Source organism: Musa acuminata, chromosome BXJ1-5 (genome assembly GCF_036884655.1).
Source record: "Musa acuminata AAA Group cultivar baxijiao chromosome BXJ1-5, Cavendish_Baxijiao_AAA, whole genome shotgun sequence".
Lineage (NCBI taxonomy): Eukaryota > Viridiplantae > Streptophyta > Magnoliopsida > Zingiberales > Musaceae > Musa > Musa acuminata.
This window is the reverse complement of record NC_088331.1, coordinates 20,635,090-20,707,178: the sequence shown is the minus strand read 5'-3', so window position 1 is coordinate 20,707,178 and position 72,089 is coordinate 20,635,090. Positions and strand designations below refer to the sequence as shown.

At 36.5% G+C, this 72,089-nt stretch overlaps 3 protein-coding genes across 4 annotated transcripts; 1 reads left to right on the top strand and 2 right to left on the bottom strand.

Moving 5' to 3' along the window:
- Positions 1 to 1,023: 1,023 nt before the first annotated feature.
- On the bottom strand, positions 1,024 to 1,833 carry LOC135673915 (ammonium transporter 2 member 2-like). The gene is made up of 2 exons (XM_065183315.1): positions 1,192 to 1,833; positions 1,024 to 1,071 (listed from the first exon to the last, which is right to left on the bottom strand). The coding sequence occupies exons 1-2, from the start codon at positions 1,831 to 1,833 to the stop codon at positions 1,024 to 1,026; spliced, it is 690 nt and encodes a 229-aa protein (XP_065039387.1).
- A 13,738-nt stretch (positions 1,834 to 15,571) lies between these two features.
- On the top strand, positions 15,572 to 16,702 carry LOC135675018 (uncharacterized). The gene is made up of 2 exons (XM_065185281.1): positions 15,572 to 16,043; positions 16,157 to 16,702. Exons 1-2 carry the CDS (start codon positions 15,647 to 15,649, stop codon positions 16,414 to 16,416), a joined length of 657 nt encoding a protein of 218 aa, XP_065041353.1. The 5' UTR covers positions 15,572 to 15,646; the 3' UTR covers positions 16,417 to 16,702.
- A 538-nt stretch (positions 16,703 to 17,240) lies between these two features.
- On the bottom strand, positions 17,241 to 45,034 carry LOC135674053 (receptor-like serine/threonine-protein kinase ALE2). Of its 2 annotated transcripts, none has more exons than XM_065183482.1 (8): positions 44,561 to 45,034; positions 42,460 to 42,567; positions 42,303 to 42,389; positions 41,765 to 42,139; positions 41,417 to 41,689; positions 37,274 to 37,663; positions 36,068 to 36,308; positions 17,241 to 18,168 (listed from the first exon to the last, which is right to left on the bottom strand). In XM_065183482.1, exons 1-8 carry the CDS (start codon positions 44,616 to 44,618, stop codon positions 17,478 to 17,480), a joined length of 2,223 nt encoding a protein of 740 aa, XP_065039554.1. In that variant the 5' UTR covers positions 44,619 to 45,034; the 3' UTR covers positions 17,241 to 17,477. The 2 variants fall into 2 exon arrangements, with proteins under 2 accessions (XP_065039554.1, XP_065039555.1); XM_065183483.1 differs by having other exon boundaries at positions 41,765 to 42,136.
- Between the last annotated feature and the right edge of the window lie 27,055 nt (positions 45,035 to 72,089).

Sequence of the window (72,089 nt, the reverse complement as noted above, 5' to 3'; positions counted from 1 at the left end):
TGGGTGATAAAAAGACCCTCTTGAAAGCCAAAATAAGCTATCTCGTTTGGGTGTTAATCCAATCAAGAAAAACTTGGCTCTAATACTAACCGTTAGGACCAAGTCGGCACTGAGAGGGGAGGGTGAATTAGTGCTTTCGTAAAATCACATCGATTGAAAACTTCATTCAATGAAATCGTATCAGAAAGATGTTTAAACTTAAAACATTTGCAAGAGTAGTATTGAGCAGATAAAGCAGTTAGAAAATAAGTAAACAAGTAGAGAAAGAGAGATACACAAATTTTATAGTGGTTCGGTTGTCATGACCTACATCCACTCCTGATTTCTCTTCACTCGAGGCCACTGGCTTCCATTATCGATCTTCTTTCAACAGACAAAGATCAACTACCCTTACAACTCTTTTTCCTTTTCACAGGTTCATGAGAGAACCTTTACACTTTTTTCTTTTACACTTAGACCTCACTTCTCTCTTTAGAATAACTTCTAAATACTATGAAGAGGTGACTCTATACTAAGAGAGATTTACAACTTTTTTTCACAAAGATTCTTTCCCCCTTTTTTAACTCAATTTCATGTTGGGCCAAGCAGAAATATTTAGGGTATTTATAGACCCCAAATGGCTTAAAAAATGAAGTCAAAAAAGGTTTCATCCTAGGTTTCCTGGGTCCTAGCAGTACCATCGCTTGTGCTGGGCGGTACTATCATCTACAGCACTAACACTGAATGGGCCAAACAATAAACCCAATTTAGTCCTGATCCAGGCCCAATGGCTCCCCAATTGAGTTGGCCTAATTCCAACCCAATTACAACTTAAAACTACTTTGATCTAGACAATTATTATAAAGTATTAGTCATATGTTATCCGGCATGTTATTGGTTCATCGGCGTTTCGTCCAATCATTCGGTGCATCATCCTCTTTTGTGACCTCTTGCCCAATCGACATATTGACCTTTGCAACTCCAATCTTCTTGGCACAATGTCCGCTCTTCTAAGCCCAATGCCCGAACTCATGGCACAAAGCCTTATGCTGACACATCAACCAATCCTCTGGCTTGGCACAAAGCAACTATCTACAGCTCTATAGGAAAACTCGTTGTTGTTCAAACTGTAGGTGCTTCATTTTTTGTAATTTTTTAATTATATATAAATATAGCTGTTATTGAATGAGTTATACGTAAATAATGTATTACCCGGTAGGCAGCCGTGAATCCGGCGACCCCAGAAGAAAGATGGATGACGTAGCCGCCGGAGTAGTCGATGACTCCCCAGTGGTAGAGGAATCCTCCTCCCCAGAGCGTGAAAGCACCGACGGTGTGGGAGAAGAGCAGCCACAGGGGCACGAAGGCCATCCAAGCCTTGATGTTCATGCGACCGAGAACCGAGCCGGCGAGGAAGATGAGCGTGATCGCCGCGAACATGAACTCGAAGTAGACGAGGGAGGCCATGCTGTAGAACGGCTCGATCATCTCGTTCTCCATCGTGCCATTGCGGAAGAAGTGGGTAGTCGCCGCCAGTTTGGCGCGGTGGAGGAGGTAGTCCTGGCCGAAGGCGGGGCCGGCCTTGCCCCAGAAAGGGAGGAGTCGCTCGCCGAAGGCCATGCGGAAGCCGACGAGCTCCCAGATGATGAGGGTGGCGGCGAAGGCGTCTAGGGCCATGAAGGCTGAATTTACAGCCCACTTTTTCTTGACAATGCTCCCGTAGAGCACCACCAGCCCCGGCATGCTCTGCAGCCCCACCAGCGTCGCCGCCGCGAGCTGCCACCCGTTATCGCCGTTGTTGAGCCATTCTGGCGCCGCCGGGAGATTTGTCTGGTAGGCTAGTGGAATGGCCATGCTGGTGGTGACAAAGGTTGAAGGCAGGATTATACATAAACTAGTGGGACTTGGACGACGAGAAGCTGAAAAGAGATTTATATAATACATAGCCAGGACATAGTTATCAATCAGGTCAACAAAACCGTGGGTTTTGGTAGGCTAATTGTGTGGCATGATGTGAGACTTGCTACAATATTAATGTGCGCAGGTTTGATGGGGTACGCGGTTACTCGACGGTGGCGATGTTGAGCCATTAGATTACGGCGAATGCAAAAGCCGTCTTGTTGATTGGGAGTATAACAAATATGGCTATTCACGTGGGTGGGCGTGGCGATGTTGAGCCATTAGATTACGGCGCATCTTGGGGTGTGCATGCAATTTGGCGGACCCACGTGCCCTGGCGAAATAGACTCGCTCACGTCGAATCTTGTGAAAGATTGGCAGCACTGCGTGCCGGGGATCAAGGCACACGCCAAGAGCATCCCAGTACTTGATAGGATCGTATCGAAACTCGCGTTAGGTTTCATGACACCGAGGTGCGTAAGGGGATTACTTGTTTTAGATAAAAGGGTTAGGCCGATTTTAACACAGTCATTTTAGTCAACTTACAATAAATTATTTTATATCATAAGTGTTAAAATTATTTTAGAAACACTTAGTTAACTTATAATAAATTATTAAATAATAATAATATAATTTAAATTTAAAAAAAAATTAAGATTCATTTTTGTTCCTATGGTTTTAATCATGCACCACTAAAGTCTTTATGGTTTACTCATGCCTAAAATAATTCTTATATTTTAAAAAACGTAGCATATAAACCATTTCCGTCAAGTTTGAGTTAACATATGTCTAAGATTGTTTACGTGGGATGTTGACTCATAATAAATCATTAATATAATGACGCGTATAATTTAAGTTAAAAAAAATTAAAATCTCCATCAATGACGAGAGGAGACGTCGTTGTGGAAGCGACCACCAACAACAACTGTTATCTAGCAGGGCGTTATAAACTCATAACCTCTCCCATGCTAACGATGAGCTTAGGAGCTTCTGATCCTATCTCAGGTGGATGTGTGTTGATCAGTCTGACTTTAGGCATGCTATACTCTTTTGGTCTCTCTTTCTTCTCATAGGCATCTTCATCCCCATTGTCTCCCATTTCGTCCTCCCCTGCACCCCCACTCGCCACATCTACGACGTAGTGGTCTAGCTTTCTCTCGTCCTCATCCTCGACAAGCTGGTCGGAGAGAGAAAACGGGTGCAAAAGGGCTATATAGACTATCTTAATTGCTCCTGTCACCCATTCTCCATCTTCGTGATGTCATGTTTCGTGAGAGAGGTGACCTACAAGGTATAGTGGTACTCGTTGGGATCGAAACGGGTGTCATTCACAATGGCAGGCAACATCATAGTGGGCGACATGGTGACATACGTTATGAGCTAGATCTATCATATGTCACTTGTCATTGTAAGTTATCATTTAATATCTTTCGATCATCATTCATTCTTCTATGACGATACTATAATATATATATATATATATATATATATATATATATATATATATATGGGCTCATAAATATGAATGAACACTTTCACGCTATTTGGGAAACACATGGAATGATGTGAAAGGGCACGATGGGTGGCTAGTGGTGACCGAGAGAACGCACATGGAGGCACGCGGAGGATGTTGGCAACGCCCCTTCCTTCGAAACCCAAATGAGTACTTGTTCAAATAATTATGGCAATTTGCATCGGAGCTCGATAAGTTCGATATATAAATTAGCCTCAGAGTGTTGAGTTGAATGTGTTAGGAATGGGGTCGACACTAAGAGGGGGGGGGGGGGGGTTGGGGAGGTGAATTAGTGTAGTGGTAAAATCACGTCTTCAAAAACTTTCGTATGATAAAATCTGTTTACGTTGAAAATGATTTCATAAACTTAAATTTGAAAGCATACGTTTATGAAGTGAATGCAGTATGCAAGTAAAGATTCAGTTTGCAGTATGTAAATGACAGGAAGTAAATGCAAACAAGAGAACACACCAATTTTATAGTGGTTCGGTTGTTGTGACCTACATCCACTCGGCCGATTTCTCCTCCGTCGAGGCCACCGACATCTACTATTGATCTTCCTTTAATAGGCGAAGATTGACCTCCTTCTTACACCCCTCTTCTCCTTTTACCGGGTTTAGGAGATAACCCTTACAAGCACTCACACTCCTCTCTTATAGAATTCTAATCTTAGAGTGGAGGAGGGAATTTCCAAAGAGATTACAACAGCGTTTCTTCACTTTTAAACTCTCTATGCTTGTGTCTTTTAACCAGGGATGAGAGGGGCATTTATAGGCTTCAAGTTGATTCAAACTTGGAGCCTAAAAGCATTTCATCCTAGGTTTCCCGGACACGAGCAGTACCACCGCCTGCGCTGGGCGATACCACCGCCAGTGTCAGTCTGACACTAACACTGCACTGGATGGTACAATAACCCAGTCTAGCGGTACCACTACCTGACACAGTCTCGAAGACTATGCCACGACGGTGCCACTTCTTGGGGCACTATTTGGGCCTCTCATTGGGCTCAACACAGTCCTTATATGGGCCCAACTAGCCCCTAATTGGGTTGGCCCAAATCCAAACCCAATTACTATTGAATCTCGGATTTTGATGATAAAATCAATTGATAGGTTAATTGATCTAATCCATATTATTGAGTTAAGTGTATAGGATTAACTACGATAATCATAAAACATAAAGCAAGAATACCGGAGTCAAGTTCGATGGACGTTTAAGAGACCGAAGAATCGTCGGAGATGCTGCCGAAACCAACCGAGAAGAAATCGGGAACCTGTCGGAATTTTTGGAAGTTCGCCGAAGAGATCGTCAGAGGTTCGCGGAGATCACCGAGAAGGCTCGGCTACTCGTTAAAGTCATCACAAGATCGGGAGCTTGTTGGGAATCCGTTGGAAGAAATTCGTCGGAAAGCTCACTGGAACAAGACTCGACGTTCGCGGTTGAAAACTTGCTTAGGATGTTTTTAGTTATGTAGTTCACATGTAATTAGGATTAGGATTAAGAGATAATCCTTTATCCTGGTTAGGGGCCAACTGGGCCCAAAATTAGACTTGGTTTGGGCTAAATTTAAAACCTGACCAATGAACCGAAGGGTCTGGCGGTGGCACCGCCAAACTGCGCGGTTGCACCGCCCAGCACCCGAGAGCCAAGCGGTGACACCGCTTGGCTGGGCGGTGGCACCGCCAGTCCACTGTCAGTGTCAAACATTGACAGGCGGTGGCACCGCCAGCATCGGGAACCAAAGAGAATTTAAATTTTGGAGCCCAAATTTGAATCCTCTTGAGGCCTATAAATACCCCTCAAATCTCAGCTGAGATAACAACTTTTTGAGAAGCAATTGATTGAGAGAAATGTCTTAGAAAAGTCGTAGCAAGTCTTGTTTTCAATTTGCTAGAGTGTTCACCTCCTTCTTTCTTACTGAAAATTTGTAAGAGTGTGAACCGCTTGTAAAGAGTTGTAAGAGGGGTATTTGCCCTTTCCCTTCAAGAGATTTGCTAGTGGAAGGTGGGAGCCTCATCGAAGAGGGCCTCGCAAGTGGATGTAGGTCATTTGACCGAACCATTTTAAAATCGACATGATCTCTAGTTTGCATTTCATTATTGCTATTTACATTACTGCAAACCTTCTTACATGCTTTATTTCCTCATTACCTTTGCTGCACAACTTTACGAATATGCTTTCAAGTTAAGCACTTCCGAGTTTGATTTTTTATCGTACGAAAGATTTGTTAAAACCGATGTTTTAATTCGCTGCACTAATTCACCCCCCCCCCTCTTAGTGCTGCTCCGATCCTAACAATTATGTGCTAACTACGATTCCTAAGACATATTCTAAGCTAAACAAGTACGTAAGTCTAGTTTCTTCCGACAAGCTTCCAACGATCTTTTGGCGAACTTCCGTCGATCTCTCGGCAATGTTCCAGCAGACTTCTAGTAAGCTCCTGGACTTCACAATGATCTTCTTAGTGAGTTCCGATGAGCTTCTCTAGCAAGCTCCGAGACTTCTCAGCTGGTTCCGACAGAACTTCCGACGAACGTCCAGACTTCCGATGAACTCTCGAACTCCCAACGAAATCGCGTCCTTGACTTTGGGACTTCATTTTGCTTCATGCCTTGTTATCACAATTAATCCTGCACATGTAAAACACACTTTGATTTAGACAATTAATACTAAGCATTAATCATGTTGTCCAGCATATCATTGGTCCCTCGACGCATCGTCCGATTCTTCAGCGCATCATCCTCTCTTGCGGCCTATTGCCCAATCGGCCAGTTGAGTTTGCAACTCCGATATCCTTGGCGCAATATCCGCTCTTCTTGGCCTGAAACCTTCTGTCGATACGTCGACCGATCCTCCGGCCCGACGTCCAATCTTCTGACATGTTTTCCTCTGGCCCAACATGATTCTTCTTGCTTTAATTGTCTCATCCTGATCGAAGCATCTTGCGTCACTCAAAATACATATTAAAACATAAACACTTATCAATTGGTTTTATTATCAAAATACGAGATTCAATAACCTTTTCCTTTTTTATGATGACAACCAATTGATGACAGAGTTAACCTTAACTCCCGGAGTTTAAACAAACTCCCCCTATCAATATTCCATATTGATAGCCTTGAATTCAACCTGAATTCAAGTCATTGCAAATTTCATCATAAATATTTGTAACATTTTATTATGCATAACATGATCATACTTCTCCCCCTTTGTCATTAGAAGTGTAACTTTCAAATGTTTGGAAACATAAGTTCAACTCATTGCATGATAATCATAATCTCAATTTTTATCATCATGCAAGCTAGCAAAAATTTACCAAGTGCTATATCATATTAGAACATGCAAGCTATTAAGTTTTAGATATGCAAGTTTTACAATATACAAGCTAGGAAATATAAAGATGTGCAAGTTGGCATATTTGCTTTTCTTCACGATGTGCAAGATAGCATATTTTTGCATCTTCTTGATATTTCAAGCTAGCAATTCTTGGTGATATTCAAGATGGCAATTTCTTCTCTTTTGAGAAGTGCAATTATTTTTTCTTCCTTTGCAAAAACGCAAGTTCACAAAATGTTACATTATTTTACAACATGGAAGCTGACAATTTGATATGTTTAAGAAGCAAGTTCTTTCTTCTCTTTTGAGAAGTGTAATTTTTTGCTTTCTTCTTGAATTGTGTGAGCTAGCATATTTTATCTCCCCCTTTGTCATTGTCAAAAAGAAGGGAAGACCCTTTATATCAATTTTAATATTATGACAAAGGTAAATTATCAACCTTGTTTCAATATGTTTATGCATCATTATGATTTCAACTTGAAATATACACAATTTCAAAACCTTACATTTGTATCCTTACTTCATGCATGATACAAATAAATCAATCATTATTATGGGCATATCATGATATTCAAGCATTCATGATACATCATTTTGGCAACATGATCATAGCTTTTCAAATGATGGTATCTAAATGTCAAAATTCATTACATCCTATCATGCATGATCATTAAATTCTCATTTGTATTTCATGCATAATTTCATTTTATCACATTCAAAATATCAAAAGAATTTTGGTGATGAGATAAACATTTCATGAATACAAGGAATTTTACATAATAAAATTCAAGTCAAATTATCAAGATGTCAAGTAGCATATCATAGTTAATTTGAATACAACATTTTTAGTGAATACCAAGAAGAATAATAGCATTTGCCAAGAGCTTTTAAACCATTGAAAACATCCGTAAAACGGGTGTACATGTCAACAATGGTTTCGCTATGCTTCATTCGAAAAAGTTCAAAATCATCCATTAAAAAATTAACTTTAGAATCCTTAACTTTGCTAGTGCCTTCGTATGTGATTTCAAGAGTGTGCCAAAAATCAAGATTCAATGAAAGCAAGAAAACTCTTATTCGAGTTTTTCAATAAGTATAGTCCGTCCCATTGAAAAAGGGAGGACGAATAAGCGAGTGACCCTCTTGAAAGCCGAAAAGAGTCATTTCTCTTTGGGTGTTAAACCAAATGAGAAAACGAGGCTCTGATACCAATTGTTAGGAACATAGTCGGCACTAAGAGGGGGGGTGAATTAGTGCAGTGGTAAAATCACATCTTCAAAAACTTTCGTACTATAAAATCTATTTACGTTGAAAATGATTTCGGAAACTTAACTTTAAAATCATACGTTTATGAAGTGAATGTAGTAGGCAAGTAAAGATTTAGTTTGCAGTATATAAATAGCAGGAAGTAAATACAAACTAGAGAACACACTAATTTTATAGTGGTTCGATCGTCGTGACCTATATCCACTCCGCCGATTCCTCCTCCGTCGAGGCCACCAGCATCCACTATTGATCTTCCTTTAATAGGTGAAGATTAACCTCCTTCTTACACCCCACTTCTCCTTTTACCGGGTTTAGGAGACAACTCTTACAAGCACTTACACTCCTCTCTTATAGAATTCTAAACTTATAAGTGGAGGAGGGAATTTCTAAAGAGATTACAACAGTGTTTCTTCACTTTTAAACTCTCTGTGCTTGTATCTTTTAACTAGGGATGAGAGGGGATTTTATAGGCTTCAAGTTGATTCAAACTTGGAACCTAAAAATATCTCATCCCGGGTTTCCTAGGCACGGGCGGTACTACCGCCTGCACTAAGCGGTACCACCGCTAGTGTCAGTCTGACACTGACATCGCACTGGGCAGTACCACCGCTCAGTCTTGCGGTATCACCGCTTAGGAGGCTTTGCTGGGCGGTGCCACCACCCAGACTGGCGGTACCACCGCCTGGCACCCTGCCAAGGGCGGTACCACCACCTAACACAGTCTCGAAGACTATGTCACGTCAATGCCACTTCTTGGGGCACTGTTTGGGTCTCTCATTGGGCCCAACATAGTCCTTACATGGGCCCAACTGGCCCCTAATTGGGTTGGCCCAAATCTAAACCCAATTACGTGCTAACTACAATTCGTAAGACATATTCTAAGCTAAACAAGTCGGTAAGTCTAGTTTCTTCTGGCGAGCTTCCGGCGATCCTCCGGCGAACTTCCGACGATCTCTCGGTAATGTTCCAGTGGACTCCCGACAAGCTCCTAGACTTTACGATGATCTTCTTGGTGAGTTCCGACGAGCTTCTCTAGCAAGCTCCGAGACTTCTCAACTGGTTCCGATAGAACTTCTAACAAACGTCTGAACTTCCGACGAACTCTCGAACTCCCAACGAAAACGCATACCGAACTCTAGGACTTCATTTTGTTTCATGTCTTGCTATCGTAGTTAATCCTACACATGTAAAACACACTTCGATCTAGACAATTAATACTAAGCATTAATCATGTTGTCCGACATGTCATTGGTCCCTCGACGCTTCGTTCGATTTTTCGACGCATCGTCCTCTCTTGCGGCCTATTGCCCAATCGGCCAGTTGACTCCGCAACTTCGATATCCTTATCACAATATCTGCTCTTCTTGGCCCGATGCCCGAATCCATAGCTCGAAGCCTTCTATCGATACGTCGATCGATCCTCCAACTCGACGTCCAATCTTCTGACATGTTTTCCTCCGGCCCAACATGATTCTTCCTGCTTTAATTATCTCATCCCGATCAAAGCATCCTGCATCACTCAAATTGCATATTAAAACATAAACACTTATCAATTAATTTCATCATCAAAATACAAGATTCAACAATCTCTCCTTTTTTGATGATGACAACCAATTGATGACAGAGTTATCCTTAACTCCCGGAGTTTAAACAAACTCCCCCTATCAATATGTCATATTGATAGAACCTTGAATTCAAGTCATTGCAAATTTTATCATGAATATTTGTAACATTTCATCATGCATAACATGGTCATACTTCTCCCCCTTTGTCATTAGAAGTGTAACTTTCAAATGTTTGGAAACATAAGTTCAACTCATTGCATGATAAACATAATCTCCATTATTATCATCATGCAAGCTAGCAAAAATTTACCAAGTGCTATATCATATTAAAACATGCAAGCTATCAAGTTTTAGATATGCAAGTTTTACAACATAAAAACTAACAAATTTAAAGATGTGCAAGTTGGCATATTTGCTTTTCTTTGCGATGTGCAAGATAGCAAATATGCATCTTCTTGAGATTTCAAGCTAGTAATTCTTGGTGATGTTCAAGATGGCAATTTCTTCTCTTTCGAGAAGTGCAATTATTTTTGCTTCCTTTGCAAATATTCAAGTTCACAAAATGTTGCATTATTTTACAACAAGCTAACAATTTGAGATGTTCAAGAAGCAAGTTCTTTCTTCTCTTTTGAGAAGTGTAATTTTTGCTTTCTTCTTGAATTGTGCGAGCTAGCATCTTTTATCTCCCCCTTTGTCATTATCAAAAAGAAGAGAAGACCCTTTATATCAATTTTCAAATTATGATAAAGGTAAAGTATCAACCTTGTTTCAATATGTTTGTGCATCATTATGATTTCAACTTGAAATATGCATAATTTCAAAACCATACATTTGTATCCTTACTTCATGCATGATACAAATAAATCAATCATCACTATGGGTATATCATACATGATATTCAAGCATTCATGCTACATCATTTTGGCAACATGATCATAGCTTTTCAAATGATGGTATCTAAATGTTAAAATTCATTACATCCTATCATGCATGATCATTAACTTCTCATTTATATTTCATGCATAATTTCATTTCATCACATTCAAAATATCAAGAGAATTTTGGTGATGAGATAAACATTTCATGAATACAAGGAATTTTACATAATAAAATTCAAATCATAAATTATCAAGATGTCAAGTTATATATCATGGTTAATTTTAATACATCATTTTTAGTGAATACGAAGAAGAATCATAGCATGAAAAAATCTTGATTCATAGAAAAATTTCATGTATCGAATATCGAGAAATCAATATGATGATTCATAAAAAATATCACAAGTTATAATCAAGAGAAAAATTATTATTCAATTTGTCAAATCAACATTTCTTGGGTATCCATGATATCAAAATATGGTTTCAATTCTCCAATATATAACATGCATAATTTCAAAAATTGAAAGGAGATGGGAAGAATTCAAAAGTACAAAGATTTCAACTATCTTATAAACAAATGAAAGATCAAGTCATGAATTCAAAATTCCATGAATCAAAATAATCAAAATGATCATCAAAGATAATCTCATATTATTCCAAGAAATCAAGATCATGATTTCGATAAAACCCATTAATGGCTAATCATTTTCATAATCCATGAGATTCATAAAAGTATAATATACATGTTTTCATTAATCTCCTTTTTGGAAAAATCAATAAAATCAAAAAAATAAATTTTTCAAGGAGAAACCTTTTCTCTTTTCAGTTGTTTCAATTCATTTGATTTATTTCATTCCAGCATATCTTTTTTCATTTATGTCAAATGAAAATATATATCATCGTTTAAAACAAAAGTGTAAGATTTATTATGAAAAAAATCAATAAGCGACTTTCATTATGGTAAAAATCGATAATCCATAAATCGTAAGATTCATCATGCATAATTTCAAATTATAAAACCATTAAACATAATTTTAAATCAATATGCTTATGTTTTTGTATGAAAACCATCCATCTTATTTAAAACCGAAAAAGCAACATTTCATCGTGAATAACTTCAAAGTCTCATGCATAGAATAAAATCGATTTCATTAAACATAAATCATCTTCAATCAAAATCATTTTTTTTATTTTTCATGATTATTTTTAAAATTACTAGCATGATCCCAATTTTCTAGTATTTTCATTATATTAAACATGTAATTTTAAAAAAAATAATTATTCTAAACTAAATTAAAAATAACTCATGGAAAGTATCATGTAATTTCGAAATAAATTAAAGGCATTTTGATTACCTCATTGTCGAATGTCGTTAAGGCATAATTTAAGGCATAATTTGCCACCTCGCCTTTGTTGATTTTCTCCTCGTATTCGGAGGAGCTCGATTCATCCTAATTTGTGTTCTTCTTCTTGCGTTCAAAACAAGTAGTTACGTTCTTTAATTTTTGTTTCATTAACTTTTTAAATTTATTAGTTAGGAGTTCAAGTTCACCATCACTTGATCTTATGTTTAAGTGATCTTCGATTGTTCTTAGTCCGAAATCCTTCCTGTCCTTTGGAAGGTTATTCTTGAGTTCTTTACGTGCATTACACGTCATTTCATAATTCATAGGTCATCAACTATTAGTTCTTCAATCAGAAGGGTAATCAATTTTTTTGATTCTTGAATTGTCGTTACTTTTGAATCTAACTCTTATCAAGAGAATGCAAAATCTTGTTTACAAGTTCAAAATCCGAAAAACATTTGCCAAGAGCTTTTAAACCATTGACGACATTCGTAAAATGGGTGTACATGTCAACAATGGTTTCGTTAGGCTTCATTCCAAAAAGTTCAAAATCATGCATTAAAAAATTAACTTTAAAATCCTTAACTTTGCTAGTGCCTTTGTGTGTGATTTTAAGAGTGTGCCAAAAATCAATATTCAATGAAATCAAGAAAACTCTCATTCGAGTTTTCCAATAAGTGGTTCGTTCCATTGAAAAAGGGAGGACGAATAAGAGAGTGACCCTCTTGAAAGCTGAAAAGAGTCATTCCTCTTTATGTGTTAAACCAAATGAGAAAATGAGGCTTTGATACCAATTGTTAGGAACGGAGTCGGCACTAAGAGGGGGGGGGGGGGTGAATTAGTGCAGCGGTAAAATCACGTCTTCAAAAACTTTCGTACGATAAAATATGTTTACGTTGAAAACGATTTCGGAAACTTAACTTTGAAAGCATACATTTATGAAGTGAATGCAGTAGGCAAGTAAATATTCAATTTGCAGTATGTAAATGGCAGGAAGTAAATGCAAACCAGAGAACACACCAATTTTATAGTGGTTCGGTCGTCGTGACCTATATCCACTCCGTCGAGGCCACCGGCATCCACTACTGATCTTCCTTTAATAGGCGAAGATTAACCTCCTTCTTATACTCCTCTTCTTCTTTTACCAGGTTTAGGAGACAACCCTTACAAGCACTCACACTCCTCTCTTACATAATTCTAAACTTAAGAGTGGATGATGGAATTTTTAAAGAGATTACAGCAGCGTTTCTTCACTTTTAAACTCTATGTGCTTGTGTCTTTTAACTAGGGATGAGAGGGGTTTTTATATGCTTTAAGTTGATTCAAACTTGGAGCCTAAAAACATCTCATCCCGGGTTTCCTAGGCACGGGCGGTACTACCGCCTGCGCTGGGCGGTACCATCGCTAGTGTTAGTCCAACACTGACACTGCACTGGGTAGTACCGCCGCTTAGTAATTAAAAATTTCACCTCCGATAAGATTAGGAAACTAATTGCAATTATATTTAGTGATTAAAAATTAACTAAATGCTCTCAAATATAAAAGTTTGATTAAGCTTCCAACATCCTCCCCGAAATTAAGTTTGAAAGAAAGAATATGAAAGTATATTAGTAATCATACATGTCTTTGATAAGTCATCAACTTATGATCCATCATGGATCACTCTCGACACAAATCTTTTGAATCGATCTGATCAAAAAATCTTATTGGCAAACTAATGCAGCAGCATATTAAGTAGTTGTCAACAATTGTTGAGCCTTAATGGAGACATAATTTTACTCCGACAGACAAACCAGATAGCATAAATTTACCTCAAGTAAAAAAGAATTCTTGAGTCGAACAATGACGGGAAAAAAAAAGCAATATAATTTGTTAAGATAATTTTATACTGACTTTTTTTTTTTTGTGGGTATAAAATCAGAAGCAAAAGAGGTACAAGAAATAAGTATCGACAGAGACTTTTACATGCCAACAAATTTGTGATATGTTGCTATCCAAGAAAATATCTTAAAATTAAAATAAAAACAATATTTAACTTCAATCTCGTTCTTGAGTCGTGCATTTGTAACTACGTATTTATCATCTAAATTGGCTTATATCATATCACATAAATGTTTATATTTATAATAAAATAGAAACTGAAAGATTTTGGATGAAGCGAGAACTGTCGCTTGATGCCGGTGGTACGAATACAAATGGCAGCCAAAAGACACACAAAGAAATCTTAGTATGCATGCGATGGATTGACACTGATGGATCGTATCAATTAAAGCAAGTCACTTTGTTATGATCCTTCCAGTTTAGTATTATTATTGGGTCTTCTTTACCTACCTATCTATACTCACAAAGTCTGAAAACTATATATATATATATATATATATACATATATATATATACATATATATATATACATATATATATATACATATATATATATACATATATATATATATATATACATATATATATATACATATATATATATACATATATATATATATATATATATATATATATTAAGTATAAGAGGTTTTAAATGGGTCTAAAACACTTTTTATTATAAAAATTTTAACATTTCTCGATTTATCGATATGTCTATGGGACTGAACTATGCATTATTTCTTCAATTTATGGAATACCTTTAATAAGATTAAAAAAAATTCTCCTATATATTAACACCCTCCCTCTATAGTAAGTACCATTTGTCAACATCCATCCCAAAAGAAAATTCATTACATATTTTATCATGTCACTAACATAGGTCCTACCCAATCACTAGACATGGAGTAGTTAGCCTTAATTATCATTCCACTAGATGGATGGCCTATAATGGCACATAATTGTCATCTAATTCTAGTCCATTATTGATCTACCACCAGATGGCCAGCGCCTCCATTCCTTCCGTTGGACCCGCCTCTGTAGGGACAATCAGCCCCTAGCAGTAGGTGTGCAGAGCCTGAAAACAAAGAAAGAAGCAACCATAAAAGTCTCTAATTCAAGACCCGAAAGAAGGAGAGAGAAAGAAAAAGAGGAAGAAAAGAAAGGGCCCATTTCTGTCGTCTCTGTAATCCATCATGAACAAGCGAACAAAGCGGACCCTCACGAACTCCAGTGGTAGTCGTCGTTCATGAGCTGCATCATCTGCAGCCAACGACGAGTCTGTCACGACCCCGACTCCTGTCCGTGCTAGGGACTGCGGACCACCCCTGTCATCGAACGACGGAGAAGCTCGACTCCCAATCCCAATCAGATGAACAAAGCGGAGCCCCACCACCACGGTCTGGTGCGATTGTCTTAGCCGTAAGTGTTGACCAAAGTTACCGTAGCCGACAGCGAGGAGTCATTTGGAAAGTGTGCGACGCGAGAGAGAGAGAGGGGGGGCGGGGATTTATAATGTTTGAAATAGGAGGCGATGTGGACGGCCAATTCTTGATATCCAAAGAATAATTATTCTCGTTTAAATTAAGAGTATTAATTTTAGCAAATTCTTATGTTTTCCTTTGTATCAATCTTGATCGACTGACTGTCTTATATGTTGGCAAACAAAAGCATTTAAATATTCTTCTTCGGACATATCATCCTAGATTTTTTTTTTTTTCCTCGTTTTTAGTATCATATAAGAGAATTTATTTATAGTATTTCTTCTCCTATTTTTTGATGATTTCACATAAAAACTTTTGAACTTGTTTATGTTAGTCGCATGATTTTATCAACGTCACATTCTGGTTAAATAATAAATCTGAAAATTTTTCGTATTAAACAAGTTAGTGCGACTCCTCTTCTTGGACAGTCCATGTCGCTCTTCTCCTCCTTTATCGGTCCTTCCCTAACACGCCAAAAGAGTTGGCTCCGGTCAAGAACATCATGGGATGTGTCGCCAGCAAATGTTCTCACACCGATCACCGCAAGAAGACCAACGAACTGAGAGCCAAAGTAGTGGCGCTAGAGGAAGAGATGAAGGAGATGAGACGCGTAAGGGAGCAGGAGGCGCGAGCCTTCACGTCCAAGGAGGCGGAGTGGGAGCAGGAGAGGAGGCAGCACAGGGAGGAGGCGGCCGAGCTGAGGAAGCGGGTGATGGAAGAGGAGGAGACGGCGGCGAGAGGAAGCAGGGGGGCCAAGGAGTGGCTCCGCTTGGGCACGGATTGCCTGGTCGAGCACCTCAAGGAGGAGCGAGCGCGGCGAGAGGAAGCCGTGGAGAAGTGGAAGCAGCTCTACCTGGCCATCAAGACCGAGCTTGACGACCTCATCCGAAGGACTCGACGTGGGTAGTTAGTACACACAATAATTTACGTGCACCGACGACAGCATGAACGACCGCTGTTCCAGGGGAGAGGTTCTACCCCAGCTGTTGCTTAACACCGACCGCTGTTCCAGGGGAGAGGTTCTACTTGGGAGCTGAAGAAGGCATGATCGAGCCGCTGGAGAGGGAGGCGAAAGCCAAAGAGGAGACAGTGGAAAGACTGCGATCACGCGTGGATAAAATGGAGGAGGAGGCACGCAAGAGAGATCGAGAGATCGACATTCTGAGGCAGAGCCTAAGAATTCTGAGCAACGAAACGAATCGGGAAGAAGAAAGAAGCAACTCCGACTCTGGAACACCGACTTTGAGAGGAAAATGCCGTGAACTAAGATAAGTAGTCGATCCAAATCTTGCATCAGAACCACATAAAATCCGAAAGAATCTACTTCTTATCAAACGTACTGAGCTGATCCTCTGCACTCTTGAGGTTAAACGAGAAGATTAGTGAAAGCCAAATGATGTCGTGTTCGGACATATTGTTCACAACATATCCGACAAAAAGAGAAAAAGAGCCTCTTTACTTCTGGAATCTCATTCCAGATAGGATGTAGAAACTCTGATCATTGCAAGTTTTAGTAAAAAAAGGATATGTCGATTTATCAGTTGCTCAATCTGATCATTGCCTGTAATAACTATTAATTATTAATCTTTCTATTTTCCATCACAATTTGGAAGCAATCCAATTGTGGAGAAATTTAGGACTCCGAACAAGTTAATGTTGCCTAAAATGCTATCGTACTAATTTAACTATGTTTGGGACCAAATTTAATCCAAACATAATAAGAAGATGTTGATAGGAAAAAGACTGCTACAGACCCTATCTTGAAGGATTGCTTTAGTCCAACTCTTGGGGATATTAAAAACAGTCTTCTCTGAAAATTAGGCTAAAATAAGAAATAAGATGTTTGAAGACTTTTTTTTTTCCTGGAAATAAGATCTTAGGATTTCACATCAAACAAGCAACGAACAATCAAAAGAAAATTTTCAGAGAAAATTTATTTTGATGAACTCCTTCTGCAACTAAACACACCCGAAACCTCTGACACTTGTAAATGTATCAATTGAATCTTAGGGAATAGATAATAACACCACCAAAAAAGGAGCTATTGCTTGAGCAAGTCTAACAATAATTTTAGCTGCCAGCCACCAATTATTCAATTTGACAAAGGAAACAACTAACAAACACGAAAACCCAACAGTAGGTTAGAAACTAACAAAACATTACCAGCTAACTTTGGCGACAGCCACAACATAATCCAAAACACATGGAATTCACAAGAAATGAATCACTGTCATCCAAAATCAGAAGCTCATGGGATGCCCAAAGCACAAAAAACTATATGACAAAGCTATACAATAAAAAGAAGAAAAAAAAGTGAGAAACAGAATCACCGTTCACAAACTTGAGCCGTAATGATCTTTCATACCCAGATGCCGTGAATGGTGCTCATGTTCACTTATGCTTCCTCTCAATCTATCAGATATTTTCTTCTTCGTCCTTAAAGGACCAGACCTGTTGTACCTTGCTTCAGTCCTAGAAGCCAACTGAGATGTTGAATGGGGCCTCTGCAGTTCGTCCATTGGATCTGAACTATAGTCCATGGTTATGAAGGGAGAGCCATGCCTGTATGACAATGGGGAAACCCCGTTCCTCCACCAGCTACTCTCGGCTCCAAAATCTCCTCTGTAGTCATCATCCATACCAGTTGATGACTCTTTCTGGCTGTATGAACCTTCACAAGTCTCCTCCATGTCGTTGTATATCAACTTCAGGGCCTGTACAACTTCTCCCATGAATGGCCTTTGAGATGGCTCGGCATGAACACACATTGAAGCTATGGCTGCAACTCTGGCCACATCATCTAGGTCACATTTTCCATGCAATGATGGATCCATCAGTTTCCCCACTCCTTCCCTGCTAGCCAGGAGAGAGCGTGCCCACGTTACAAGGTTCTCTGGCCCCTCGGACTCAGACATGTAGACAGGCTTCCGACCAGATAAAAGCTCCAGCAACACAACCCCATAGCTGTATACATCACTCTTAACAAGTAGATGTCCTGTCATTGCATACTCTGGTGCAACATACCTGCAAATTCATGATTTTCCATCAGGAAAGATAAATAATCCAATGATCAAAAGAGTCGAGCACAAGGAAACATGCCAGGAAAGCTAAACACATCTGATTGGCACAAGTATATAAGAGGGCAACAATCTGAAAAAATTTACCTGTTTTTAGTGGTTTACTGTTAATGAGCATGATAATAATCACCATCTATGGCATATTTTCCAAAGGTACAGAATACTTACAACAATTACATGCTAGGTAAACCAAATTCAAATATGTTGAAACCTAGAGATAACATCAAATATATAAGCACACATAATCACTAACCAGTATATTATCAAGCTTTAAAAATAAAATCAACTAACAATGTTATCATAAGCTAAGCAAAAGATCCAAATGTGAAGTACAAGTAGTATATGTTAGGGAAGACCCAAATAATACCAAATCAAAACAAGTCTAAGCCCATTTTGGAAATCCTAGTAAAGCTAGGATTTGAGTTCAGGGGCTTTGGTTTGGATATGGAATGTTCTTGATCTACGAGCATAAGGCTAGTGGAAGCATTTTACCCTTGTAAGCAGGGAGGCTATTTCCATGATCCAAACCCTTGTCCCCGAGATCAACCTTATCATTATGCCATGACTCACCCTCTTGTTGTACAGGCACAAAGGATTAAATGAGTGGAATCTAGGGTTACGGTTAGCACCCCTCCCTCTAAATTTACATCCACCCCCACCTCCCTGTTGGTGGTAGAGAGCATGGCTATGAAGAGAGAAGAAGACGATGTTAGGTCATCACTTACAAGATAAAGTTAGGGGTTTAAATTCTTATTTTTTTTATCTTCCATAGAACAATATAATATTATAATGTAGGGATCCTTCTTGTCTCTTTCACAAAGTTCTGTTGTCCTTTTATTGGTCTCTTTCACTATATGCATCAATTTAGTTTATCATCCATGAACCTGTGAAGATTGAGATTCTAGATAATGTACTTGCTTTGAGTTGGGTAATCTTGAATTGCATAGTAGATATACTTAAGAAATCACGAGGGGGATTGATCTACAAAAGGAAGGGAGAGAGGGATAATAATCATAAACGATAAAAAATAAATAATAATTAAAAGAAGGGGAAAAAGAGAATCAATTCTCCTGGACAAATAAATCATTACTATGCTTAAGGCAACAGGGTTCTATTAGAGCCCACTAAACCTGGATAACATAAATGTATACACTTAGACCTCACAATTAAATTTATATCAAAATGCATCTTGTTCAATTTATGACATTCATAACTAATGGAATTAAAGAGAACATCATAAAACTGATCAAGAAAATGCACCATGAGTTGATAAGAAAAGTAGGCTCTTATATATGAGTATAGGTAATAATGTCGATGATCTAATAAATAATTCTTGAGAAATATTATATATATAGTTAGTTAACTCTAATTTACAAAATCTTCCAATATATGAAAATAATGAATGTCTATATTTCATGTGTCATAACATCCAATGTGATTAATTATTAATTTCATATGATGTATAAAAATGGCAAGTTGACTTAGTCTCAAAAGACATAATGTTATTTTGGTATCAAATTTTTACCAAGCATATATTCAGTGATTTGTTTGAATATGATAAATCTTGCACTTAAAATATTAATTGTCTTATTTGATATGCGATGAATGTTTATATTACTTATGTTATGAGATTCAATATGATTAAAAGGTTAATACGTCATGTATCAAAAATCATAAATCAAAATTTGGTGTTGTATAAAGATGCATCATTGTGTGATGTTGATACTTATATATGATTGAGTATTACATACTTATTATATATATTTTTTCAAGTTAGTTTCTTAGTAGAGTTCTCTTACCATAGATTAAATCTTTGGACTGATGAAATAATAACATTTAAATCTACCAAGGTGGAGGCAACTAGATACTATAAGTTGTACCTGATAGTAGCCCTAGTAAAAAACCTTAAAATAATACTTTTTGTTAAAATAAATTAATTTTTATAAATATTATATCAACAAAGGTGGCATATTATCAACTATCCTTGGGTGGTAAACCAATGATATGACATGATATCACGGAATTAGCTGGTTTTGCATAAGTCATACGATACCCTTATGTGTCCATCCACAAAGATCAACCTCTCCGAAATCTCCTATCATCCCTTAGGACCTACAAAAGAGAAAACAGGTTAGAGAAAGTGTTTCACTCAAGATCCACAAGCAACCATTTCAACAAACACTTTATAACCAATGCAAATTACAAATGTAGACTTCACAAACTCTGAACAGTCGCATAACAAAGGGTCCAAGATAGTCCCTTACAGACCGAAATCCCCACGAGTGCCCAAATGATACAACCTTCGTTTACAAGCATAAAACGATCACTAAAGCCAACCAAAATTTGGCTACCAAGCCTACGACCAACCCTCTACATGCTATACAAAGCATGAACAAAACCGAAAGGCGCGGACGTACATGAGCATTACATTAAATACCCCATTTATAACTTTGTCCGTGGTATTTTCCCATACTTATTCCTTCGATGTCCTTGTCAAAGCCTTTACAAACGTTGCATTTCCTCTCCTTTACTGAGTCTTCAATCTTTTGCTCCAACTGCAACGTGCCTTTTGGCTCCCAACTGCTCTTCGCCGCTATTGTTGCGTAGTGAAACTTTGATTCGTCATGCTGCTTCAACTCGCCAATGACTCTGACTTTGGTATGAGGTCGACTGAGTTGTGCTAATCCTTATTGATTCCTGTGGATCCTTCAGATGAAGGAAAAGACCTTTATTGTTATGCGTCAATCTCTCAAATGTCTCATGCTGGTTGAACTGGGTGGATGTCTGCTGAAGCTTTAACGAGCATCGCCTCACAGACTTTAAAGCTTTTGGGATCCTTCGTAAAATTTGCCCATCGATTCCTCTTCCACTTAGTTATCGCTTCCAAGTATATTTGCATCACTTTACTTTCGAATGATATTTTGTTGGGAAATAAAGCAGATAGTCTACTCTTAGTAGCACTGATCACTACTGGTGAGGATTTGACAACTATTGTCTTCCACTAGATTTCTTCGAAGGGTCTTTGAACCTATATAAAGCTCCTATGTTGGATAAATAAGAGAATTGGGGTACTTAATTTCGCCCATTCTCTTAAGCGTTGAGAAGGCAAAAGTTGTTTGACTTGCCCACCTCTTAGAGAGTTGTACTCCATACATCGAGCACTAGCCTTCGCTTGCTCTATGCCCACACTTCTGAAGCACTCAAAGTGTTTGCACTCCTTGCGTTGAGTTAGCTACTATAATTCACTTTCTCATTACTATCGAACTTCTAAAATGCAAGAAGTTTTCACCCCAACTTGAAGCCAGTCTATAATAGTTTTGGTCGTCTCTAGGATTGTACCGTCATTTCTATCATCTCTGCTGCTTGCTCCTCTGAGTAGCAAAGGTACAACATTGCATACTACCTACTTCATTCCCACTATTGCCTGTGCAAGAGTTCATGTCCTTGACCTCTGTCTAAGGAAAGCTTTGTGTATTCGCTCCATATTCAGCCTTCTATGTCAACTCCCTTCATGTGGCTTAGGCACTTCACCAAGCTACGCCCAAGTTACTCTGCTCCATGGTTTGTATTGAGTAAATGGTAGCCTTCGTGCCCATCGTTCTATAAGTCAACCTTTCGTTGAGTCCAATCTTCATATCAGCCCCAAGTGTGCCTTCATTCAGTGTTACCTTGGGTCACTCCCCCACTTGATTTCGTAATGCGTCCACCAACGCATTAGCTCATGCAAAATCATACGACAAACTCCTTGCCCGCTCGCTTGGTTCGTTGAGCTTTGTGGAGTTGTTGTCTTGAGATACTCCCCCTCAACATGTGTAGTCCATTGCATATGATTCTCTCTCTAGAGAATCGGTACTTATCTCTTCTGGATATTTATCCCGTTAGAGCAACTTATCTCTTCACATCCTTCCCTATGAAAGTTTCGAAGATCACCATCTCCTTGAACTTCTCTGTCTTGCTAAAAAAACTATGCATTGTTCTGCCCCTACAAATGCACTTGTTAAATTGTGACTCTTCGCTAATATAACCCCCGCCGCACCCCTCAAGGCCTAGAAACATGCTGAACTTACAACACACTTCAACTTCCTATAGATGTATCCTTCTCATATCGAAGAGAAAGTTTTAATACTCCATAGCGCTGAGTTTCAATCACCTTGGAATGGCCATGGACTTTGAGCTTTGCATAACTCTTTGCATGAGTACCGAATTCTTAAAGTTAGCAATTCCTCTTACCTCTTTGAGCTTTGCATAACTCTTTCGATCGCTGAGCAACCCATCCCATTTTACATGGTCTCATCCTTTACCAAGCACCCCGCTTACCTTGAGCACCATCAAGCTTGGTTGCCAACATCGAGTCGCACCTCGAACTCAGCCATCCTAACCTTTGTATGCTACACATTATTCTTAGCTCGCTTGTCCTCGTGGTGCCACTCGCACGAAATATTGGACATTCCTCTAAATACCAATCTTGGATGTCTGCTCCTTTGAGTGACTCATTTCCCTACATCTCAATGCTCGTTTCCCTCAAACGGCCGCATGTGCTAGCTGCCCTCAACACAGCCTCGCTAGGTCCCTCACATTTACATACTAAGTGTTTTTATGTGTGCTTGTCCCGCTCTGATACCAACAATCACAAACTTAGTTGGTTTTGCCTAAATCGTGTGGTACCCTTGCATGTCAATCCTGTCACGGACTTAGCTGGTTTTGCCTAAGTCGTGCGACGCCCTTGCGTGTCCGTCCGCAAAGGTCAACCTCCCCGAAGCCTCCCATGGTCCCTTAGAACCTACAAAAGAGAAAACGGGTTAGAGAGAACGCCTCACTCGGGATCCACAAACAAACATTCCAGAAAACACTTCATAGACAATGCAAATTACAAACAGACTTTACAAGCTCTGAACAGTTGCATAATAAAGGGTCAAAATGGTCCACTATAGATTGAAAATCTCTCACAAGTGTCCACATGACACAACCTTTATTTACAAGCCTAAAGTGGCCACTAACCCAACTAAAATAGAACTATTAAGCCTTCGGTCATCCATCTACATGCTGTGCAAAGTATGAACATACCAAAAGACACGGATATACATAAGCATTACATCAAACATCTTGTTTAGAAGTTTGTCCGTGACAATCTGCAAAGGTCAACCTCCCCAAAACCTCCTATGGTCCCTTAGAACCTACAAAAGAGAAAACGAGCTAGAGAAAGCATTTCACTCGAGATCCATAAGCAACCATTTTAGCAAACACTTTATAGCCAATGCAATACAGACATACTTCATAAGCTCTAAACGATCGTACAACAAAGAGTCCAAGATGGTCCACTACAAACTAAAATCCCCACAAATGCCCACATGACATAACCTTCGTTTACAACCCTAAAACGATCATCAAAGTCAACCAAAATGGAATTGCCAAGCCTACAACCAGCCATTTACATGTTGCACAAAGCATGAACAAAACCAAAAGGTATGAACATACATGAGCATTACATCAAACACCCCATTTACAACTTTGTCCGTGACAATGAGAGATGGTGTTTAAGCCAATTAAGAATGTTGTCCATAGCGTGGGACTAATTCTCACAAATTTAATATATATGAGTTGCATAATTATCATATTTTGTTATATAAATATATATATATATATATATATATATATATAATATGATATGTGATATAAAAAGAAGATGAAAGAAAAAAAAGACACATGACATGCAATATAGAATTGTTACTTATAAGATATATGTTGAATGTAATGTATTCTACATTAAATTGGTTTTAGTTTACGACATGTAACATTTAATGACATGCAATGTGTAATTAGAGTAAATCAGTAGGCATTATGCTTGAGTTATATGATAGTTTTTGTTTACATCGATATATGATCAACACCTAGTAGATATGATCAACAGTTATGATTCATTTATTACATTAATATTGTAATACCCCTCACTTTTAAAAATTATTAATAAAAATTTATTTATAAATCGGAGGACCTATATATAAATATAGAAATTTCAAGGACTAAACTGTTAAGTTAAAAAAAAAAAACCGAAAATTTCGGTTTTATCCCACCGCCTCTCACGCTCTCTATTTCTCGAGAAACAGAGAGAGTAGCGGTGGGACGTGGGCAGAAGAAGAAGAGAAGTAGAGGGAGAAGAGAAGAAAAGAAGAAGAAGAGGGAAAAGAAGAGAGGAAGAAGAGGGAGAAGAGAAGAAAAGAATAAGAAGAGAGGGAAGAGGGAGAGGAAAGAGAGATAGCTGCAGCAGCTAGGGCTGCAGCACCTCTGTTTCTTGTAGGAGGAAATAGAGGAGTTCATGTGTGGGGCGTCGGGGAGGAGAAGGGAAGAAGAGGAGAAGAAGAGATGCAGAAGAAGAAGAAGAAGAAGAAGAAGAAAAGAGGAGGTGGCTGCGGCAAGGGCTACAGCGAGGAGCTGTGGGGCGTTGGGGAGGAGAAAGGAAGAAGAGGAGAAGAAGAAAAGAAGAAGAAGGAAAAGAAGAGAGGAGGAAGAAGAGGGAGAAGAGAAGAATAGAAGAAGAAGAAAAAGAGAGGGAAGTGGGAGAGGAGCGAGAGGTGGCAGCAGCTAGGGCTGCAGCACCTCTGTTTCCTGCAGGCGGAAACAGAGGAGAGGAGGTGTGGGGCGTTGGGGAGGAGAAGAAGAAGAAGAAGAGGAAAAAGAAGAAGAGAAAAAGAAGAAAAAAAGAAGGATAGCTGCGGCATGGGCTGCAGTGAGAAGGTGTGGGGTGTCGGGTAGGAGAAGGGAAGAAGAGGAGAAGAAGAAGGAGAAGAAGGAGAAGAAGAAGAAGAGGAAGAGAAGAAGTAGAAGCGGGTGAAGAGGCGGCACCTCTGTTTCCTGCTGCAGGAAACAGAGGAGAGGAGGTGCTGTTCTTCGGGGAGAAGAAGGGGAGGAAGGAGAAGAAGAGAAGAAGAAAGGAAAGAGAAGGAAGAGGAGAAGGGAAAGAAGTAGCTGCGGCTGCGGCTGCGGCTGCGGCTGCGGCTGCGGCGGCTGCGGCTGCGGCTGCGGCAGCTGTGGCAGGGAAAGAGGAAGAGGAAGGAAGAAGGGAAGGAGAGGAAGAAGAGAAGGGGAAGAAGGGGCTGCGGCTGCGGCTGCGGCGATGGCAGCTGCTGTTGGAAGAGAAGAAGGAGAGGAAGATGAGTAGGGGAGGAAGAAGAGGCTGCGGCCGTGGCTGAGGCTGCGACTGCAGCAGTGCAGCTGGGAAAGAAGAGAAGGAAAGGAAGAAGAAGAGAAAGGAAAAGGGAAGAAGAGAGGAAGAGGAGAAGGGGAGGCAGCTGCGGCAGTGGCAGCTACAGCTGGAAGAGAAGGAGAGGAAACAGAGCAAGGGAGGAAGAAGAGGTTGCGGCTGCGGTGGTGGCGGCTGCGTCTGCGGCAGCTGTGTTTGGGAAAGAAAAAAGTAGGAACGAGAGAAGGGAAGAAGGAAGTAGTGCAGTGGAAAGGGCTACGGTTGTGACAGCAGCTGCGGTCGTGGCTACGACTGTGGTAGTGGCAGCGGCAATGGCTGCGATAGCTGCGTTTGAAAAAGAAAACAAAGGAATGAGAGTAAGAGAGAGCAGGTGACTATGCCTCTATGTTCTGCATGAGCTGCAGTTGTGGAGGAAAAAGAGAAGACATATGTAGAACACGGAACAGGGAGAGGACACGGAGGAAAAGTAGAAGGATTTGGGCTGACACCTTCTTTGGATCTTCGGATCAAAATCTTTGAAAGGCAAGTGTTCCGATCCTTCCTATTGCAAGCTTTCTAATCTTTCCTATTGCAAGTGTCCTGACCTTTCCTTACTGCAATTTTATCTCTACATTTGCTTTGAATATAAGGAACTTTGAATTGTTCTAGCCTTATTTGATATATCTCCTATTTAGACGTAACGATTCGAATCTGTGCAACTTCTGAGATTCTGACCCTTCTACATGGTTATGGTTATAACTTCATATATTGACCTCTGATTTGGACAAAAATTATTTGATCAGAATATAGACTCATAAACCTTTCTTTTGATAGCTTATTTTAAGAATTCGGAGTAAGTTTGTCTGCCCAAACTTCTGTTTCAAATGAGCCTACAGATTCTGCAAAACAGGGATCGTAATTTCTGACCTTTTGATACCGAGCTGCCTATAAGTCGATGTTGGAAACTCCGATTTGTTCAAAACTTATTTCATTGGAAACTAGACTCGTAGATCTTTCTTTGATACCTGGATTGAAAGATTTAAAGTCCAAATGCCTGCCCGGTTTTCTGTTGAAACCGACCTTGTGAATTCTGTAAAATTGAGATTTGTTCTTTGATCTTGGGTTACTAAATCTATTGTAACTCTTTGTTGGAAACTTTGATTCATACGAGACTTGTTTTATTTGAAAATAGATTGAAATATCTTTCCACAATAGCTTTCTTGTGTAAATTGGAGCACGATTGATAGTTTAAATCATTTTTTCAATGTGCCTCTTGAATTCTGCCAGAAATCGAGCTTTGGTCGATTTCGCATATTCTGGTTTCATTCCTTTGGAAATTGATATCCTTTAGCTTTCTTATTCAATTAAGCTTTATATTACTGCTTTGAATTCTTGTATGCTCTTGTCCTTCAAATTATTTGCATTCTTGAAAACTATTGTGTAATGTTTATGCTATATCGTATTGACTCATATAGGCACATGTATATCCCATTGTTCCACATTTGCTTTCGACATGTGCCTATTCCAGTTTCATTCCTTTGGACAATGAATTCATCTAACCTTCTTATTTGAATTAAGTTATATGTGATTGCTTGGAATCCTTGAATGCTCTTGCTTTTATTTCCTTTCAAATCTGAATACAATTGTGAAAGATTATTGCTTACTTCGCATTGACTCGTAAAGGCACATGTACGTTTTGTTGTTCCGCGTGTGCTTCCGATATGTGCTATTTATTGTTCATACTATCCTTTTGTACTCTAGTGTTTGTGGGATATTGTGAACCTTTGCCAGAAATGGTTAAGGGAGTTATGCATAGAGCCTGTGATGCTCTGCCGACCCTTATGACTTCACTCAGACGTGGGTGGATGGAGCTCCCAGACGTGGGAGACTTATGTTTGGTGGTCATTCAGAAATGGATGTACCATATTATGTTATAGTCCCACTTCACCTTCTGTATGTTTGATATGGTATCCAGAGCTTTGGTTATATGTTTCTATACATGCTTTGGATCAAAATGAAATGAATGCAACGTCAATTCGACGTTTGAGCTTCTGTTTCGTATTCGTTCTTTGAAATGCTCCGAAATGGTCAATACGCCATTGATATGTTCCGAAATGTTTCATTTATCATTGATATGCTCCGAAACATTTCATACGCCTTTGATATGCTCCGAAATGTTTCATTTGCTATTGTTATGCTTCGAAATATTCCATATGTAGTTGATATGCTCCGGAACATTTCATACGCTATTGATATGCTCCAATTACTCTATGCTCCATCTGTTATGAATCAAATAGGTTTTGAATGACATGACACATATGATTTTGTATCTAAGGATATGGTATCTTAAAAATTCTTGTATTATGTCTTGCATTATGATATCTTACTTGTTTGAACTCATTATGATATATGCCTTGCATTATTTGTCACTTGCTGAGCTGTTTTTAGCTCACTCCGTTGTTATATAAAATCTTTCAGGTCAGCTTGTCACTCTTTGAGATGTTTGAATTGGGCTGAGGCAGTAGAGAGCTATTCAGAATTATGGGCAAGTCTTGTTGGTTATTATGTTATTGTTGTATAAGTATATTTTGTATGTAATGAAATGTTGTCGATGAACCGAAATGGATATACCTTATAAAAGTGTTAGAAGATCTCTCTTATTTGGGATTTCGGAATGTTAAGTCTAATTTACGATGATATGAACTTGTAGTAAATGGTTGGAGTTATGATTGTATAAATTACTCAGCTTGTGGATTTATAAATGTTGTTCATGTTTGTTAAGTTGGCTTGGATTGCCATAAATGTGAATTATCGAGTGATGTGATATATGATTATAAACTACACAGGTTTTATATATGTGAATTTAATAGAATGTTTTTCAGTGTCCTCAAATGTTAGTTTGGATCCTGGATTAGTTTGTGATGAAAATTTTAAATATTATCGATATATTTTTTGAGGGGCGTGACAAATATATGATTAACGTATAGTAGATATGAATCATTTGTTGTGAGTTCTCTTCTATAAGAAAGATATCCTTATTAATTTTTTAACCTTCATCCTTGATATTCTATTCCTACACGGCATAAACTCTTGTATTTGTTAATATTGATTCTACATACTGTTAAAATGTTTCCTTTGAACCCTCCTTTTTTTCTATTGGGCATTTGTGCTAAAAAACAAATTGCAGATATTGTTTAAAGTTACAGATTATTCAAAGTGAAGCTAGGTTTGGTAACTAATACAACATGGAAGGACACTGAATGGCTTCTTTCTTCCGTATTCTTTCCACAGTGCAACTACAGATGTAAGCAAGAAATAAATAGCCTCCTTTTGTAAATCTATATCAACAATTATGTAACGTTCATTTACAATTATTTGTGCCTTAATCATCTTACATCAACTGAAAATAAAATAGTAGATATGTTCTGTCCGAGAATTGTCAGAGGCACTAAGGTGCTGGGAGACATGAAGATTCCAAAACGACCGAGGCACTAAATATAATTAAGAATAAAAACAGTAATTAAATAAAAAATACATAAAGGATTATCACTAAAACATTAAATTACATAAGATTAACCATAAATAAAGCATTAAAGAACTCAATCATTAGCCACTATTAACAAGAGTTAACCATTATTAACAACAATTAACATCACGAACTATTATTAACAAGAGTTAACAATAAGATAAAAAATTAAGCGTGAGGCTATACTGACATAGTGTAGAGGCAACTGAGACGAGGTGTAGTGATGGAAAGGAGAGGTGCAATGGATTCTAAGTGAGTCTAAAGGTGAAACAATCTAATGTTGTCCGCATGGCATATACATTCTGACACTTTCTACGGTGATGTACCTCAACTGGTTATCACACACGGAGAAGGGGGAAGGTACAGCATCTGGTGGCTTGGACTAGAGGGAAGGGGGAAGGTACTGCATGGGATAACTTGGACACATGAATGAGGGACAATGACAGAAAGAAGGCAACCGCAGGTTGGGGGTGCTTTTAAGTTTGACATGGCAATAGAGAGCTAGGGATTGTGCGACGAGGGGAAGGTTGCAATGTTGGACTCTTAGTTGGATGTCGACATAGTCTGGGATGGTTATTGTTGGCCATAGTTGATTAAGACAGTGATTTAAAAAGTGTTAGGCACCAAGGTTCCAAAATACCCGAGGCGCTAGATGCTCGCCCAAGCAATGCGAGAGATTCTAAACTATTAAAATATAAAAAATATATAATATAATTGATAAATATTGATTATATAAATAAAAATATGATATTAAATTAAAAATACCTAAAGTACAAATGTCACGAACTTAGTTTTGTCTAAATCGTGAAGCACCCTTGTGTGTTCTTCCGCAAAGAGTCAACTTCCCCAAAACCTCTTATTGTCTCTTAAGGACACGCAAAACAGAAAATGGGTTAGAGGAAGCATTTAACTCGAGATCTACAAGTAGATATTTCAACAAATATTTTATAGGCAATGCAAATTACAAATATAAACTTAGCAAGCTCTAAACGATCATGCGACAAAGGATCCAAGATTCGTCATAACCAAAAGTCCCCACAAGTGCCCACATAATATTGATGTTAAATAAGATAACGAACCAACCCTAGGCCCTACCCAAAGGCCCATCGAGCCATGTGCCACCCGAGTAACTCCTGGGTGTTGTACTGGCTGATACAAGTAACTGCACTAGGATCTTTAATATCCTTTAGGTAATTGTATTTCCAAGTAGGATCCTTTCTTAAATTTTTTAATGAATACTCTGAATTGCTTTTTACACTTGTCATTAATCCTAAAACTCTAATAATAATTCTAAATAAATAGAGATTAACAGTGTTAAAATCTAAATAGGGACTGTTATATAATAGCAGTAGTTAACAATCTACTATTAACAGTAGATTATATAATGTTAACGATAGTTAAAGGGGGAAAAAAGAGTTATCTACGGTGGCGAAAGCTATAGACAACAATGTCAGGAGGAAGCTTCAAAGGTATCTGTCAATGACAAAGGAAGCTACAGTCCTTACTAGTCATAGGTGCCCTGCAAGCCAATCACGTGAGTGATGGTACATATAATACGATACACACTCTTTTTGCTTATTATTATTTATTGGTATTTTTCTTACTTTATGTTGTCTATTGCATATATCGTGATATTCATGGGTCTGTGTAATGGGAATCAGATCGTGATGAGATCACGATAATGAGACTGATTCGTCTTTAAACACAAACCCTAAATAATCTTAGTCATAGGTTACTCGAGAGAGATATCGAACTAACCGAACAGACTGATATATCATATACCCGTCCATATGACGGAAGCGGTTGATCTTATAGGTGCTCGTGTGAGGACACTAAGGATACAGTACAGGTACTCATTGGAGAATGAGTTTATTGATTGATCCACTCACGGGGAATGCTGGATGGTTGATGATACCTCATTGTCAGACAGCGATTCCGTCATCCCAGTTGTGTATCTGATCCTTAGACATGAAACACCAAGAATATCCTATAATAAGTACTCTACTCCTTGATACCAGACTTATAAGTCAGAAAGTTTCAGGTCTAGTACAGTCAGTCATCGGAAGTGGCAGCCAACCTTACAAGGGCAATTGAATGTCGATAAAGAATCATCCGCTCTCAATGTCATGAAAAGAATATCTTGTGTGTTCTTGCTCAGATAAATCCCTGGCTAGGGTCATTCAGATTAAGAGAAAAATAATTCTTTGGAAAAATCTGATTAGAGCAAGACAAATTTCGTATTGGCCTGATAGCACCATGCCCGATATATGATCTCTGGGATATTAAATGAATGAGGAACTATAGATACACAATAACTGAGGACAGATAGGTCCAGTGGATTGGATTCCCCTATATCGTCTGGGGACTACGGCATAATGGCCTAGTACGTTCGTAGTCGATAAGTCGAATGAATTATTATAAAGATAATAATTCACTGAGTCAAGAAGTTTTGATAGGTATAATTCACAATCAACTCGATATTAGGCCTAGAGGGTCACACATATGATAAGTGTTGCGACGAATAATGATTCAGATATAAGATATCCGTTAGAACCCCTATCTTATTGGATATCCAATAAACCCTAGAATTATTGGATCTTGTGGATATGATCCAATAAAAAGCCAATGAAAGTTAATTGGATATAAATCTACTAATCCAGGAGTCTTTGGTAGTTAGATGGAGATTCAATACCCAATAAGATATGATCCATTATGGTTAAATTGATAAAGATCTTTATAAATAGGAGGGAACCAAAGGGGCCACAAGCTAGACCCTTATTGGCTGCCACCTCCTATTTTCCTCTCTCTCTCTCTCTCCTCCTCAGCCAACAGCCCCAGCTTGGGGTATGTGGACAGCAAAAAGAGTCAGCCCCTTCTTGATCACGTGGTGAGCGTGAAGAGGGGGATTATATAGCGATTTGAAGAGCGTCTTCATCACATCTATTATATGAATCACCGCTAGAGAGGAGGACAATTGACCTCCTTCATCCTCTCTCATAGATCTGCAGGTTTATAGGGATATATAATTTCCCTATATAATATGTTTTTTATATACGAACAGTTTTTCGGTTTTGAGTTTTTACGCACCAATCTTCGCACGACAATGAGAAACTATTTTCTACGAGAAATCTGAGATTTTTGTTTTTTGTTCTTCTGCTGTGCATATGATACTACCCCAAGTTTCCCAACAGTCCTCTCCCTCAACAATAGAAGGAGCTGCACACGAAAGCAATAGCGACGAAGAGAACCGCGCACAAATGCTAGGTCGTAGGACCTATCCGTTAGCGATAAAGGAAGCATCGATCCTATGCATCAACGGAGGCAACGACAAAGGAAGCAAAGCATCAATAATAAAGGCAACAACTATGGTATGGTATATTGCTCAAGGTCACATGGAGAGGGCAAGCTAGGTATAGAAATAGTATGTAGCTTAGTTGGTTCAAACCAATTAGCTATTGTTCAACCGAACCAAACTTAAAAGTCTGGTTCGATTACTTCATTTGAATCGGGTGCTCACCCGAGCTTAATTGTTTTAATCAAACCAACTAGCTATTATTCAATTGAACCAGACTTATGTTTAGTTTGGTTGCGTCACTTGAACCAAGTGCTCGCCCGAGGTGCCCAACGCCTGGTCGAGGCCTAAGGTGCTCGGGCCTAGCCTCGCCTCACCCAAGCGTCGAGGCGAGCGCATCTTTAAACCCCTGGATTAAGGGTCATAGTTGGCATAATGGCTAGCGAGGACATAATCATTGGTTACAATCCGTTACGAGAACAGAGGATAGTGTTAAACATAATAGAGACGAAGAAAAAGATTATTCTAAAAATATCAATTCAAATGAGAAAAGAGTACGAGACAGAAAATAAAAAGAAGTCATGGTTATTAAGAAGGGTAAAAAGGGATGCATAGACTTATCTATGTACCAAGGATCATAGAAACAAAAATGGCAAGCAGGAAGAAAATTAAGACAAACAAATATAAGTGATGCTCATGATAAGAAATTAAGGAGAAGAATAATTTAGCATATTGTTCACTTCTTTTATCAAGCTAACCTTCCCCTTGGTGCAACTCGTTTAGATAGTTTTAAAGAGATGATTGAAGTTATTGAAAAACATTGTGAGGGATTAAAACTATCAAGTTATTATAGATACGAGTTTCATTACCAAAAATAGAGTTGGATTATATAAATGACTTATTAAAGGGTCATAAATAATCATAGGTAAAGCATGGTTACTCTATTATGTTGAATGCTTGGACCGACAAGAGATATAAGAGTATAATTAATTTTATAATTAACTGTTCTTTAAAAGCCATGTTTGTGAAGTTAATAGATGCATTATCTTTTATGAAATCTAGAGAAAAGATATATGATTTGCTTGATAAGTTTGTGAAAGAAATTGGTGAACAAAATATTGTTCAAGTTATAGCCAATAATGAAAACAACTATATGTTAGCACCTAATATTTATCTTTTAATTTTTTAATTACTTTAACTCTAATTTGAATAGAAGAACTATGAGATTCCTAGGTCTTATGAATTTTTTGATCTTTTATCTTAAGTAAATTACAGAAAGCAAAAAAATAACACTTATATTGAACTCTATGTACGGCATATTGCATTGATTTAATGCTGAAAGATATTAAAAATGTTTCTGAAATCAAGAAAACTTTAGAAAGGGCAATCTTTGTTGTTGGATTTCTCTACAATCATACTAGGGCTTTAAATATAATAAGAGAATTCACAAACAACAAAAAATTCGTGAAATATAGTATCACCCGATTTGCTACTTCCTTCTTGACAATACAGAGTGTGCATCATCAAAAGCATAACCTGTGAAACATATTTACCTTTGAGAAATGGGTAACAAGCAAATGAGTAAAAAAAAGCTAAAGGCAAAAGGGCCAACGATATTATCTTATTGTCATCCTTTTGGAATCTTATAATTTATGCATTAAAGATAATGGGCTCTCTTGTTCGAGTCCTTTGGTTAGCGGATAATAAAAATAAGCTTGCAATGGGATATATTTACGATGCTATAGATAGAGCAAAGGAGACGATTCAAAAATCTTTTAATGGAAATGAAGAAAAGTATATGAAAATATTTACAATCAGTGACGAAAGATAGAATTATCAACTTCATTGTCCATTACATACAGCAAGACATTATTTGAACCCAGATTTTTTTTATAAGAATACTTCCATTAGGTTTGATGCAAAAATTATAAATGAGTTATATCAGTACATTGCAAAATTGGTTTCAAACCTTGAGATGCAAGATAAGATCACAAGTGAATTATCTTCATATAAGAATATTGAAGATCTTTTTAAAATTCCAATAGTAGTTCGATTTATGACAACTATATCCCGAGGTATTAATAAATTGATATAATTAATTTCATCTATAGAATGTTACTATGTTATTTTTAATAATAAAATAAATCTTATAATTAAATGGTGGAGTATATTTGAAAATTTCACTCCGAACTTACAGCTATTGACTATCAAAATTCTTAGTTTGACATATAATGCTACGGGTTGTGAGCAAAACTGAAGTGCCCTTGAACATGTAAAGATAGCAGAATATTCTTATTTCAATTAATATATTTTTTTAATATATTTATTAATATATTTTTTAAATTATATGATATAATAGATTCACACAAAAAGAAAAAATCGATTAAAGCATCAACGATTATATGATCTTGTTTATATAAAGTATAATCAAGCATTAAAGATAAGTGGTTGGTGGAAAAAATAGGTGCAAACTTATAAGATGCCGAAGATGAGCTTGTATTTGAAGATAATAGCTTGACATGGGGAGATGTGGCAATAGCCTCAGGTGTCGGAGAATTACAGACATATACAAGATAGATAACAAAAGAAAAAATGAATGCAAAAGCCTTAAGCTCATCTCCTGCCATTATTGAAGAGGAGAAAACATATTTTGATAAAGGACAAAAGGAAGAAAATGATGATGATATGTTTGATAATAATGAAGTTGATTACGATGATGAATGAATTTGATGCAAAACTTTATTATTTTGAGTCTTTTGACATTTTTGTTATTAGAAGATGAATAATATGACTTGGTACTTTAGATCTTTTTATTTTAATATCATATTTTTATTTATATAATCATATTTATCAATTAGATTATATATTTTAATATTTCAAAGCGCCTCATTTCGCTCGAGCGAGCGCCTAAACGAGGGCTTGGCACCTAGGCAATTTTGGGACCTTAGCGTTTAGCACTTTTTAAATCACTAGTTGCCATAATCAATTGGCTCTTAGTTGATTGAGCTAATCAATTTGCTTATTTAAGTTCAAATCATAGGATCGGGTTTGGGAACTCATTCAAGTTCAAATCACAGGATCAAGTTATAGACTCTTAGTTGACTAAGCCAAATCATTTGGCTCGGTTAGGTTTCAAATCAAATTGGATTTGGTCCGAGATTAGACTCACACATATAGGTGTCGCCCGAGGCTAATGGGTTACCTGAGTTAATTTGAGATGCTCAGGCCCCACCTTGTCTCGCATGTCTGTAACATTTAAATAATAAATTTAAAAAATTAAAATGAATACTTCAAAATATGGTCTTGTAAGCTAAGTTGGAATAATCAAGATGCTGGATATGTCACAAGAATAACTCATTAGGGAATTGTTTTTGGTTCTTGATGATTTCTACACTTCATAAGACTTTTAATTAAATCCATCCAAATTCAAACATGATATAGTCTAATTGTGCACTAATGTTCGTGAAATTAGTGTGTAATTTGTCCTCTCCATTGTGTACTCCTAATATTATGTTTTAATATGTGTCTTCAATGTAATTACAGACCCAAATGAGAACTGTCAAAACTGTCCAAACAGACAAGCCAAGAGTATTAGGAGCTACAAAACTCAAATTTCAGAATCAATTATTAAATAGAAAACACTTGGTATTAGTTCTATGATATCATAAGAGGACTACCAACCTAGCACTCTAATTGGATTTCACTTACTAGACAAATGAGAATAAATAAGACTAAAAAATAGCAATAAATCATTGAATGAAACACTACCTAAGTATGCACAAAATTTCAAGGACATCTATTGTTATTTAATAAATTTGGCTGCTAGTTATGGAGTTGAAAGTAAATCTTACCCGAACGTCCCCATGACCTGAGTCGAAATATGTTGGCTTCCTTCAGATGCTTCTCTTGCCAAGCCAAAATCTGTCACCTTTGCTGTGAAATCTTCCTCCAGTAGTATATTACTAGCCTTAAAATCACGATGTATAACATGAGGATTGGAATCTTCATGTAGATATGCTAGGCCTCTAGCAGCACCAAGAGCAATCCTCATCCGTGCATCCCAGTCCAGAGGTCCTTTCTTCTTGTCAGCACCTGTAACAATAGTCAAACAGCCCTAGTCCACTGCTTTGAATTACTAGATAATTAGATAGTTGCAAGATATCAGAAATTGGTCCAGAAAACTAAAGAGTGGCATGGAATTTATACAGTGCACTGAATGATATCAAATCTTTCGAAAGCATTAAGCCAATAAATCCTTAGTCATATTCAGTAAAGAACTTAAAATTTTGAGAGTTAAGTTCTAAAAATATTTTAGAACAATAACAAAGAAATTAATAGAATAACTTCTAAAAATATTTCGACAATAACTTCAGGGCATTTAACTAATACACTGACCATATAAAAAAGATGGTTTCAATTTACAAGACCAAGAGATGAAGCTGCAGGAATTTCAGGTTCAGCCATTAAATATATCTTCAATAGAAATTATAATGATTCAGCAAAGAAGCATATTGGTGTAGAACAAAGAAGGTACAATTCTTTTTGCAAATATTTCAACAGTTACATATATTTGATATTACTTGGTAGGAGTCATGAAATATGGTAACATATATAGTTATGTATAGCTTTGAGACAGAACACATCAAGGGTATTTTCGAATACTTTGCAAAGTTTTCTTGAATATAGATAATCTTACTTGCAGACAGTGTCTTTTTTGTGCCACCATATGGATATGATTGTAACCATACAAAATAATTATTCAGTTATCAATTGAGTCATGGATGCCCCTTGTTATCGGTTACTATTTATAAGATTATGTATTCTCCATGTTCTATGGAAGTATTATGTCATATTAGACTTCCTTTTCAGAGGAAAATGTCATATCTACATGCTGTTATTTTCAGTATACTTCAGCATCTGTATAATGTAATATCAACAAAGTTGGTACTGAGTCTCACGGAAGGACGCATGAGTTGTTTGGCATCTAAAAAAGATAAGACCAAAAACAAACACAAGTTTGGATATTCAATTCCACAAGAAATTGTATAGACACATACCATGCAGATGGGACTCAACACTTCCATTCCGAACAAGCTCATAAACCAGACATCTTTTATTTCCTTCAATGCAAATACCAATCAATTTGACAAGATTTCGGTGATGCAGTCGACTAACCATCTCTACTTCTGAAATGAACTCATGCTCTCCATTTTGATTCCCCTTATTCAGCAATTTAACTGCAACTTCGTTTCCATCATTCATTATCCCATGGTAAACTCGTCCAAAACCACCTTCACCCAATACCTTTTCTGAACAGAACTTATCTGTAGCTTTCTCAAGCTCTGCCATTGAAAATGTCCTCAATGATGGTGGACAAGCAGCCATAACCGAAATAAAGGAAGCAGATGGTGAGCTAGCCACGCTATTTGATATAGTGGACTTGATGCCTGCATCAAATCAAGGACCTTGCATAATTGATTTAGTTTTGACTACTTAAATAAAAATGAACATATAACTCCAGATGCAGAAGAGACAAAGAAGTCAGTTAATATCAGCAACAATAGGTGGAAGAAGACATAATGCAGCAAAGACAAGTAAAGCAAAGTTGCCAAAGAGAAAAAAAGTGCAATCCCCATCCAAAAGTTATTGTATAAGTTCTTTTCTTTTAAAATTTTCATATTAATTTTTAGCTGCTTGATGGTTGAGTTTCAAAATTTTCCCACATGACACTATGACAGAAGTCCAAATTTATCTGACATCATATCTTGCTTGTTTAAATTTTGTATTGCCATTATATTTCTTACACTTTCTAACTTAGCATGTTGTGGTTTTATGTGAACTAATTCATTGGCACTAAAGGGCCTGTTCTTCTGTCCAATATGGGAATGATCCCACCAAATCAATTTGTTTAATATATGTTGAGGTAAGTTGAAAACCCATCTCACAGCTCATGATAAGCAGCTAATTGTGGTTTTCATCATAGATCAATGAGATTAACTAAATTGTGATTAAAATCAGGAAACATTCTAGCAATTCTTTTGATATAGGATTTAAGAACTTATATCCCTCAATTGATCAGACATGTTATTTCATAGGGAATGACAATTTGTCTCTAATTTATCGACCTTTCATCTTCATTTCCCAGCCAATGAACACAAACAACATGCCAACTTTGCTGATTAGAGATCTTTGTGGCCTTCTAATAGCGTGTCACTTCCTGTTTCTCCATGTTTTGCTTCCTCGAGTGATCTCTATCCATGTCATCTCTTCAATAGGGCGTTAGTATAAAATTTTGTAAAAACCTAAAACCACGGTGAGATTCCACTTTTTCCTCTCTCCTCTTTCTTTCCTTTTGGTTTTTGTTAATTTTTTCTTCTTTTTCTACAAAGGAAGAGAAGCAATAAAACCAAGGATCGCCATACCATGGCATATTACCTAGTATGGGTGGTACATAACAGTCCGATAGAGAATCGATATGAGTGGTACATACTGATTTATTGATATACCTCGCCGTACCATTTGTCGGTACATCAATATAGATCAGTACATGCCATACCGATGGCCGATTGGTACACTGGTACGAACCAATAAGGTGAATCATGGTTAAAACCACAATGACATTCACCAAACAAGTATGAGATTCCTCCAACCTCTTGCATAGCCTTCTATAATCTATCCTCGTATTTATTGTTTCATCATGTTCTGTTCTAGGAAGAGAAGGAGCACCAACAAGATTAAATAAGGAAAGCCAGAAAACTAAATAAGAGGAAAAATACAAGAGCAATCTCACACATATTTTGGCAATCACATACTTTATATACAATATTTTAAATTCTGAATCCATATCAAGAATCTTGACCAATAAACTAAACAATAATAGTTTGGATTTTGTTGCTGTCTTTCTGCATCACAATTATATTGCTACATGTTTTCTGCATCTCTTCCTTTTCACTTGCTAAGATAGACATTGCTTTTGTGTTCTTAATGTACATTCATAGTTCTTTATTATTTTGTTCAATTCTTGAATTTCCCTTCAATATTATTGATATCAAGTTTTCATCCCATTGAAAAGTTTGGTGAGCATTGTAAACAGTAAACAGACATAATTAAAGAATTGATCAAGGATTAGCCAAAAGACCAACTGGCTTTACCATAGTTAACACGAGTTAAAAGACCACAAGATACTTTGACCTACAACACTGCAATCAAAAAGAAACTGAATGGAACCAGTCAATCTGCCATGCAGCCTTCTAGTTTGAGCACTTCAGGCCACTTCACTCAAGGCCCAAAATATCTGAGATATTGTACTGACGGTCTATTAGGGTCAGGTTGTGATAATGCAAAATCAGGTCATGAGTTCAAAAAAACCTCTTAAATACCTGCTTAAATATTTCACCCAAGGTATAATCACCCATACATGGGTCTCTTGTAGCCCTTTTGCATGTATCTTTGTCTTGCAGTTGGGTCCACATGTCAAGCCCATTAATTCTTCATTTGGCTTGCATGGATTTGTTAAGAGTATTTGGGTCATTTTCTATTAACTTAAGCTTTGGGGAATGGACTCTAGGCTAACTAAATTGTATCATGATATTGTGGCATGATTTTAAGGACCTTTAGAGTCAGATAGTAGGAATAGTTTCATTTGAGATATGATGCCTTTTTAATGAGCAATGTCATTGGAGTTGGAGAGTGAACAATCAACCATAGGACTTTCTTAATCGAATAATTTGTCTTTCATCTTCTGTATTGTGATTCCTTTTAGATTATTGTTTCTCTTGCCCATTACTTTTGATCTCATATAACTAATATGTGATTAATGATTCAAGAATAGTGACCACATAGTTGTTGATCATGAGAGGAGTCAACTAATATTAGAAAACATGCCTGGTTGAATTTAAATAATCTAATGATAATGGATTATGGGATTTGTTATAAGTGATAGGATGATTTTTTCTTGGATCTGGAGGAGATCAGATACTAAGTCAAAGATTATGTAGCACAAAAGGGGAAAGTGGAAGAGGCAGGTCTTGTCTGTTTGCTACTGTCATCAGGTACAACAAGATCAAGATGAGAGGAAGATGCCGATGAATTGAGATAGCAGAGTTGAAGTGAAGGTTCCATGACGGCAATGCCGATGGAGGGAGATATTGGTCATGAATTTGGAGAGTCGACAAGCTACTGTTGCAATGCAAATTTGCCTTGTCATTCTATCTACAAGTGTTGTCATCAATTCAAAGCAGAGTTTGTTGTCCAGTAGCATTGTAGGTATGTGGCAAGTGTTGTAAGGGCAATGGTTGGACATGATGGTTTTGCTTGCCAAAAGTCATGATAAGTGGCAGTAATTCTGGTTTGGCAACAACATTGAGTGTGTCAAGCACTGCTACAGCTGCTACACCATGGATGTGAGCAGACCAAAATAGGAAAGAACAACCATAGGTCCATATAAAGGCACATCAAAATGTGGAGCTGCCATTGAAGCCAATGAACCGACATGCTACTTACCAAAGTGTGATTATGGCCTATGATTTCAGTCTTGAGACGATGTCAAACCTTTAAAAATAAAAAAGGAACAGGTGATGCCTAAATTGATCCCACACATGTATAGCATTAAATAGTCTCAGTGTCACTATTCACAAAATGGGCTTAAAACATTTTGGGTCGCATGATTCACAGCCCATTTAATCTAAGTTAGTGGGCCAATGGGCTTATCTAGGCAAAATAGTGAAACAAAGCAAGCTTGTATTATCCCCGTTGTTATCACAATTGAACAAATCAATGTTCATAACCATCATAAGACCGACAACAACCATGAATCTCATTTTACCACAACATAGTTTCAAGATAGAAGTACAATTATCACTGTAACAAAATAGAATAAATCATTTTTCAGTTTTCTCAAATAAGAAACAAGTGGAAACCATCTTTCTAAAGGGCAATGGCTATCCTAGTCATATACTTGCATTATATATATGGAAATTGGCAACCAAAGTTCAAGTATATGTGCACTCATCTACTTAACTGACAACGCATACATATAGGCACCATATGTAAATCCATTAAAAGCAATATAAGTATGTCTTGCAAGCTTAATCAGGGGGGGTTTGGATATAATATCAATTTGTGCAAAGGCAACTAAGTTATGTAATATAGCCGAAAAGCAAGAGATCACGCTGTGGTTAGACATTTGAACATTTTCTTACCAGATCTTCCAGTATCTGATTGGGTAACTGCAGAGCCCTGAGGAGGAGATGGTTGCCTGAGATTTTTCCACTTCAAGATAAAAAGAACAATACCAATACAAGCCAATATAAGGGTGAACGAGGAAACTGAAATTACAGCAATGATTCCAGCATTCAATTTTCGAGCTCGGCCACTTGAAACATCTGCTGTAAAGGGATATTGGTGGTTTCCATTGTTGCTAGGCCTGAACTCTGTGGATCCATCAGATACAGATGGTGGGGAAGAAGGAAGTCCTGTAACAATGTTTCAGATGACTAATTACACGAAACACATAAATAGTATTATCCTAGAGAGAGACAGTGTGTTACCTGGATAATGAACATATATCACTTCATAATCACCAAACAGTGACATCTCAATGGGTACCTTTTTCTGCCAAAGCCTCTCATAAATAAGCAAAGCTGTTGTGGTATCAAACTTCTCACCAAGAGGTACCAAGTAAATAGTAACTCGTGTCTTCCCTTGATTCTGGATAAGACCAAATGCAGCCATGATTTTTACCTGGCTCTGTTTCAAGAATGTGCCTGTTGCAACCTCAACTTCAAATTCTGCAATATGTGTAAATAACAGATATGGAGCCACCCCTAAATCAATAACTACTCGCATCGGTGATACACAACCACATGGTGAACCAATTGGAGTCGAAGTAAGTGGTTCAGAACATATCACTTCATCGCAATCTGCTGAACATACAGGTTGTTCCATAAGTGATAACAAAGAGCATATGTTCAGATAGTGGTGTAAACAGACAAAAGAATGTTTGACTATAGCTGGAGAAAAATTGACCTAAATAAATAAACCATAGGGTTACAATCAGGAATACAGAGGGATGTATAGATAACAAACCTTGGCCTCTTGGTGGAATAGATAATGTTGGTGATGGAGCATGAGGCATTCTGTGGTGATGTTTTGCAAGAGGACCATGACTGTGTACTAAAATAGGAATACTCATTAGATACTACAAATATTAATGAGGCCAATGAAGTTACAATAAATCAAGTACCATGATGCTTTGGAGCAAAAGCTGGGGCAGGTCCTGGTCCCATGATTGCCTTGGGCAAAACTTCAGGTGATCTGGCAGGGCTTAGTGCAGGTCTCAATTTGTTTATTGCTGTAAGGTGTCATGACAAAGAAAACAAAGATCACGAGTAATGATTACAGCATGATGAACATGTAGTTATCCAATTTGCAATCATAATAAGCAACCCACACTCAGCATGATGAACCTTGGTTTAACAAGAGGTTCAAAAAATGCATTCGTATATAAAATAAATTAATCTATATATATCTACAATAAACCAAGGTTTACAGTTTTGGGTACTTTATCCTTAGTGACTCATTCCAGCATATCACAGTACAAAGAAAGGGGAGGAGAAGAAGTGGAAGATGAAAAGGTGAGAAGGAGGAGGACGAGGAGGAGGAGGAGGAAGAAGAAGAAGAAGAGGAGGAATAACAAAATAGCCCCATCGTTGGAGGGAGGTGGATGGGTGTAGGAGGCGGCAGTCAGTGTGACAGACGATGAGTGTGGGGAGACTATATGAGGAAAGAGAGAGATGTCAGAACGGTTGTGTTATTATGGTTTCAAAAAATAAAACTATTAAGGAAAGAATTGGGCTTACCACCCAGTTCATAATCATGCTGTAAGCCTTGTTAAGGACCTAAGGTAGCAAAGCTCCTAGTTCAATGTGGTCCACATGTTGATAACCAGACGAAACGGTATGTATCCAGTGAAACACCTCGGGCAGCAGGTTTGTAAAATTATGCAATAAATTGCTATATATAATAGATGATATGAGCTCGGGTCAGCTCAGCCAAGAATAAACACTTCAATTAAGAATATATATATGTTCAGTATACTTTGAAATGTACATCACTTTAGCACTTTCAGGGCAATATGTAATAGTCCTTGCATAATTATGAATATAAAAATATATCTTCTGATGCATATCCACTTGGCAGTTTTTGGATGTGGACAATTTCATGTAAAACTTAATTCCCATTTAGAGTTATTTTAATAAGAGAGTAAAACCCATGAGCAGTTTGTGCATATAAAAAATGTATCAACCACTTGTTTTATCTCATTGTTAACAATGAATCAGCACAACAACAATGAGTCAACAATCATAAGAATTAAACAAAAATTAGCAATCAATTTTCCAAATGGTTATCATGTCCAGAATTTGAAAGAATGAGTATTGAAGTGCAATGACTTGGTGCATTAGAGAGAATATCATCCAAGCCTTGAACCTGGATATAGGTCAGAGAGTCATCAAATTAAGGAATGGTTATTCAAGAAATACTATACAACTAACTGTCATTTTTATGGTCTCGAAAATTTATAAAAGAAGTTCCTATAAAAGAAATATTTAGACAAGGGGCAGGGAGTTTGTAAGAGGAAAACGAAACCCCTTGAAGACTGAGTTAACCGATCATTCCCCGTCCAAACATAAGCAAGTAGGGTGCACAATTATAGAACTCCTCCAAAGAATGGAGATGACAGAGAGTGTTTGCAGTCCATAATACAAGAGTAAAACAAACATGGAATTTCCACTCATCAGTTATGTACTCAAAAAATAAAAAAAAATGAAGGAGAAAATCAGATTATACACAAAGGTTAATCTTGATCAAGACACCACCCAAACCAAAGGCATGTTTTCTTCTATTTTCCAAAAAGCAAATTATAAATAAAGAAAATACTCTAGATCTAGGTCTCAATAATAACAATACAGAGGGAAACCAACTACTTAAATTCTTTTTTTTTATTTTTTTATTTCAGCAAACACGACAACCACCACCCAAACCTGGTAGAATTATCGATTAGATTCCCGCAAATCAACAGCACTTAAAAATTTTTCTGATGTTTCCGAACGATTTCAATAAAACCTTGTCATAAAAGTATTTTCACAATATTTTCGGTGATATTAGTAGATGCTAATCGAACCGTTCTGACAGGCGAAGGGATAGGATTTCACGTATGATAAGATCATTGGGCACCAACGTGTACGGCCTCACAGTGCAGAACTATTGAGCACCCCAAGGAAGTAAAGAAAAGAAATTCGCAACAAAAGAAGAAGACGGATCAAACGTAGGGTTCGGGAGAATACCGCAACAAAGAGTACCCAAGTGAAGACAAAGCACAAGCATCGCGAACACGCGCATCATTCCAAGCCGAAGAAACCATCACAAGAAGCAGCGATCGAGCGCCATTATCAGCAGAGAGACCGAAGAAGAGCCACATTCGACTGCATTGCCGACATGCTCTCGCCGCCTGCGGAAGTGGTGCTGGTGGAGGCGCCTCGGGCGGCGGAACGCCGATAAGAGAAACCCTAGGCGCAGGCGGGCGTCTCAAGGCGGCGGAAGTGGTTTCCCATCTCCGCTGGCCTTAGGATTCGAGGCCTAGGAAGAGAGAGAGAGAGAGAGAGAGAGAGGTCTGTAAAGCCTCATGGCCTTCTCCTAAATCTCGATTTAGTATTTATCATGCTCGAGTAATGGCAGTGAGATGAGAGAGAGGAGAGAAGCGAGAAGAGAGCGGAGCAGATACGGTGTTGGTTTTTCCGTTCCCTACTTTCAAATGTAGAGAGGGAAAGGGAAAGGGAAAGGGAAAAGGCAGTGATGGGACACGCCTTCCCACCCAGAAAGCAATTTCTTTTTTGTTTTGATTTTTGTGACAAAAGGCATTTTCCAAATTGCCGAGTTGTTTTGTCATGTAAGATCAGTGCAGCTGCTTGATTGGCTGCTTTAAGGACCGTGTATTTTGCTGATAATAGGAAGAAGCACCGCCATGAACAGCATATTTATGTTGTTCCTTTCTTTGCTACATATTAATTCCATGTAAGAATGTTGAAAGGTAAAAAAAAAATCCTGACAGGAGGAGGAGGTCTTTCTTCCTTCCTAATGGGGGCTGTCACTAAAAGGGAGTGAGTTTGCATAAAATTTGGCTAAAAACCTGACAAAGATTGGGTACTTATTAATCTCAAGAAAAACTATATTAAACTCTAACATACAAGTCGAGGAAGCAGAAATAAGAAGATGGGCTTCTCACCTTTGCTCCTGAGATCAAACCACTACTACATATGGTGGGTGGTGGAGCATGGATTCGAAGAGGTCGACAGAAAAAGAAGTTGGCATGCGGAAAGCTCCCATGTCAAGTCGGGGAGGGACCACAAAAGAAAAGGCACACAGCATTACAGCAAGATAGATAATAAATAAAAGATGAAAAGGTGGTTGGGATCACATGTGAATTAATTGTGGATGGATCGGATCCCCCACCTGCCTGCCGACTGACTCTATGTGATGTGCCAAGGTAGGACATCAAATGGAAGAGCAAACCAAATCATGTCGTTCGACTACTTGTAATCCCATAATAATTATTAATTATAGTTCTGGGTGAAAATAGTATTATTATGGGGGATTAATAATTGCGTAATTTTTTGAAAAAAAAAAATAACTTTAACTTTTTCCCATAGAGCATTTTTTTTAAAAAAAAATTACTCAAATAATATTTTTGGTGAGTTATTTTATCCATTTACCCTTAAAAACACCTAAGTCACTATTTTTTTCATCTAAAATAGTGACTTTTGGACTGTAGATTCCTTGCTGATTGATTCGAGTTGAGATAGTTTACTACTGGTTTAACATTTTAACTACGATAAATAAACTGTTGTCATAGTATGAGTATGTGTTGATCTCGATGAAGAAGAAAATACTTCTCTTTGGTTAATTTTTCTTTGTCCATCTCCTTCTTCTTTATCTACTTTATTTCTCTTTCATATGTGGGTTGCTACAGTTTTTTTTTTTTTTTTTCATCTTATTCTATCTCTTTTCCTTTCATCTTGAATCCAGAAGATACAAAATATCATGCAAGTATATTGATATCTTTGAAAAAACGTCTCTTTCATATTGTACTTTCTTAGAAGCTAACGTGTTACAATCCATTTTACTATTATATTGATTCGATTCATTGATTCCAAAAAATATTTTTTTTTTATTTCTAATTATCTCATTATAGGGAAGATCCTAATGAAGTATTTTTAGTTCTTGACGATATTGATGTACGGATATTATGTGAGATATCAAGTTTGGGTGAACATCATTTGCCAAATAACTTGAACGATCTTATTTATTATGATAAAGATGATGATGATGGTGATATATTTATTAGAAAATGAATCAGGTAAAGAAAGAATACAATAAGAGGTTAAAGATGACATAAATCCTAATATTTATGATACATTAGATGTTATTGGTCAGAATGTGTATGATAATGTTGAATAAATACTCGTTGAATATGATGTGTTATTAAACACCAGTTCTTCACTAAAGATGATGATTGTTCATATAATATAATGATATGTTTGTTAGTCACGTATAGTATAAGTATTTGAATGACATTAAAATTATATTATTATTTATATATTATTTTATAATCTAAATAATATCTAGGTGTCTTGAGATAGGGCTGAAATTTAAAAATTCTTGAAGACTATGTCATGCAACTAGAAGTCATAAAATAAAAGTGAAATGTAAAGTTTCGATTGGTAATAAATGACAGTATCTTGGATTATATGGAATGCAGTAGTTCTTTCATTGATTATATGGATTATTATTGGTGATCAAAATCTAAAAAAATTTTAAATATGAAAGAGATCTTCCTAGTAGTACACCAATCTTCATTTCATACATCTATTTAAAAATCTTTCAACTATTTTAGACTATTGTTAGATCCCCTAGTATGTACAAGTTTAATGAATATATAAAAAAGTTGAGAAAAAATCATTAAAAAAACTTTTATATGAATATCTAAAATTAAGAATAAGAAATGGGTTTTTGTATATTTTTATGATCGTTGTTATATAATGCTGACCACAAATGCATCAGAAAGTAAGTATGAATTCATTGCTAAAGGATGTGTATAACTTACTTATTATCTTTATGATAAAAATGACTAAGAGAAAAGATTACCTAATGATTCTACATCAACTTGTCAAAGGACAAGGGTTTATACTATGGTGTCTTTCCTCATATTGTAAGTGTCAAGACCTATTCAAACAATTATAGTAGATTTAGAAAGAAAAAATTTTTTTATTCATATCAGTATTTTTATATTTTGATAATTTTATATTCTCATGTTATGATTACTATTAGGTAATTCATATTCATTTTGTGAAGATTATTATAGAGCAAACATCTTAAAAAAGACCTACAATGATAAAATATTTTTTATAAAAAAAAAATTATATATGATGAGAATACGATGGTATTGTATTACCTTCAAAAATTATGATGTAGGCAATTAAAAGAAAGACAGGAAGAATTGAATGCAAGAAAAAAAAAAAAAAAAAGTATTCAAGATGCCAACAATTTAGATATAATCATCCATCAAGTAACCTGAGGGCAATGACATTTAGATCGAAATTATAGCAGCTTATTAAAATTGAATTATAATTTTGAAGTGGCTTAGTGAAAACTTACTTAGAGTGACATGTACATTTGTAGTTTAAATATGCTTTAATACTTTCTAACTGCTTGATTGTCCAAAGTTGACGCAAGTAATATTGGAATTGTTAGTTTCAGTAGATTCACTTTTTACATTACATGCTCTATTTTATATGCCCAAAATTTTATCTGGTATTTTAGACAAATTTAGAAGAATAAATGTCAAAAAATATTGAAAGCTGAATAATGGGAAAAGGGAAAATGTTGGCCAAAAATAGCAAATGACACATAATTCATAAGCTGAATAATTCATAATAATATAAAAAAATTAAAATGAAAAATGACTTATGACCATTTGGGTCCAATTGAAGTCTTTCCTAAGATTTTTAGATCTATTGGACAAATTCATCGATGCAATGCATTACTTTTTGGATTTTAGGCAAAAGCAATACATCATCATATATTAGGAAATATTTTTCCTATCCCAAATTTTTGTCATGTATTTTGAACTAATTTAGAAGTTCAAATATCAAAAAATATTCCATAATATTTCTGTGAAAATAAAAAAAAACACTGGCCAAAAATAAAAATCGGCACACAATTTGCAAGTCAAATAATTCATAAAATATCAAAAAAAATTTATAAAATAAAAAAACTAATGACATATGTCCATTTAACTCCAATTCAAATATTTACTAAAATTTTTATATCATTTGGATCAATCCTTCGATGCGATACACTAATTTTGGATTTCGGGTAAAAATAATGCATCATATATTATAATATATTTTCTATGCTCTAATTTTTACATGGTATTTTGGATCAATTTAGAAGCTCAAATGTCTAAAACATTCAATGGATCCATGATATTTATGTGAAAATATGAAAAATTGGTAAAAAATAAAAATGACTCGTAGTTTTTCCTAAATTTTCAAATAGAAGACTAGTGACATATGTCCATTTAGGTTCAATTGAAGCTTTTTCTTAATTTTTTAGGTCTACTGGATCAGTCATAAATTATTTTCAAGATTTTGGGTGAAAATAGTACATCATATATTAGGAAATATTTTCTTTCACCCAAATTTTTATCAGTTCTTTTAGACCAATTTTGAAGCTCAATATCAAAAATCATTGCATGGATCCATATTTTTGTGAAAATGAGAAAAAGTTGGCAAAAATAGAAAATGACAAATAATTCATAAAAAATATCAAAATAAAATCCCTAAAATAGAAAATTATGGATATATGACCATCTGAGTTATTTTAAATATTTTCTAAAATTTTCAGATCATTTGGAATCATCATTTATATTATATTAAATATCATTTACTTTAAGATTTCAAAAAATATTGTATTAATCAATGATATTTCTAAGAAAATAGAAAAAAGTTAGCCAAAATTTAAAAATAACACAAACTCCAAAATCTGAATAATTCATAAAAATATCAAATTTTTTTGTAAAAGAAAAAAACCATTAACATAGGTCCATCTTAGTCTAATTATAACCATTCCTAAAATTTTCACATTATTTAGAATAGTCCTTCAAAGTGTGCACTATTTTTGGATTTTAGGCAAAACTAGTATATCACATATTAGGTAATATTTTCTATAGTCTAAATTTTTATCAGGTGTTTTGGACCAATTTAGAAGCATAGTATGGATCCATTATATTTTGATGAAAATGAGAAAAAGTTAGACAAAAATAGAAAATGACACATAGTTCATAAGCTGAATAGTTCATAAAAATATAAACGATCATAAAATAAAAAACCAGTGATATATATACATACATGCATATATATATATATATATATATATATATATATATATATATATATATATATATATATATATATATTTGTCACTAAAATTTTTAACTTGGAGACCTAGCGATGGTACATCATTTCTTGACACGACGTTTTAATGAAAATTTGAAGTGCCAGTAATTATTTTTGTCTATGACTTATCATAAATTTTCTTGTAGTGAACATAATAAAATAAAACACTTGTTCAAATTCTTCTATATTTTTCAATCATTTGGAGATAGACCTGCCAATGAAACCAAAATTTTCTTGTTTATTTTGATAAAGAAACGGCATAACTCTTCTCTAATTGGACCGAGTTTGGATAGAGACCCATCGGTCCAAGTGATTCGAACTCCATTAGCTTCATTAGCCATATCTATTGCACTAAGGGCTGATATTTTTCCTACAAATCAAGGTTTTAGTGAATTTATAAGAGACAAATCTTTTTCCCCGATACATATGTCGTCAATTTCTTATATTTATAAATTAAAACCAACATTTCTTTTCGATAAGTTTTAGATTGTGAAGCATGAATAAGAAAATGAGATGTGCTTTGTTTTACATTAGAAAATATGGATTCATTGTTTTTGTTTTGACAAAGGACAAAGGGTGAAGACAATATTTGATCCCAAGATATTATTAATAGTCGTTAAAGAACATTTACGTTGACTAACATCTTTTGATACGTGTAAAGTTATTTTAACTGTAATGTATTCTACTTTGAATAGTGAGAATACAAAGACAATTTCATTAAAAATTGAATAAAGCAACATAATTTTGTATAATTTTGTATATATATAAATATATAAATAAATCCTCAATCAAATTATTTACCAAAATTTCACTTTATTTTAATAGATGGTTTAAGATATATATACATGGATGAAAGTAGGTTGATATACTTGAAATATTTCTCACAACACTTTGTATATAACAAGTCAATGAAAAAAATAATATAGAAATGACTAACTAGTGGAGCCACAACTAAGGTGAATAAGGTAGCACCAATCCATCAAACGCCAATGCTAACAACTCAAAAGATGATCTACCTACTAATCTAAAGGTATAACACACGCTGGCAATAAACTATATATATATATATCTCTCTCTCTCCCTCTCTCTTATAGCATCAAAAGCTACAAGAGCTTCTGACTCTTCTAGTAATTCTTCACCAATGTTTTAGCTTAAGACTCCCAAGTCGAGTCACTGTTCAATCTGTTTCCGACCAACCAATCTCCAAGGCATTAATTTGCCTAGTGAATAATCATACTAAAGGAACTTTATAAATCATATTTCAAGGCTATATGGTACGTGCACGACATAGTTCATACCATACAAAAGAATTATTTAGTACAAAAGAAAAAAAAGAAGAAGATTTTCTTCTATAAGAACGCTAGTATAAATCATAGTTCATCAAAGGAATAAAAAATCATTATTTAGCACAAAAGAATTTCTTCTATAACAACGTTAATCTTCTTTCATTTTCTATAAGGTTATGGTTCTTTATCACACTTTCCATTGGCTTCCTCTATTTATCAAGAATCCTATTAAGCTTACACCCTGAATCATCACCTTAATATAATCATTGTAATAACTTATTAATTATCTTAATACGATATTAATGTGTATCTTGTAGCTTCTGCTAGAATATTCCAGAGTCATTATGCCTCCGTTACTAGTGAATCTTTGCTCATTGCTCTTGAGATGAGACTCGTCACTTAATTCCATGTCTTCTTTGGCACTTCATCTTCTGCAACCTTGTGGTGTAAGGTTGTGGCTATGGCTACGACCAATGACTATTCCGAGTCCATATGTACGCCTTGCCAATCTAGTCATACCAAATAGAATAGATGGAGGGTATTAACAGTGCTGGAAGGACTTCATAAGGCCAAATCAGGACTTCAACCCCCCTCTGTCTCCACTTTGATGCTTTCGACACTATCAATTGAGATAATTAAATCTGTCCCCACCTTTGGCAGATGTCATGACGACATTCATCTTAGAAAATAAATATATGATTAAAGAAATTAATACCAATGAGTGCAATCTAATTTATTTTAGATATACGAAAAGAGGATATGTATATTTATTTAGTGTGCTTATGTCGAATTATATACATCAACATTATTGCATCTCTGATCCACCAGCCCTTCTCACCTCTTTCTTCTTCTTTCTTCTTCTTTCTTCTTCTTTCTTCTTCTTCTAAAGGAGTTATATTCTTAAAACATAATAGGCCTTATCTATTTCATCAATATAGGTGAGTCTAGAAAAGAAATCTTGGATATTCTCTTTCATCAATATTAATATATAAGATTTGGACGTATATAAATATCGATATTTAGATCTTTGATTATAATCTAATCATTATCTTTAATACATGTTAACAACAATATGGTTATGAGTGAGCCACATATATTGTTAATATTCTCTCACTTGACTTAGATACTGAAAGATATATAAAACAAACATTCAAAATCATAACAACAAAATAAAATTTTATTTAAAAAAATTTATTTAATCAAATCCTAAGTTTTAAAAAATAATTTATATAAGCTTTAAAAAATAATTTATATATGCACGATTTTAGAAAACATGTCGATAAATCCAATAAATATCATAATACTATATTAAATTAAACTATCAATATAATCCATAATAGTTATTGTAATTTTTCTTGTTAGGTCAAACCTATCATCAAGTACATACACAATATGTATATATATAAATAAAAAATAAGATAGCAAAAATACTAACTATTACTTACATTAGCAATACTATCAATTAAAATAACCATTTACACATACATCACTAGACATTTGAGTTGTTTAAAAGACCTAGTATAAGAATATGTACTTTATGCACTTGAGTCTATAAGGCTCTAGTCAATGGATCAACAATTATTAAATTGCTTAGGTTCTCGATATACACTTATTTCTGGACTCTTTCTCTAACAATTAAGTATTTTATGTGCTTAGAATGACTTTACTACTTATTATTCTAAGAAGAAAAAAAATCTTATAATATTATCATAAAATATCTTTAGTAGCCTAGCAATTGAGTAGACTATACCAAATCATTATATAAAATTTCATAGGTTTGAAACTTGATTAGTGACCTCAAAGTATATCATAAATTCAGCTTCCATTATCGATAATGCAATAATAGATTGCTTAACACTCTTCTAAAAAAATTGTCTTGTTGGTTACCAAAAAAAATATATCCTTAAGCGAACTTTTTGTTAGTGAGGTAACTCACAAAATCAGTATTTGTATATCTTATCACTTCTAATTGATCAGAACTTCTATAAGTGAACATATAATCCTTCGTTCCATATATATATCACATTACTTTCTTATTAGCTTTCTAATGCTCTATTCCTAGGTTACTTCAATATCACTCTCAACATTCCAACTACAAAATTAATATATTGGTCTAGTACATATAGTAGACTTTCACGACGTATCTTTCATCTAATTTCTTTCTAAGTCATTTTTAGGATACTAGTTTTAAATTTTTTACCTTTAGTCATAGGTATATCATTCACTAAACAAAGTTGCATATTGAATCTCTGTGTGACTCGATCAAAATATCTTATTTGAGAGAGCCCTAGTAATCCTCGAATCGAACTTTGATGATCTCTATACCAATAACATAGTGTCACGGACTTAGCTGGTTTTACGTAAGTCGTACGGCACCCTTGCGTGTCCGTCCGCAAAGGTCAGCCTCCCCGAAGCCTCCTATGTCCCTTAGGACACACAAAAGAGAGAACGGGTTAAAGAAAATGTCTCATTCGAGATCCACAAGCAAACATTCCTGAAAACACTTCATAGACAATGCAAATTACAAACAAACTTTGCAAGCTCTGAATAGTTACAAAACAAAGGGTAAAATTATCCATTATAGATCAAAAATCTCTCATAAGTGTTCACATGACACAACCTTTATTTACAAGCCTAAAACGACCACCAAACCCAACTAAAATAGGACTATTAAGTCTTCGGCTGTCCCTCTACATGTTAGGCAAAGTATGAATATACCAAAAGACACAGACATACATAAGCATTACATCAAACATTCTGTTTAGAAGTTTGTCTGTGACATTCTCCCCCACTTATTCCTTCGACGTCCTTGTTGAAGCCTTTGCCGACACTACAACTCCTCGCCTTTGCTGAGTCTTCAATATTCTGTTCCAGCTACAATGCACCTCTTGGCTCCCAACTGCTCTCCGTTACTTTTTTTGAGTAGTCGAACCTTTGATTCGCCATGTTGCTTCAACTCACCAATGACTTTAACTCTGGTGTGGGGTTGGCTGAGTTGTGTTGATCCTTGTTAATTCCTGCGGATCCTCCAAATGAAGGAAAAGACCATCCTTACTATGTGCTAGTCTCTCAGATGCCTCATGCTACTTGAATTGGGTGGATGCTTGTTGGAGCTTTAACGAGCATCGCCTCGCAAACTTTCAAAGTTTTTGGTCCTTCCTCCACAAAATTTGCTCATTGACTCTTCTTTCACTTAGTTGTCACTTCCAAGTAGATTCGCATCACTTCTGTTTTCGATTAGCATTCTGTTGGGAAATGAGGCGGATACTCTATTCTCAGTAGAACTAATCACCAATGATAAGGATTTGACAACTATTATCTTCTAATATCTTCGAAGGGTCTTTGAACCTGTGTAGAGCTCCTCTACTGGATAGATAAGAGAATTATGGTACTCAGTTTCGCCCATTCTCTTAAGGGTTGAGAAGGCAAAGGTTACTTGACTTCGCCCGCCTCCTCGAGGTTGTACTTCATGCATCGAGCTGGTTACTGACTTTCACCTGCTCTTTTCTCACACTTCTGAAGCACTTGAAGTGTTTGCACTCCTTGCGTTGAGTTAGCTACTGTGATTCACCTTCTCAATCCATCGAACTTCTGGAATGCAAGAAGTTTTCACCCCAACTTGGAGTAATTCTCTAATAGATTTGGTCACCTTTGGGATTGTTTCGTCTTCTCCATCAACCCTGTCGCCTACTCCCCTGAATAGCAAATGTACAACACCGCGTACTGCCTACTTTGTTCCTTGGTCATGCACTCTTGCATGATCCAAACCCTTCACTTTCGGCTATCTCAATGAGAAGCTCGTTGACACTGGTCTTATGAAATTCCTTGGCCTCTGCCCTTCAACCTTGTCTCGGTATTTAGAGTTTGCCTCTGCATGCTCTGCCTCCTCGCCCCCTTTTATAACCAAGCGCTCTCCCTCCATGAGAGCAAGGGATCAATGACTTTCGCGGAAGTCCCACCTCTGCGGTACCATGGCGCTGCTATGCCCATAGCCCTACTATCCGTCGCCTCGCATCTGCATCCCTTTTCTTCATGATCAATAGATATGTCTCTATGGCACTCATCTGAGTCCACCTCCATTCTAACTTGATGCTTGATTTTGGATAGTTAAGTCCCTTTGGACTCGTCGTCGCTTCCTCGCCCCTTTCGACCCCCTGCTTCAACACTTCTATGTTCTCCAAGCAGCTCCCTTTGGTCGATGGAAAGACAGACTACAACTCCCATACATGGCCTCTGCCATCACGTTATAGGATTTGTACCGATTCTATTCTCCTTAGCTTTCTTGGTAGCAATGTTCGCTTACTCGACTTTGTCCTCTGACTTGTCGGGCTCCCTTAAGCGAATATGGGCTCTAGAGTAGTCCAACTCTCCAACTGTTTTGACCATACCTCTGCATGATCAAGTCCCTCCCCTAGGACTCACTGGTACTTGCATTCGAACTTTTTCCTTGGTGGAACATAACCCCCATATGCTGATGATCAAGGCTTTCATCCGATGCAAAATTCGATGCACGCACGGAAGACCCGCCTCTACGGTACCATGACCTTCACTCCTTGAATCTATAGCCCTTCTTGCCGTCATGTTGTTCACCGAAGTGGAACTTCCAGTAGCTCCCGATCATACCTCCGTATGATCTAGTCCCTCACGGGACTCATTCATGTGTATCGCATTGCCACGAACTGTTCCACCATAATCCGCTGCACCATGTCGCCTCCTGGTGACATCTCTGTTGTATTCTGATCCTTGTGGGATGAACTCGAATTGTGATCCCTCTATATGTGGCCTCTGCCAATACATCGCAGGGTCTCTTCCAGCTTCGATTTTGTTTGCTCCTTTAGCAATCGACCTTCATCCACCCACTCTTGGGTCACACCTAGATGAAGCACCACACTAGGAAAGTCCATCACCTAGTAGCTCCCGAAGTCCCCCGACTTCGCTGCAATTAGTGCACCATTGTCTAGATCCTAGGCCTCTACCCCTACCAGCACAATCTTCGCTGCGCACCGCTTCCTTCATGGCAACTTGAATGGCAACACTATGGTATATTCTTCAAGAGTACTTGCCTCTGTGTCCTCTTACCCCATGCTAAGGCCTTCTGAACCTAACTTTGCCTTTGCAAGTTGAGTCGCCTTAGTTCCTCCATCAAATGCTTCTCTGAGATAAGGTGCATGTGCCCATAAGCTCCCTTCATCTTTGGCACCATGTAAGATGAGTTCGCTCCGTCAGAATGAAGAACCCATGGAATAACATGATCCTACTCTTGCCTCTACAAGAGTTCATGTCCTTAACCTCTGTCCAAGGAAAGCATTGTGCCTCTGCTCCATGTTTCATCTTTTATGCTGGCTCCCTTCATGCAGCTTGGGTACTTTGCCAAGTTACACCCAAGTTGCTCCGCTCCTCGTTTTTGCATTGAGTTGATGGTGGCCCTCGCACCCACCATTCCACGGGTCAGCCCTCCCTTGAGTCCGATCTCCATATCGACTCCAGGTGTGCCTTCATTTATGTTGCTTTGGGTCGCTCCCCCACTTAATCTCGCAATGCATCCACTAATGCATTCTCTCAAGCGAGATCATGCGACGACTCCTCGCCGCTTACTTAGTCCATTACGCTTCGTGGAGTTGTTGTTTGTTGAGGTACTCCTCAACATGTGAGGTCTATCTCACATGATTCTCCCTCTGGAGAGCCGGGACTTATCCCTCCTGGATAACTGTCCCGTTGGAGCAACATCTCTCTTCATTTCGGAAACCACCATCCCCTTGGACTACTTCGATTTGCTGAACAAACTGTGCATTGGTCTGCCTCCTGCAAACGCACTTGCTAGATTGCAACTCCACGTCAATACAACCCCCGCTGCACCACTCAAGACCTAGTAACATGTTGACTCATTGCACACTTCAGCCTCCTACGGACGTATCCTTCACATGCCGAAGAGAAAGTTTCAGTGCTCCATGGCACCGAGTTTCGGTCGCCTTGGGATGGTCGCGAACATTCATCGTCCGCATACAAGCCCATGTATGAGTATCGAATTTTTTGAGTTAGCAATTCCTCTCACCTCTGTGAGCTTTGCACAACTCTTACAATCGCTGAGCAACTCATTCCACCTTGCATGGTCTCATCCTTTACCAAGTGCCTCGCTTACCTTGAGCACCATCAAGTATATGCTAATCATATGTGCCTAACAAGCCAATCACGTGAGTGATGGCACGTGTGACTTGATATAGAATCTTTTTGCTTATTATATTTTGGCATATATCACTTTATAACTATATATATATATATATATATATATATATATATATATATATATATATATATATATATATTGTGATATCCTTGGATTTGTGCAATGGGAATCGGATCGTGATGAGATCACGATAATGAGATCGATTCACCTTTAAACACAGATCTTAAATAATCCCGGTCATAGGTTACTCGAGAGGGATATCGTGATAACCGGACAGACTGGTGTACTGTATACCCATCTATATGATGGATGCAGCTGGTCTCATAGCCGCTCGTGTAGGGACACTATAGATACAGTACAGGTGCTCATTAGAGAATGAGTTCACTGATTGATTCGTTTACGAAATGCTGGATGGTTGATGATGCCTTATTGTCAGACAACGATTCCGTAGTCCTAGTGGTATATTTGGTCCTTAGACTTGAGACATTAAGGATGTCCTGTATGAGTGCTCCACTCTTTGATACCAGACTAATAGGTTTGGCTGTCCCAGATCTAGTACAGTTGGTTATTGGGAGTGGTAGTCGACCTTACGAGGGCTATTGAGTGTTGATAGAGGATCATCCACTCTCGGCATCATGAGAGAAATATCCCATATGTTCTTGCTTAGACAAATCCTTGGCCAGGGTCATTCAGGTTAAGAGAGAAAGGTTTCTCCGGGAGAATCCGATTAGAGCGAGACTCGAGTAGAAACCGTATGGGTCTGACAATACCATGCTCGATATACGGTCTCTAGGATATTAGATAGATGAGGGACTATATGTACACGGTAACTGAGGACAGACAGGTCCAATGTATTGGATTCCCCTTATCGTCTGGGGACTACGGCGTAGTGGCCTAGCATGTCCGTAGTCGATGAGTAGAGTGAATTATTACAGAGATAATAATTCACTAAGTTATAATGAGTTCTGACAGGTATGACTCACGGCCAGCTCGATATTGGGCCTAGAGGGTCACACACATATGATAGGCATTGTGATAAGTAGAGGTTCGGATATGAGATATCCGACGGAGCCCTTGTCTTATTGGATATCCCAAAAGCCCTTGAATTATTGGATCTCATGAACGAGATCCAATAAGAACCCATGAGAGATTATTGGATAGAGATCCACTAATCTAAAAGGCTTGGGTTATTGGATGTAGATCCAATACCCACTAAGGGAGGATCAATTAGGGTTTGATAGGGGACCTCTATAAATAGGAGGGATTCAGAACCTCATAGGCTAGAGCCTTTGCTTATCTCTCCTATTCTCCTCCCCCTCTCTACCTCAGATCAGGCCTGGAGTTTTGAGGAGCGTCGTCGCAGCCCTGCTATATGGATCACCGCTAGAGAGGAGGACGGTTGACCTCCTTCACCCTCTCTTAAAGATCTGTAAGGAAACAGGGATATACGATCTCCCTAGGTAACACAATCTACTCTATACGTAGTTTTCAGTTTCGCGGATTTTGCACACCAATCTTCGCACGACAACGATCATCTGTTTGGGAATTGGGGATTTCTTTTTATTGTTCTTCCGCTGCGCATGTGATGTCTCCCTCAAGATTTTCCAACAGTATAGTTGTCAACGTTGAGCCGTAGCTCAAACTCAACCATCCCAACCTTTGTGCGCTTCGCATTCTTCCAAGCTTGATTGTTCTCGTGGTGCCTCTTGCGCGAAGGGTTGGCTATTCCTCTGAATGCCAATCTCATATGCCCACTCCTCCAAGCGATTCCTTTTTCCTACATCTCCATGCCCGTTTTCCCCCAAATGGTCGCGCGTGTGCTGACTGCCCTCAACGCAGCCCCGCTAGGTCCCCCACATTTGCATGCTGAGTGTTTCTATGAGTGCTTGTCCCACTCTAATACCATCTGTCACGGACTTAGCTAGTTTTGCCTAAATCATGCGGCACCCTTACGTGTCCGTCCGTAAAGGTTAGCCTCCCCGAAGCCTCTCATATCCCTTAGGACCCACAAAAGAGAGAACGAGTTAGAGAAAATGCCTCATTCGGGATCCATAAGCAAACATTCCCAAAAACACTTCATAGACAATGCAAATTACAAACAGACTTTACAAGCTCTGAACAGTTACACAACAAAGGGTAAAATGGTCCACTACAGACCAAAAATCTCTCACAAGTGTCCACATGACATAACCTTTATTTATAAGCCTAAAACGACCACTAAACCTAACTAAAATGGGACTATTAAGCCTTCGGCTGTCCCTTTACATGTTAGGCAAAGTATGAACATACCAAAAGATACGGACATACATAAGCATTACATCAAACATCCTGTTTAGAAGTTTGTTAGTGACAATAGGTTACTTTATTCATATTAATCATCTAAAAATTCTGGGTGGGAAAGTTCTTGGTTTTGTATAGTAAACCAAGATCACTATTAGCAAGTATAATATCATCCACGTATAAGATCAAAGTAATAAATTTACTCCTACTGACCTTCGGTTATATACACTAGTCAATAATATTTTTTTAAATCTAAAAAAATAATGATATCATGAAACTTTATATATCATTATTTGGATTCTTGTTTAAGACCATAAATAGATTTCTTAAGTCTACAAACTAAATATTCTCTTTCTTTTTGTACGAACCCTTCAAGCTCTAGAAACAAGAGCTACTAAGACTTGTTTAAGACATTTTCACATCCATCTAATGTAACTTAAGATTATAATGAGCTACTAAGGTTATAATGATTCTTAATGAATCATTATTAAAAATAAAAAAAATATCTTATTTAATCAATGTATTCTTTTTTAATAAAACATTTATTCATAAGTCTAGCTTTATATTGTTCAATATTATCATTCGAGTGAAGTTTAGTGTTTAAGACCCATTTACAATCAATTTTTTTAATTATTAGATCATTTAGTGAGTCTCAAATATTATTGTGGTTCACTAATTTAATCTCTTCTTTTATCTTATCGTAGAGTCCCTTTTTATTCCTATATTATAATCTGATTTTTATAAATATATTATATAAAATGACATATCTTCTCAAAGGTGTTGGTTATAGCTATTCTATAAGTTCATCAACAGTAATATTTGCATTATGTGAAAGCTCATCAATGCCATCATATTTTTTATTTTCCTTAATTTGTTAAGTAATTTGAGGAACAACTTCTCGAAATAGTAGAAGACTTTTCACTCTTACTAGTTTAATCATTTTTTAGGAATATTACATTACCAGACTTAATTATTCTCATACTATCGTTAGAGCAATAAAATATAGTATATACTCTTAAATTTTTCTGGAGAACCTATAAAATATTCAAAAATATTTCTTAGATTTAATTTCTTTTCATATGAGTTATAGACTCTTATCTATGTGAATAATCCAAAATATGTAAATATCTTATATTGAGTTTCCTATTGTAACTCGAATGGAGTTAATAAAACTGACTTGGGACCCTATTCAAGATATATATAATAGTTTTAAGGGTTTTAATCCATATTGATTTAGGAATAGAAGAAAAACTTATCATACTCCTAAACATATCTATAAGGGTACGATGGCATCTTTTAACAATACTATTATGCTATGACACTCTTGGTAATGAATATTAAGTATAAATATCCTGCTTTTCTAATAATTTAATAAATAGGATGCTGACCCAATTCATTATATTTACCATAGAATTTACCATCTCTATATGACTTTAGGATTTTGACTTTTCTATTGATTGTCTCTTAACTTCACTTATATATATATCAAGGATATAGATTTTTCATGTATTACATATAAATATCAATATCTTAAAAATTTATCAATAAAGGTGATAAAATATCTTTCTATGCTAAAACATGGAATCTTGAGTGATTCGTAAATATCATTATGCATTATATCAAGGAGTTTTATATCTTTTTGTGATTTTTTTAAATATATTTGATTTGCTTTTTTTTTTATGTAATCTCTATGCATATCAAAATTAATGAAGTCTAGATTTTTCAAATTCTATCTTTTACTAATCTCTCACTTTTTTCTTTGGAGATACACCAGAAATATCTATGCCACAAAAATGAAAAATTTTCATTAATGGAATTACATTTTATTCCAATATGCAATCGTAGGATTGTTAGTTTTCTTAAACTCATATTCTAAATTAATTCTATATAAACCATCATATATAATTTTAAAATTAATTTTTATTGAATCATAAAATATACTGAGTTTTTTATAACTAAAAGAAAGAATGTACCATCTAATTTAGAAATAGAAACTAATTTTTTTAAAATTGAAGAAACATAAAAAACACCTTTAATATCCATCAAGTGATATATCTCCAAGTACAAGCGATAAATTCTTACTACTACCACATTTGATTTTAAATAATTCTGTATAATAACGAATCTTTTATGTTCTTTTGACTTCTGAGTTGAAAAAAATTCCTATACATTATTAGTAATATGAATTGAAGTCACTTTAGTAAAGTTTGATTCAAAACATATGAAGGTAAATGATCTACCTCGTTTTTCGAATCAAGCCTTATGTTTAGCACAATCCTTCTGTTTTTTTATCACAAAAGTAATACTTTATCATAAAGATTTTCTTTTTATGAGTTTGAGGAGAACTTCCAAACCTAGCAAGCTTCTTTGGTGGATAATGTTTTATCTTCCTTTTCTTATTACTAGGTCAGCAAGAAACAATGAAAATATCATTAGCCTTTTTCTATCTTATTCTTGATTCCCCTATATATATTGGTCAATTCATTCAAGTTTCATCAATTTTATTTGTATTATAGTGGATCTTGAATGATCCAAATTGTGAAAAAAGTGAATTGAGAATAAAATATATGAGGAAAGACCTGTTAACATTCATGCCTAAGGTATTGAGCTTAATAGCTTTATCGACTATATAGAGGATATGATCTCTAATTCCTCTAGTGCCATCATATTGAGTTAAAATTAACTTTTTGATTAGAGTGTCGGCTAATAACTTATTAATAGTCTTGAAACTCCCTTCAATACCCTTTAAGTATTTGATTGTAATATTTGTTGGCGATAATGAAGTCTTGATATTATTTATAGTTATCAATCTTATATATGACAACTATAAATTGGTATTATTAGTGATATCTACGAGTCTTTCAATAAGCAATATTAAATCAAGATCTAATACTCCTAATGTAAACTAAACCTGCTTAAGTTATTTTGAGTAATTTGATCTAGAAAGAATCGGAACGCTCGAGCTTGAGTATATAAAGAAGAAGGAAGAACTACTGAAATTATAAAATAAAAAATAATATTAATACTTTGAGTTATCAAATTTTGATGAACTATTGATAGCGTCTATATTTCTGAAATATTAATATATCTATTATTTACTCAAAATAATAATCATGAAAGGTTAATACCATCCGGATATCTAAATGTTATTATATTTGGGTATAAAATCATAATCTACATGGCTATTCAAACAATATTATCATTCCCCACCACATAATTAATTAAAATAAATTCTTCTTTAAGATTTTCTAAATCCCTTAATTATGGGTGTAAGGTTGAATATTATTTTTTAATATTATTTATAATTATTTTTAAATATAATTTTATAAAAATTATTAATTTAGGTTAATTTGGTGACTATAAGATTAATAAAATATAAAATAAATAATATTCCATTTATTATAATTTACATCCAATAAATCTATTATCTTTTACCACTTTAGCGACTATTTGTGAAATAAAACCTAGAAATATAAATTATAAATAATATTCACTTAATTTTTATTTAATGTTATTATTGTGCAAAATATATTCAATAAAATAAACACAATAATTGAACATAAATTTCAATAAGCATGATAAGATAATAGCAACAATCAAGAATAAATATCATGCTTTCATGTGAAATAAATAGTATTTCATGATTTTTCTTTCATTCTTTTGTATTTAATAGCCACCTAAATATATAAAAATAAAAATAATTAAAAATTTTAAATAACATAAGTAATAAAATTTGATAAAAATAAATTATGGCATATGGATAGCAATAAAATATCTATAAATTATTTTTATTTAGTTCTGATAAAATTATTTATTAGATTTTATGACATAATTTTCATTATTATTGAATGATGGCTGTTGAGAGGAATGGTGGCAATATGATAAGGTTAAAAATAGAATAAAGGATATTAGCAAAAAAAAAAAAGAAGCAGTTTAAAAGGATAAAATTGGAATCTCTCTGGATAAGGACATAAGTCGGAAATAGGAAACCGCACAAGCGCAGAACTAGAATTCTATTGAATAAGAACATAAGTCGAAAATAGTTAGGACCGGCAAAAATAATAGAACCAAGGGATAGAAATTGGAATTAATAGTTTTGGACGAAGCAAAATTGAATTTTGATGGGTGAAGCTTTAAACCCGAATGCCCTTTCTTCGCTCGCTGTCTCGCCGGCTATGCACGCTCTCCATGGCCGACCGACGACCTTCTCACAGTCGCGCAGCGATCTCCTAAATGTGGTATCTCCATTGTGTGATCGCTACATGCCATAGCCCATCAACCGTCGTTGTCGCACGACCAATTATTGCTGATTCCTTGATGCAACGCCGGCATCGATACCGAAACCCATTGTTGGTCCTTCACCGATCCGGTGATCGATTTCTTGACCCGTATTACTGTCCGCTACTGCCTAAACTTCTTACGATCGCCAACACCGGTGCACATCAGCATTTGGGGCCATGCTGCCGCAACGCTCATGAATGCATTAATGAAAAATTGAATATTATGTTTTATTTAGACCTTATATGTCTCCTCTATGCCTAAGTAAAATATTTCTTTTCATCTGTGAAATGCTCTCTAGGAAGCATTGTTATTAGCATTAATGAAAAATTGAATATTATGTTTTATTTAGACCTTACATGTCTCCTCTATACCTAAGTAAAATATTTCTTTTCATCTGTGAAATGCTCTCTAGGAAGCATTGTTATTAGCATTAATGAAAAATTGAATATTATGTTTTATTTAGACCTTACATGTCTCCTCTATACCTAAGTAAAATATTTCTTTTCATCTGTGAAATGCTCTCTAGGAAGCATTGTTATTACCAAAAATATCCAGTAATTGGATATTCACCTCCTATAACGTGTCTGTCATCTTGTCTTCTTTGGTCGAGATTTTTGAGGAAGTAGTAATATAGCTTAAAATAAAATAAAAATAATATAAAAATAATATAAAAAATAAACAAAATTGTATTAAAAAAATAAAGAAATATATATAAATAAAAATATATTTAACCAAAATAGAAATATATATATATATATATATATATATATAATTACAGATTAGGAGAAATAATATAACATATAATGAAAAAAATAAAAATAAAATTCAACCATAGTAGATTTACAAAATATTAGGTTTCCATACAAAAAATAAATTCTAAAAAATAAAATAAAGGAAACTCGCATATAAAACAAAATAAAAATTCAACTGTAAGATATTTTAATTAATTAAAAACGTAAAATAAATCCAATTATAATATAATAGAACATAATATAAAACATCATCATATTAGATCGAGTACATGATCCGTTATTAAATTGAAGATCAATATGACTCCTAGGATATATTATTTTGAAATATAAAAGATTACTCTTTTGGATTACATAGAGAAGAAAAGAAAACATCAGTGTGGGAAGAGTTGCTATTAAGAAAGTGGAGAAAAAAGATACATACGCTATACTTTCTATTTATTTAATCAGAATCTTCAGGGAATTTTTATATTATATATACATATATTTATTTTTTAGACTTCTTACTTTAATTGTTCTATTAATATTAAATGTACTATATATTTACATTTCAAAAATTTCTTTCTCGACGTTTTTCGTTTTTCCCTCAAGAATTATTAGAGCTTTGGATCAAATAGTACCCAATTTTAAATATGAAAACTTATATGTCAAATCAAAAGAGAAAAGTCAAAAAGAAGGAACACTATAACGTATTAGCAGTTGTAGTCAGAGAAATTAATCCCAAGATATAAGGAGTCATCCATCTGCATGCACTAACGCAAGGACGTTCATACTTGGCACCAAAAATTACAACAAAAAGTATAAAAAAGAATTAGAGAAAACCAAATTATATATATATATATATATATATATATATATATATATATATATATATATATATATATATATATATATATACATCTTCTACTATGATTTTTCAATATACATAATCAGAGCATGTATTTGTAAAGAAACCCAATTAAATAAATAAAATGCTAAAAGCAATACTATACTCATTGACATCTTTTTACATGATGAAGTCCTCAATGCTCCACAATAGATAAATAAGAAAAAGGGACCTGCATGCCCAAATATCCCATGGTCAATTGCTGAACCTTCCACCCTAGAAAGGAAGCTATCACCAAGCCCTAGGGTGTCATATAGAATTAGCTTAAGTAGGCCTGCGTATTCTTCTTACCTAATAAATCATTCCAGAGGAAAAGCTAATTAACTAGGGGTATTTCCACCACAAGGCAACTACAGATGTCCGTACTTTTGCAGAACAATACACAAGTATAATTAATGCACGAGAAACCTTTCCCAAAAAAACTAAATTTTATTTTCCTTTGTAGCGTGGCTGAATTTGATGCGTCTATTCTATGTACGTGCGGGAGAAAAAGATTCAAGATGAAACCGTAACCTTCATGAAACTATATATATATATATATATATATATATATATATATATATATATATATATATATATATATATATATATATATAGATAGAGAGAGAGAGAGAGAGAAAGAGACTTGGATGCTAAGCACCGTTTTCTTGCCGTGGAGGGGATATGGGATCGTAACCCAGCGCGTCTGACGATTATGGTGCCGTGGGTATTAAGGCAACACTCCGTTTTAGCTAATCTAGATTAGTTAGTATAAGATAATTATTTGAAACTCTGATCTACATTAATTCCCTCTAACAATTAATTCATTACCACATTAAAAATACTACTCATGGCAAAAAAAAAAGGTGTTTTATTATGTCTTCTTATACTTGTTGAATTAACTACGATCAAACTAATGTTAAAAATGGTTGAGAATGATTAACCTGAGTTTTCTGATATGTTATATGAAAAAATAAACTAGCAAATATTTTATTTTCTTAAGTTAATGATATCTAAAAATGAAAAATTACTTTAAGAATTGAAATGAGTTGGCACTTTTATTATTAATCATCAGTCACTTCCCAAAGCTTCTATGCGCATAATAACTGCTCGTCCAGGACATTCCATAGTTAGTATTTTCACCAGTTTATATATTATATATATGATGCAGTCACTTAACAGTCGTTCATGTGTTTTCTTGAAGATGGCTTGACCATAGAACGAGTTATCTTACGCAGCACTCGAATGGTTGATGGTAGAAGAGATCATTCATGCTTGTTTTCGCTTCAACTAGGAGAGTCTTCACACGCTATGCACATGATGAGAACGCTACCGGTGCAAGAAAGAAGCAACGAGAAAGCTCACGTCCTAAAAGGACATCAACTTTATCATGCGATGTAGTAGTAGAGATGTCATAAATCACTCTACAGGAACAGTTGAAATAATGATCGGCTATTATTATTAGCTAACTCTTGCTCATCAAGAGATTTAAATTACTCATGCATGCAGAGGTGGAAGCAGTGTTGCCTAAATATAGGCTTCTTCTTAGTTACAATTGACGGCTGACGGCAGGTACCGACGTCTGCTGCGATTAAAAGACTATCTGCCGACTGCAGTGTTCCCGGCATGCAGCAGAGCCCAACTCTAATGTTTTTGGTTAATTACATATGTACTACCCGCGGAGAACAGGGAGGCCCCATGCGTGCTCCAGCGCAGGTATATATCATGGTGGCCAAAGAATAGAATAGAAGAATCTACCTTTTTTATAAAATTTCAGAAGGAAAAGAGAATAATAAAAAACATGAGAAATATTTTTAATAATTTTGGATTCATTCAAGTGCACTATTTATATATGGACTAAAAGATAATATATAAGTTTTTTAAAATAATACAAAAATCTACTATATCCCAAATAATTTTTTTAAACTAATCTATTTATTTAAATCTAAATTTTTATCTTTTATTTTATCTAATTTTAATTATTTAAATTAATCTTAATACACCCCTTTAATTCAAATAGTTGTAACTTGAAGTTGTCCTAAAATTTTTTTTTTTTTCTTTTGCCAAAACTTTTATGAAGATATCAGCAAAAACTAGTCTTTAGTGTTGCCGAAGTAGTTCATTTAAATTTCTCCTTTATCAATCAGTTCGATAGGTTTGCAAGTCTTCACGTAGAGGATTGAAAGTCTTCTTTAAGTTTTAATAGATTTTTTTGAAGAGTTTGAGTTTGACTTGTAACAGGAGTTTTGGGCCCTTTTGAAGGGTTATCATCAAAACTTTATTCAAAGCTGTTATCCTCATCTTCATCACTATAGGTGCTCTGCTTTTTAGTAGATGGAACAAAGTCTTTGTAATAGGTTTACCATTTGTAGATGGAATAGAATCTGAAACTTTTTGCTTCTTGAATTGTTGTTTCTCGTTGCTCTCATCAAAACTTTCATCAACTTTAATCTTGTTTAGATAATTTGTATAGACCCACAAAAATAAAGTTTCATATGAAGATATATTTACTTTATATTCATGAACTAAAAAGGAGCTAGTTAATTCATCAATAGAGAACGTACTTATATCTTTAGCTTCTTCTATAGAACTAGAAATCATATCAAATTTTGGAGATAAATTTTATAAAACTTTTTTTATTATAATTTGATCTTTTTGATTTTCACCGTAAGATCTCATTTGATTCATAATAGAAGAAGTTTTGAAAAGAAATTAGTGATAGATTCAGAATATTTCATCATAAAAGTTTCAAATTCACGAAGAATTTGAAGCTTTAAAATCTTTACCTTGTCTGTGCCTCCAAACACATTTTTAAATATTTTTTAGACTTATGTTGATATTGATGTCATTATGATTGTTAAGAGCACGAGCACTAAGAGGGGGAGAAGAGTGAATTAGTACAGTATAAAACTTTCGTTGGTTTAAAAAGATTTCGTACGAAAACCGTTTCGGAAAGATCTTTAACTTGAGAGCAAACGAAAGTATAGTTGATGTGAAGCAATGGAGGCAGTTTGTAGTTGAGAAAAAGAGTAGAATGTAAATGCAAACTGAGATTTAGAGTGGTTTGGCCAATCTTGACCTACATCCACTTTTGGCTTCCTTCTCCGACGAGGTCACCGACGTCCACTAGAGGCATTCATTCAATAGGCGAAGGCCAACTATCATTTTGCAGTTTTTCTCCTTTTGACGGGCTTAGGAGATAACCCTTACAAGTTTTCACTTCTCTCTTAAATGATCAAGACTTAGAAAGAAAAGAGGGAGAGGAACTCTAGCCTTTTATAAAACTTTTAAGCTCTCAAATACTCATAATAAAAGCAAGCTTTCAGTTGCCCTTTCATGCAGGAAAGGGTGGGGTTTATATAGGCCCAAATCCGTTTGAATTCGGAGCTCAAAAGTGCCTATTTTCATATTTCTAGGGTCCTGCCGGTACCACCGCCTGACAGGGGCGGTACTACCATCCAGAACTCCTGGGAGACCGAGTCTCCTAGGCAGTGCCATCGTCTGTCAGGAATTCTAGGTCCGAATGGGCTGATCCATTTGGCCCAGTTTAGGTCTGCCAAGGGTCTAGTTGGCCCCAGATTAAGTTAATGGGATCACCTCCCAATCCTAACTTAATCTACATGCTAACTACGACAATTAAGACATCAATACTACAGATCGTATTCCGGTGCATCAATCGCTTCTTCCGGCGAGCTTCCGACGATCTTCCGGTGAACATACGATGAACCATCGACGATGCTCCGATGGACTCCCAACAAACTCCTGGACTTGTGACGATCCTCTTGGTGAGTTCCGATGAGCTTCTTTGGCAAGCTCTTGGACTTCTCGGATTATTCCCTTAGAACCTTCGACGACCGTCCGGACTTCTGACAAACTCTCAAACCCCTAACGTGATCTTGGTCTTGACTCCGACTTAACACATTGTCACGGACAAACTTCTAAACAAGATGTTTGATGTAATGCTTATGTATGTCCGTGTCTTTTGATATGTTCATTCTTTATACAGCATGTAGAGGGGCGGCCGAAGGCATAATAGTCCCATTTTAGTTAGGTTGGTGGCCGCTTTAGGCTTGTAAAAAAGGTTGTGTCATGTGGACACGTGTGAGAGATTCTCGGTCTGTAATGGACCATTTTACCCTTTTTTGTGCAACTGTTCAGAGCTTGTAAAGTCTGTTTGTAATTTACATTATCTATGAAGTGTTTTCGGAAATGTTTGCTTATGGATCCCGAATGAGGTATTTTCTCTAACTCGTTCTCTCTTTTGAGTGTCCTAAGGGACATGGGAGGCTTCAGGGAGGCTAACCTTTGTGGACGGACACGCAAGGATACATCACGACTTAGGCAAAACAAGCTAAGTCCATGACAGACTTAGCTGGAACAGGCAAGCTTGGAAGAATGCGGAGCGCACAAAGGTTGAGATGGCTGAGTTTGAGCTACGGCTTAACGTTGACAACTATACTTGATAGTGCTCAAGGCAAGCGAGGCGCTCGGTAAAGGATGAGACCATACAAGGTGGAATGAGTTGCTCAACGACCGAAAGAGTTATGCAAAGCTCACAGAGGTGAGGGGAATTGCTAACTCGAAGAATTTGGTACTCATGCATGGGCTTGTATGCGGACGATGGAATGTTTGTGGCCATCCCAAGGCGACCGAAACTCGACGCCATAGAGCATTAAAACTTTCTCTTCGGCATGTGAAGGATACATCCGTAGGAGGCTGAAGTGTGCAACGAGTTCAGCATATTGCTAGGCCTTAAGTGGTGCAACGGGGGCTGTATTGACGTGGAGTCGCAATCTAGCAAGTGCGTTTGCAGGAGGCAGAACAATGCACAGTTCGTTTAGCAGATCAAAGTAGTTCAAGGGGATGGTGGTCTCCAAAACGAAGAGAGATGTTGCTCCAACGGGACAGTTATCCAGGAGGGATAAGCCCCGGCTCTCCAGAGGGAGAATCATGTGGGACGGACCTCACATGTTGAGGACGAGTACCTCAACAAACAACAACTCCACGAAGCTCAATGGACTGAGCAAGCAGCGAGGAGTCATCGCATGATCTCGCTCGAGAGAATGCATTGGTGGATGCATTGCGAGATCAAGTGGGGGTGCAACCCAAAGCAACACAAATGAAGGCACACTTGGAGTCGATATGGAGATCGGACTCAAGGGAGGGCTGACCCGTGGAATGGTGGGCGCGAGTGCTACCATCAACTCAATGTAAAACCGAGGAGCGGAGCAACTTGGGTGTGACTTGGCAAAGTACCTAAGCCGCATAAAGGGAGTCAGCATAGAAGTTAGAACATGGAGCGGAGGCATAGTGCTTTCCTTGGATAGAGGTCAAGGACATGAACTCTTACAGATTTAAGAGCAGGATCATGTTGTTCCATGGGTCCTTCATTCTGACGGAGCGGACTCATCTTGCAAGGTGCCAAAGATGAAGGGAGCTTTTGGGCACATGCACCTTATCTCGGAAAAGCATTTGATGGAGGAACTAAGGCGACTCAATTTACGGAGGCAAAGTTGGGTTTAGAAGGCCTTGGCACGGGGCAAGAGGATGCGAAGGCGGGTACTCTTAAAGAATATACCACAGTGTTGTCATTCAAGTTGCCACGAAGGAAGTGATGCATAGCGGAAATTGTGCTGGTAGGGGTAGAGGCCTAGGATCCAGACAATGGTGCACTAATTGCAACGAAGTCGGGGGACTTCGGGAGCTACTAGGCGATGGACTATCCTAGAGCGGTGCTTCATCTAGGTGTGACCCAAGAGTGGGTGGATGAAGGTCGATTGCCAAAGGAGCGAACAAAATCGAAGGTGAAAGAGACCCTACGATGTATTGGTAGAGGCCACACATGAAGGGTTCACAATTCGAGTTCATCCCACAAGGATCAGAATGTAATAGAGATGTCACCAGAAGGCGACATGGTGCAGCGGATCGTGTTGGAACAGTTCGTGGCAATTGTTGAATCTCGTATTTTGATGATGAAACTACTTGATATATGTTTATGATTTAATCTGCGTTTTGAGTGACGCAGGATGCTTCGATCAGGATGAGACAATTAAAGCAGGAAAATCATATTGTGCCGAAGGAACATGTCAGAAGATTGGACGTCGGGCCAGTGGATCGGTCGACGTATCGACAGAAGGCTTCGGGCCGTGGACTCGGGCATCGGGCCAAGAAGAGCGGGTATTGTGCCAAGGATATCGGAGTTGCGGAGTCAACTGGCCGATTGGGCAATAGGCTGCACGAGAGGACGATGCGCCGAAGAATCGGACGAAGCGTCGAGGGACCAATGACATGTCGGACAACTTGGTTAATTGCTTAGGATTAATTGTCTCGATTGAAGTTTTGTTTTAAGTGTGCAGGATTAACTACGATGAGAGTAAGACAAGCAGCAGGAGTTGCGCCGGAGTCAAGATCATGATCACGTTGGGAGTTCGAGAGTTCGACGGAAGTTCGGACGGTCGTCGGAGGTTCAGAGAGAACAGATCCGAGAAGTCCAGAAGCTTGCCAAGCGAAGCTCGTCGGAACTCGCCAAGTGGATCGTCGCAAAGTCCAGGAGTATGCCGGATGTTCGTAGAAGGATCACCGAGGGTTATCGGTTGATCGACGGAAGTTGGCAGGAAACTCGCCGGAAGAAGCGATTGACGCATCGGAGCAAAGCTGCAGAAGTTGTCTTAGAGTTAATCGTAGTTAGCATGATGATTAAGCATGAAAATGGGAG

Bases quoted from the DNA above. Each gene is read 5' to 3' on its own strand.
- LOC135674053 (XM_065183482.1), bottom strand. From the start codon at position 44,618: ATGATGCGCGTGTTCGCGATGCTTGTGCTTTGTCTTCACTTGGGTACT. The intron at 42,140-42,302 runs GTTTGTTATCTA...CTGTATGTTCAG, and splicing joins TATTCCACCAAGAGGCCAAG to CAGATTGCGATGAAGTGATA. The intron at 18,169-36,067 runs GTAAGATTTACT...ATGAATTTGCAG, and splicing joins CAGGTCATGGGGACGTTCGG to GTATGTTGCACCAGAGTATG.
- LOC135675018 (XM_065185281.1), top strand. From the start codon at position 15,647: ATGGGATGTGTCGCCAGCAAATGTTCTCACACCGATCACCGCAAGAAG. The intron at 16,044-16,156 runs GTGGGTAGTTAG...CCGCTGTTCCAG, and splicing joins CCTCATCCGAAGGACTCGAC to GGGAGAGGTTCTACTTGGGA.
- LOC135673915 (XM_065183315.1), bottom strand. From the start codon at position 1,833: ATGGCCATTCCACTAGCCTACCAGACAAATCTCCCGGCGGCGCCAGAA. The intron at 1,072-1,191 runs GTAATACATTAT...ATAGAGCTGTAG, and splicing joins GATTCACGGCTGCCTACCGG to ATAGTTGCTTTGTGCCAAGC.